The 72,089-nt window shown below is 40.1% G+C and overlaps 3 protein-coding genes and 1 non-coding gene across 6 annotated transcripts; all 4 read left to right on the top strand.

Moving 5' to 3' along the window:
• Positions 1 to 26,541: 26,541 nt before the first annotated feature.
• Positions 26,542 to 44,318, top strand: pthlha (parathyroid hormone-like hormone a). Of its 2 annotated transcripts, none has more exons than XM_037761027.1 (4): positions 26,542 to 26,696; positions 38,086 to 38,196; positions 42,368 to 42,922; positions 43,635 to 44,318. In XM_037761027.1, exons 2-3 carry the CDS (start codon positions 38,090 to 38,092, stop codon positions 42,897 to 42,899), a joined length of 639 nt encoding a protein of 212 aa, XP_037616955.1. In that variant the 5' UTR covers positions 26,542 to 26,696; positions 38,086 to 38,089; the 3' UTR covers positions 42,900 to 42,922; positions 43,635 to 44,318. The 2 variants fall into 2 exon arrangements, with proteins under 2 accessions (XP_037616955.1, XP_037616954.1); XM_037761026.1 differs by lacking the exon at positions 26,542 to 26,696 and adding an exon at positions 37,142 to 37,833.
• Positions 41,531 to 41,603, top strand: trnat-ugu. The gene has a single exon. It is a non-coding gene; the product is annotated as a tRNA-Thr (tRNA).
• Positions 44,319 to 58,178: 13,860 nt separating the features above from the next.
• On the top strand, positions 58,179 to 63,410 carry c23h11orf98 (chromosome 23 C11orf98 homolog). Its single transcript, XM_037761033.1, has 4 exons — positions 58,179 to 58,322; positions 59,583 to 59,707; positions 59,801 to 59,898; positions 62,547 to 63,410. Exons 1-4 carry the CDS (start codon positions 58,284 to 58,286, stop codon positions 62,666 to 62,668), a joined length of 384 nt encoding a protein of 127 aa, XP_037616961.1. The 5' UTR covers positions 58,179 to 58,283; the 3' UTR covers positions 62,669 to 63,410.
• A 1,518-nt stretch (positions 63,411 to 64,928) lies between these two features.
• Positions 64,929 to 71,955, top strand: mansc1 (MANSC domain containing 1). Of its 2 annotated transcripts, none has more exons than XM_037761000.1 (5): positions 64,929 to 65,364; positions 67,440 to 67,525; positions 68,864 to 69,197; positions 69,517 to 69,657; positions 70,227 to 71,955. In XM_037761000.1, exons 3-5 carry the CDS (start codon positions 68,939 to 68,941, stop codon positions 71,339 to 71,341), a joined length of 1,515 nt encoding a protein of 504 aa, XP_037616928.1. In that variant the 5' UTR covers positions 64,929 to 65,364; positions 67,440 to 67,525; positions 68,864 to 68,938; the 3' UTR covers positions 71,342 to 71,955. The 2 variants fall into 2 exon arrangements, with proteins under 2 accessions (XP_037616928.1, XP_037616929.1); XM_037761001.1 differs by lacking the exon at positions 64,929 to 65,364 and adding an exon at positions 66,227 to 66,426.
• Positions 71,956 to 72,089: the final 134 nt, after the last annotated feature.

Here is a 72,089-nt window from a genome sequence, read left to right as displayed (position 1 = left end):
CAAACAAAACTTTTGGATTCTCCTACAAAACTTTTGGATTTTCAAACAAAACTTTTGAATTCTCCTACAAAACTTTTGGATCCGCAAACAAAACTTTTGGATTCTCAAACAAAACTTTTGGATTCTCAAACAAAACTTTTGGATTCTCCTACAAAACTTTTGGATTTTCAAACAAAACTTTTGGATTCTCAAACGAAACTTTTGGATTCTCAAACAAAACTTTTCGATTCTCCTACAAAACTTTTGGATCCGCAAACAAAACTTTTGGATTCTCAAACAAAACTTTTGGATTCGCAAACAAAACTTTTGGATTCGAGATACAAAACTTTGGGATTTTCAAACAAAACTTTGGGATTCGCAAACAAAACTTTTGGATCTACAAAAAGAACTTTTGGGTTCCTAAACAAAACTTTTGGATTCGCAAACAAAACTTTTCGATTTGCAAACAAAACTTTTCGATTCCCAAACAAAACTTTTGGATTCGCAAGCAAAACTTTTGGATTCGCAAACAAAATTTTAACAGATCTTTTGGATTCAAAAACAAAACTTTTGGATTCTCAAATAAAACTTTTGGATTCACAAACAAAACTTTTGGATTATCAAACAAAACTTTTGGATTCACGAACAAAACTTTAACAAAACTTTTGGATTCACAAACAAGACTTTTTGATTCACAAACAAAACTTTTCGATTCACAAACAAAACTTTTCAATTCTCAAACAAAACTTTTCAATTCTCAAACAAAACTTTTCGATTCACTTTTGGAAAGCGTTATTATCACATACTTTGACAGTCCTAGTAAAAAGCTTAAAGACATTTGTAGAAAACTGAATTTATTATTAATATTACGTACATACAATATGAATAAACATGTTTTGCTAATGCTAACGTGCTAAATGTTAGTATGTCTCTTCAGGTGTAAATAAGTGATAAAATGTGTCAGACATGGTGAAGTATTAGCTGATGTTGTCCAGGTAATGAAGGGTGAGTGAGTTCAGGAGTGTTTAACACCTCCCTCCTCTTCCTCCTCCTCCTCGTCTTCCTCCCAGTAGCCATCAGCCGCCTGCAGTGGTTTGTTAAAGCAGAGCTCATTTAGTGTTTTACACACTTCTTTAAATGACTCTGAGCCTGGACGGTTTCCTGAGAGCGACCAAACCCGCCCATGGAGGCGACAGCTTCGCCCTGCGCCTGTAACCACAACACCACAACAGCAGCATGACTCACTCTCAGCCTGCTAATATGGATTCCTCGCCATACAAGCGCCATAAACGGGATTAAAAACAACACTCGACATGTTGGAGTTGTGATTATGGTGCAGACAGGATCTGAAAGTGCCAATAAAATGTGTCTTGGGGCAGAAATTGGTGCCATATTGAGAGGATGACACCAACATGGAGGTTCATTCTTCACCCTCATTCTTGAACAGTATGTGTGACAACTCACAGGTCCACTTACTAGCTTTTTGGAGCTTTCAACCACATCTTCCTCAGCGAGTGGAGCTGGCTCAGTTGTCATCAGGTGAACTAAATTTGGAAATTCACTTGATATGACAGGTGGTTCTTCAGAGATGGTCTCTAGTGTTGTCTTTGCCAAAGTGCACATTTATTAAACTTTTATTTATTTATTTTTACGAGAAAACTTGCAAGAAAAGGCTGAAACAAACTTTGAATGTGGAATGAGAAGAAATAACCATACAGTCCCTGTCAGTTTACAATGTTAACCACGTGTTTAAAACTGTTTAAAACTGAATGTTTCCCACAAACGTAATTAAGAATATAGTTTAGTTGTATGGGAACCATATAAGAAGTGGACGTAGTCAGCGGGACGTCAGCCATTGGTTTCTGGACTACAGTTTTGGCCGTCGCCATCTTTGACCTGTCAATCACAAGGTAGCCCCGCCCTAAAGCATCCCCTGCTTTATGGTCTATTTGACTCTAAATGGGACCATCATTTACTAAATGAACATCATGCTGTATTGAAGAAGACTTGAAACTAGCTAACTCCGAATAGGGACGGAAAATATGAATCAATCAAAATGCAGTTCATTTGTTTTTAGTCATGCTAGCAGCGGATCTCTGTTGATGCTAATATCATCATTATATATCTCAAGATACTGTATATAGAGCAATATCACTGCCATGAAATTTTGTACAGACATTCATAATCCCCAGAGGATGAATCCTACTGACTGAACTCCAGCGCCACCGTCAGGTCAACATTACTGGTGTTACTGCCTCTGTTTAAATAAAGTTTTGAGTCCCTGTCTCACAGCTGGCGGTGTGTGTTTTGCTGGTTAGTGTGTGAGGTCTGAAGTGGCGAGCAGAGCGCTGGCCGCTGCCCGGCTTGTTTATCCATCGCTGCTTCAGACAGAGATGGTTGTGTCTCGCTCTTCTCACGGCGGCCTGACTGGCTTCACTCAGCTGCCTCTGCTCTCATCTCAGCCTGTCACGATGACTGATGGTCACTTTACAAATGGACCATTTCCCCCACATGGCCCCACGGAGGCAAACAGCGCCGAGCCAGGCCCTTAGCAGCCCGCCACACCTGCACTGGAACCATAACGCTCTAATAAAGTCTGAGGGTACACAGGTTTTACTGGATTAGTGCATGAGAAAAACTCAAATAAAAACACCAGAAATGATGTGCTGTCGCAACCCTGTCTCCTACAAAATGACGTTCCCACCAGAGGTCAACCTCTGGATCTGAGAAATGAAGCCAATGCTGAGGAGCCTTAAACCGGCATTCTTTCTACCAGCCAGCAGGGGGTGACTCCTCAGGTTGCTAAAAGAAGTCTGATTGCATTGTCCGGTCTGGGAGTTGTCTGTGTTTTCGTCTTACAACTTTAACCCTTTCACAGTGTGTTTTCACTTCATCAGAGTTAATTACAACATTCTGGTCGCCTAAAAACGTCTTATTCAGCGTTCAGTCGTACTTAGCTCCACCCTTTGGTGTCACTTCTGGTTGCAAAACCAAGATGGCGACGGCCGAAAACCAAAATGGTGACGGTCAAAAACCAACAACCAAAAACCAAGATGGCGACGGCCGAAAACCAAGATGGTGATGGCCAAAAACCAACGGCAAAAAAACAAGATGGTGATGGCCAAAAACCAAAATGGCCACGGCCAAAAACCAAGACGGCGACAGTCAAAAACCAAGAAAGAGACGGCCAAAAACCAATGGCCAAAAACCAAGATGGCCACAGCCAAAACTGTAGTCCACAAACCAATGGCTGACGTCCCGGTGACTACGTCCACTTCTTATATGGTTCCCATACAACTACCTACATTCTCAATTACATTTGAGGGAAACATTCACAGTTTTAAACCGTTTTTAACAGTTTTTAACACGTGGTTAACATTGTAAACTGACAGGGACTGTATGGTTATTTCTTCTCATTCCACATTTATATTTTGTTTCAGCCTTATCTTGTAAGTTTTATTGTAAAAATAAATAAATAAAAGTTTAATAAAGGTGCACTTTGGTCTCTGTCTTTGGTCAAGACAACACTAGAGACCATCTCAAATCAAACTGAACTTTTCCCTTAGAGAAACCTTTATTCTGATCTAAGGTCCAGAGAAACACAATAATCCACCTGCTCATTGTTTGTTTTATGGGCTCAGTGTTTCCTAAAGGAACTCCTGCAGTCAGGGTCTCGCTGTGGTCCAACCGGTCTCCCTCCAGTCAGGGTCTCGCTGTGGTCCAACCGGTCTGCCAGGTCCACCTGAGCTCCAGCTAACTACATAATTGGATTGGCTGCAGCGAGTGATTGAATCCTGTTAACCTATTTCCTCTCTCAGCAGGCAGCCGACTCCACCCTTCAAAATCACCGATTCAAGGCTGAAAGTCCACACCGCCAGCCTCGCCAAGGATTATGGGTCATTATAGTCCCTCCGTTCTCCAAACAAACTCTTAATAAGATCAGGTTCTCTTTACTCTCAGCTCCGAGCCCACTGGTTCCTACTGGAGACGGAAATCTTTAAAAACACAAGTTTCCTCAGTAAACAGCTGCTCACCGTAGTTTTTATCAGACAAACAGCAGGAAATAGTAACTTTATTGGGGACTACTTTCAGCGGCGGATTAATCCACATTTGTTGCACCAGTGAGCTAGCTGTTAGCTAACATTAGCTTCAGCCGTAGCTGAGAACGTTTACACCGACTCACCACAGTTTCCCAAAGTGCAAAGTGAAATCATCGTCCTTCCTTTGTCCTCTAACTCTCCAAAAACTAAAGATGTTGATTTTAAAATCACATAAAACAAAGAAAATAAGCAGCAATTTAGAATCTGAACCTGGGAAACGTTGGTACTTTATTGATTAATCGTTTATCAAGATAGTTAGTGATTATTTTGCTGAAAGACTAATGATGTTTATGATGGCGTATTAGAGCCAAAAAAAATATTACAGAGCCGGGGGAAGGGAAAATATCAGAGAAAAAACTCACAATTTTACGAGAAAAAACTCAGATATTCTTTGGGATTAATGTTGTAAATTTCTGAGAAACAAAAAAAGATGTCCTCTGATATTAAAGACGTAAATTTATAGGAAAAAAACACAAATTTACGAGAAAAATCCTAGATATCCTGAGATTAAAATAGTAAATTTACGAGAGAAAACTTGCATATTTACGAGAAAAATATTTGCAAATTTAAAAGGAAAAAAATCGAAGATTCTAGTTGTAAATTTTCAAGAAAAAAAAAACACATTTACGAGAAAAAACACAAATTTACAAGAAAAAGCAGATATTTTCTGAGATTTAAGTCGTAAATTTACAAGAAAATATCCACAAATTTACGAGAAAAAAACTCACAAATTTATGAGAAAAAAATGTACAAATGTACGAGACTTTGAAGACACATTGCCTTGAATTGGACCTATTCAGAAGAAAACAAAACACTGATGTGAGTTTTTTTTCTTGTGAATTTGTGAGTTTTTTCTTGTAAATTTACGAATTTAATCTCATTAAACTACCAAATTGAAGTACTCAGATGAAGTAACAGGACATCTAACGTGTACTGCAGTTCAGTAGAAAATGTACTGCCTCCTGTGTACTTGTGTTAGTAAATGTACTGCCTCCTGTGTACCTGTGTGTGTGAATAGAGTACACAGTGTTTAACTGCCTGTCTGTGTGTGTTTATTTGTTCATGTAGACTGAGGCAGGTGCTGTGGATTCCCGTCAGAGGAGGAGGAGGAGGAGGAGGAGGTGGTGTAGGATGGAGGGGGGGTTGAGTTGAGGTTGTGGTCTGGGGTCTCACGGCTCGGGACCACCGTCAGTTTGCTCTGCGGCCTCGGGCCGGGCCGGTCGCTCTGAGTGTGCTCAGTCTCATCAGACCTGACAGGTTAATGACGGGGTGAGGAGAGTCCAGAGTCCAGTTCACCACAGCACCACATCTGTATTACTACAGGGTTATGAGGAGAGTCCAGAGTCCAGTTCACCACAGCACCACATCTGTATTACTACAGGGTTATGAGGAGAGTACAGAGTCCAGTTCACCACAGCACCACATCTATATTTCTACTGGGTTCTAAACCCTCAGCTGGGTGTCGCTGTGTAGACACGACGTGGTCCACTTTAACTCAGTATTTCTATTTTAGGAAACTTTCTACTTTTACTTTTAAATATCACAAATGTACGAAAAAACTCAGATATTCCCTGAGATTAAAGTCGTAAAGTTACGAGGAAAGTACTTTTGGTACTTTAAGTATATTTTGATGCTGTTACTTTTGTACTTTTACTTAAAGATCCCATATCATTCTCATTGTCAGGTTCATAACTGTATTTTGTGTTTCTAACAGAACATGTTTACATACTGTAATGTTAAAAATAAAAAACTTTATTTTCCTCATACTGTCTGCCTGAATACGCCTGTATTTATTCTCTGTCTGAAACGCTCCGTTTTAGCTCATTTCAACAGAATTGCAACGGAATGACGTTGCTAGGCAACAGTTTGGGTCCATGTTTACTTCCTGTCAGCTGATGTTATTGTCATACACTGTAACAGGAAATAAACTGGGACACATTTAGAATGTTTACGTTTAAAACCGTGTAATGGTCTAAATATTGTATATTTGTGACATCACAAATGGACAGAAATCTTGACGACTTGTTTCAAACGCACAATTTCTGAATATGGGCTGTGTGTATTTCTCTGTATATTGAGATTTCAATACTTTCAGAGTATTTATATAGCACTAAAACCTGCTTTATACTATAACATACATGACAATCTCACTTTTTACAATATGGGACCTTTAAACATTTGAACATAATACTTGTAACAGAGTATTTTTACTTTGTAGTATTATTTCTTCCAGCTCTGGTTTAAAGGTCTAACTACTCCGAAGATGTACAGCAAATACTGTAGTGCAGTATCTCAGAGTGACGTTAGACTGACCTACGTTTGTACCTGCGGTGTGATAAAGATGTTGGTCAGAGAGCAGACGTGTTCACAGTAGAAGAAGATAACATTCATGACAGAATCTGGAAGGATCTAGTAAAAAACTTTATCTAAACGTCACAAAGGAGCGAACAGGAAGCGGTCTCACCGTCCAGACTGAAACCTGCAGGTTGAATTCAGGTTAAATGTTTTAACACAATGAGAGGAATGTAAACTGTGTCACTGCAGGATGTCAGCTGACTGCTGATGACGTCCGTCACCACCAGACCGATGTCACAAATACTCACATTTAATTCAATAGTTCAATAAATAATAAATCTGCTGCTCAGGTGACAGCAGGAGGTCACTGTGTTACCTGAAAACCTCCTCTGTACTCTCTGCTAATACTTAGTGACTATTTCTATACAGTATGGAGATGCCTCCAGTATTTTACATTTGTCATATTTAAAATATTAATTTAAAATGTGACTCTTTAGCCAACAAAAATATTTAACTTTACTGTTACCTGAAAAAAATTATGTATAAGACTTTTGTTTTGAAGGGACTTGGGTTATTTAAATTACATTTATTTTATCAGTTTAATTTATTTATTTATTTTGTATCTATATTTACCATCATTTTATATATAATTCATATGTTAATGTTTTTTATTTTATTTATTTTATCAGTTTTATTTATTATTTATTTTATATTTTTATTTACAATTATTTTATGTATAATTTATTTATTCATATGATTTATTTATTTATAATATATTTTTATTCTCATTGATTTGTTTTTATTTAATTTTATTATTATTTATTATGCCTTTTAATTATTTAGCTTTCTTTATTTTTTTGCATAACTTCATTTATTTATTCTTATCTCTGTTTATACTTTTTGTTTTATGATCTATTTTGTATTTTTATTTACAATTATTTTATAAATTATTTATTCATCCAAATTATTTATCTAGTCATAGTATGTTTTTATTCTCATTGATTATTTATTCTTATTTGTATTTTTTTCTTTTTGTTTTATTATTTTGTTTACTTATTCTTATTTTTAAATTTGTATTTGTTTATTCCTATTTCATTTTTTTGTTTTATTATCATGCATTATGGGGTTTTTTTTACTATAAATGTATTTAATGAATTCTTTATTTTAATATTATTTGTATTTCATTTATTTATATTCCTAAAAAAATTGTTTTTGTTTGTTTTCATTTCATGGGTTCATATCTATGTTCACAACATTTTAAGGTGTTTTGAGGGTTGTTTGTATCTATACTACTACTACTAATAATAATAATAATAATAATAAAATTATTAATAATAATAATAATGATAATAATAATAATAGTCAATCCTGTGTCAGTCCAGATGGACAGAAAGCAGGTCGTCTGGCTGCAGATCAGCAGTAACTTCATTCAGTGACGAAGTGTTGAGAGTGTTGATGGTGTTGAAAAGTGATGAGAGCAGCAGAGCGAGCGGTTTTGTGGTTCTCCTCTACAGATAAGTCATCTCAGTCAGACTGTGTTCTCCTCTTTGTCAGGAATGTGAGTGCAGTGAAAACAGCGTTGTTAGCGCTCGTTGTTAGCGCTCGCTGTTGGTGCTCGCTGCCAGCAGCGACGGGCAGCCTTGAGACGTTTCCAGACCTCTGGTATGCATTAATGGTGGAGGACGCGATCAAGCCGCTTTTAATAGGACTCGACGTTTCACCACGTTGTTAAGAAAAAAGCTCTGAACAACAGCTTGAGGAACTATTTCTGCTCTCATTCAGAAGAATCCAGGTCACAGCAACACTGATTTCAGGACATCTTGTTTTCGAATTACTTTAATAATAATCATTAAAAAGCTGAGACCTTTAAAATAAACTACTCAGCTGTGTCGGGCCTCCCTGCAGTGAAACTACAAGCTGAAAACATTGTGTGTAAATGTCAGTATTCCCCTCAGTGTGTCAGAGCTTTTGGTTTCTGGACCCACACCCATCTGAGCGCCGGCGGAGCCAACGCCAACAGGCCCGGCGTCCAGCAGACAAGAGGTCAAACCCAACCAGAGCACACAAACAGCACCGAGAAAAAGCTGTCAGATGAAGTGTTCACTAAGGAGCTGAACTAGTTCCTGTGTTTGATCTGGACCAGGACCTGGAGCTGGACCAGGAGCTGGCAGCCAACCAGAGCTCTCTAATTCAAGGGAACCATCATCTGATCTTTTCAGCTCAGTCTCTGGTACTGTGTGTGTGTGTGTGTGTGTGTGTGTGTGTGTGTGTGTGTGTGTTACTTCCAGGAAATTGCTACAGCCGTTCACTCTGTAGTGTTAATTGATTAATAAAAACTACGTTAAACACGTCCGTCAACCTTTATTTACCACGACCAAGACGAGACGAGACGATGGCGAGACGCCACCAACATCATTAAATCATCTGTAAAAAATATTTACGACTTCCAGAGAAAATTGATTTCAGAAACAAGAAAACAGGACAGGAAAGTTCAGAGAGAGACAGCAGACGTGTTTTTGGCCTTCGCCATCTTGTTTTTTTGCAACCAGAAGTGACACGAGGGGAACCATATAAGACGTGGACATAGTCACCGGGACGTCAGCCATTGGTTTGAGGACTACAGTTTTGGCCATGGCCATCTTGGTTTTTGGCCATTGGTTTTTAGCCATCACCATCTTGGTTTTCGGCCGTGGCCATCTCGGTTTTTGGTTGTTGTTTTTTGGCCATCACCATCTTGGTTTTTGGCCGTCTCTTTCTTGGTTTTTGACTGTCGCCATCTTGGTTTTTGGCCGTAGCCATTTTGGTTTTTGGCCTTTGGTTTTTGGCCATCACCATCTTGTCTTTTTGCCGTCTCCATCTTGGTTTTCGACCATCGCCATCTTGGTTTTTGGTCGTTGGTTTTTGACCGTCACCATCTTGGGTTTTTGGCCGTCTCCATCTGGGTTTTTTGCAACCAGAAGTGACACGAGGGGGTGGCGCTAAGTACAACTGAATGCTGAATAAGACATTTTAAGTTTTTGGCTGTTTGGTTTGGACTACAGAGCCTCCGTGTTCTCTCATAAATATAAGCGCAACTCAACCAGTTCTGCACAACGTGATTGGTTGATAGTCTATCAGCTGCAGACCAGAGGCTGTGGTGAATATATGTGTTTGTCAAACCAAAACACCTTTCAGCCACATCCTAGAGGGTCACTGTTGGGGCAGTTTGTGTAGTTTCGGATAGAAGGCTTTAACGTATCTCTTACATCCATTTGCAAGTATTTAACATCGGAAATAGATTTTGGATCAAAGATGCTGCAGCAACAGTCTGGTTTAGTTTAAGTCCAGTAACTAAATCCACCTGGTTAAGATTTAGAATGTTCTGGGAATCTGGGACATTGTTCATACGTCAATTGTTGCATCTCTGGAGATAATTATCTTTCCCTAAATGTGCTCAAGTATCAGTTTGTGTAAAAATAGTTCTGCTGTTTTTGCATCTCATCACATATCAGTAACTGAATGTTTAATGTGGTTTTAATTTGACAATCCAAAGACAAGAACATGAATAAAATCAATAGGTGTTATTGTGAGATAAACCTGCCCACATCAGCACCTCATAAAGTGCCTGCTGAATCAGAGGAGTCCCATGTGAATTTCATTAGCTGTAAAATAAATTAGACTTGATGCCCTTTTAAAAGTCGATCGTAGTGATTCAGCAGTCTAATGCCGGGAGTCTCACATGGAGTTTCAGTTTAAATTCCTCACATAGAAGAAGTTTGTCAAAGTGCCCGCGAGAGTCTCGGCAGCATCTGGACCCCCCAGACGTCAGCGAAGGAGGGGCTGCTGGGAAATCTGCCAGCTGGAGGCAGCAGCAGCTTCTCAGGAGGTCTGAGGGACGACGACTCACAGCCAGACGACTCAGAGGACTCAGAGGAGACAGAAAGCACCTCAACAGACTGCAGAACACCTCCTTCCTCAACTGTGCTGTCCTGACTTCAGGGTTGGTCACAATAAGAGTCTTAAAACACCAAATATCTGTGGCAAAAATTAGTTCATTTCAATAGTTGCAACCAGTGGATTCACTTGCAAGGGTGGAGTAAATTTAGGCTAATCTTGAGCGACGACTTCAACTTTGGCTGAACTTTGACAAGCTAATTCCCACTGTCCTGATAGAGCTGACCTTTCAGTGGACGGAGAGCCAGAGGGTCCAAAATGTAGGAAGCATATTAGCCTCGGCATCGGAGACCGGGTGCACAGAGGCACCCTTTAGCATGTGATGAACGTATGTAAACCCACCCGCGGCGTTAATCGATGGTTGGAGCATTGACGTAGTATTAATAGCATGAGAGTCCATTCAGGGCTGGAGGGAGGTGAGGTGGAGGGGTCAAACAAACACAAGACTTCCAACCAGGCGACCACTATTGGTGCCCCGTGTGAGGCTACAAGTAACGACTTATTTTGTCAAGTAGGTCTTTAGTCACGTGAAGTTAACGTCAACCACGACCATTTCCTAACCGTACCTAAGTGATTGTGTTGCCTAAACCTAACTACCTGTGAAAACAGAAGTTTATTTTTAAAGGACACTATGCATGTAACAAGCATATATTGACACGCCGTCCCTGATCCGTCCAACAGTAACACTAGAGGGGTACGCTGTGGTCGGTCTCCGATGCCGGGGGGCTCTGACCAAGCGGAGAGTATTTGACAAGTTGGGAGTGAGAACGTGTTGTATGCATGTTTAAAAAAGTTGTTAAGACAAATTGATTTGAATTGAAAACGGTATTATTCCAATGTAATTTAATCTAATGAGTAGGATGTTATAAACGATTGATAACTTTTTCTTTCAACTAATTGTTTTCTATTGGAAAAACGAAAACGAAAAAAGAAAGGAAGAGGACCCAGAATGGAGCCTTGAGGAACACCACATGAGAATATGGAGCTACAGAAGAAAGCATATTTATAGATTAGACTGGGTTATGTTACTGTATTTTACTGTATGATGAACAGTGTTGTTGACATTTACAGTCCAGAAAAGAAAAAAAACATTTCACAGAAACACATTTAAAGGGCGGATCACACATCAGAACTTTTCCATTTGTGACATCGAAACCTCGTTATGAAATGTGCTCGACAGATTTGGGTGGAAACCCAGTTTTCTGTTTTGAAAGAGGACACTTCCTGTCAGTGTGTGCGTGTGTGCTGAACACAGGGAGGAGTGTGTGATCAGTATCAGCAGTGACATCACTGCGTCCTGATGTTTGTGTTCAGACTGTTTAGCTGCAGACACACCGTCGGGGGTGGGGGGGGGGGGGGCAGTATGAAGAGACAGCAGAGCGTCTCCACCCGCCCGGAGACGCCTCAGTGGGATGACGTCATGGTTGACATGTTGGTTCCATGATGCAGCTCGTCCATCATCAGAGTTGGAGGTTGGCGGAGACGCCGTCGAAGGTTTCTACTGATCCTCTGATCCACATCTGAGTCCTGCTGGTCCAATAAACCAACATGTATTTCATGTTGTCATGTTTCAAAACTTTACCTCCTCAGCAGTCCTTCAATTCCATCCTCTTTAACCCTTTACAAGCAACACACAGTTTAATGAGTTCTCTGGAAGGAAAATAATACAGGCAGATACTAATATAAAGTGCTATAAAATATATTGGACAACATCCCAAATATGTTTTCCATTTTTCTTGGGAGGACAGTCCAATCATCAGTCTGCACATGCTCAGTGCAGAAACAGTGAAGAAAGTGACAATTAAGAGCATCAGTCAGAGCTGCATCAATAGATTACAACACTGTGTTCTCTCAACGAGAACAAATAAGTGACAAACACACAGTTTCCACAACAAATGTCCCTTCAGGGCTCGTAAAGATCCATCATCCGTCATGAAGGGACAGTTCACACAGTAGATACGTCATCTGTCTCCTTTCTTTATGTCTCTGTGGTCTCTTCTTCCCACACAACAAGGCCAAAAAGCTGTGGACAGCCGATGTGATGAAACCATGTTTATTAACCCCCTGAGACCCACCAACTTTACTGTCTTACAGAGACTGTAGTAGGGTCAGCGTTAGAGTGAAGATACTGGTATCATATGAGACGGCCAAAAACCAAGATGGAGCCGACCAAAAAAACAAGATGGAGACGACCAAAAAACCAAGATGGCGACGTCCAAAAAACCAAGATGGAGACGGCCAAAAAAACAAGATGGAGACGACCAAAAAACCAAGATGGAGACGACCAAAAAACCAAGATGGAGACAACCAAAATACCAAGATGGAGGCGACCAAAAAACCAAGATGGAGATGATCAAAAAACCAAGATGGCGACCCAAAAACCAAGATGGAGTCGACCAAAAAAACAAGATGGAAACGACCAAAAAACAAGATGGCGACGGCCAAAATGCCAAACTCGAGGCTTCAAAACAGCAGTCCACAAACTACATCATCGTGACTACATCCACTTCTGATATACAGTCTATGATTTGAACTAAGCCTGCCAACTTTATTACTCACACACGAGGAGCGTTGCTCTACATGAATTCTGAATTATTTTATTCACAACAATTCAGTCGGAACAAAACTTCTGCATCTCCGCAACACTTTAAAATAGAGTTCTGTGTGTTTGAAGACAGTTTGGACAAACAACTGAAGAGGTTAAAGCATGTATCAGTGATGTAAAGTGAGTGTGAGAGTGTGTGTTGAGGCTGAGCGTTAGCAGAGCGACCACAGCGCTGCTGGCAGACGCTCCGCCGGGTTGGTAAGCCCCGGCTTACAGCGAGGCCTCTGACGTCGGCCACCGCTGTATTCGTTTCTACTCTGGTATCATAACAAGAGGAGCTCTCCGGGTTTACACCCACACCACAGACTCTGTCCACAACACTACGCCCACTGCTGCTTTTAATAGCACGCCTGTCACATGAGTACATTCGTCCGACGCTCTGATCACCACGACTGCTCGCGGTTGCGAGGACATTCAGGAAGACAAGCGCAATTAATGTGATCAAGACTGATTCACACAATGAGAAAAAGAAGAGATGACCGCTGGGAGGTAAAGAACCAGGTCGACATGCACAGTTCCCATGCTGCCCTGGGCCTCGCACCACAGTGACCTCCAGCAGGACGCCCACGCCATCAGCAGCCAATGGCAGCATCCGAGCCCACGGTCCGACACCCTCCACAGACGGCTCGGTGACATCACCGCTGCCTCAAAAACAGAAAGAGCAGATTTATTTAGCAGCGTGTGGAATCCCGCCTTCGTCAAGCGGCGTGCCGCCCCCGCCGGCATTGCAGCCGGCTGTGTTTACAGCGAGCACAGTCAGACTGAGAGTGTTCAGCTCTGTGTGTGTTGGCAGCCGCCGCTGGCCATTTGTGGCGATGCCTGAGGTTTAGGGAGCAGAGGGGGCTGCTGGGAGCTGAACCAGAGAGAGGCTGGGCTGTGAGAGGCCTCCAGCTGGATCAGAACAGGAGGGCCTCGCTCAGACCGGGGGCCCCCCGGGGCCCGACGCCGGCTACCGGGAGGAGGGGTCCACAGCAGAGGTGTGTCATGTGATCACAGCTGGACCTCAACCAAACAGCTGGCTCCAGTCTAACAGGTCAAAGAGCTGGAAGGGAAGAGTTGACCCAACAGAACAAAACCAAAACAGTCCAGACATCAGAACGACCAATAAAACTGGTTTTAGTCACTTTTACTCACAGCTAAACACAGAGTGAAACTAAACACCTGAAATACTGCAAGAACACTAATTAATACTAGTTACTAGTTATTAATAACTAACTCGTCATTCCCACGGCGTCAAATACCGACGCTTTGTCACGCCCTTCAACGTCTGACAGCGGCGCACCGTGGCACCCTTTAGCGTCGGTAGGAGGCGCACCGGGATTTCAACTAACTCCAATGTAAACCCACCTACGCCAGTATTAGACACTCAGAGCAACTGATGTCGTATTAAGACCAAAAAATCCACTCCAACAAACACAATAAATGTAGTGCCATAAAAACTATAATGTGTCCCTCTGAGATGTAGTGGAGTAGAAGTAGGAAGCAGCAGAAAATGGTACAAGTAACTCAAAATTGTACTTAAGTACAGTACTTGGGTAAATGTACTGCAGTCAGTTGTATTGCAAAACATCATTTAGTAGAAATCATTATTATTATTATTATTATTAACATTCAGAGATCTGTGGAGAGAACTCGTCGAGTGTCGCTGCACTCGTTCTTCTAATTGTGTGTGATTCTTTGTCTCTCCGTCACGTTGTTGTTGTAACATCAGAACATGTGACATGTTTACAGTTCACACGCCGTCACGCCAAACAGACCGGAGGGCGTCGGGCAGATTTATATTCATTAACAGTCGCCCAGAAACCTTTTCATTTTTTAATGTTTTCAATTATTTCTGCATTACAAAAAGCACTCACACTGGCTGGGCCTGTAGAATTCTCAACGATGGGATAATAAAACCCCAACAGGTCGATAAATAATAAACGCCTCTGTGCTGACAGGAATACAATCATGAGACCGGTTCATTCCTCAGTGATCTGGAGTCCAGCTGATCGTAAAGGAAAAAATGAAACTGGTCTTTTCACACAACGTTGAGTGTCACCAAACAGAGAGGCTGTAATCTCATTGAGAGGACGTAAAGAACGATTAAACACCTCGTGGCTTCTGTTAAAAGGTGCTGAAGTGTTTTCAAACCTGCTTTAAATCTGGTGGGACATGAGATCCTGGTGATCCTTTGACTTTTCATCTAGCGCCACCAAACACAGAGCGCCAATGTTACATGAAAACTTTCAAAACTTTGATGGCGAGAATTTTTTTGAGGACTACTTTTGCATTCCCTCGCAATATGTTTGCGTGTAAGGGAATGCATAATATTGCAAGGTCACGCAAAGCATATTGCGAGTGAACGCGAAATATTGTGAGGTAACAAAAAGCACATTGAGAGGGAACGCACAATATTGTAAGGTAATGCAAAACATATTGCGAAGGAACGCACAATATTGTGAGGGAACGCAAAACATATTGCGAAGGAACGCACAATATTGTGAGGGAACGCAAAACATATTGCGAAGGAACGCACAATATTGTGAGATAGCACAAAACATATTGCGAGGTAACGCAAAGCATATTGCGAGAGATCACACAATATTATGAGGGAACGCAAAGCATATCGCGAGGCAACGCACAATATTGGGAGGCAACGCAAAACATATTGCAAGGGAACGCACAATATAGTGAGGTAACACAAACATATTGCGAGGGGAACTCCTTTCAACCTTGACAAAGGCAGCACAAACCATATCCACTCCTTCCCTTCTTACCTTTCACAATAAAAGCCCAAGACATATAACATTCACAGGCGAGTATTTCACATTTTCGTGTGGTCTTATTCATCACGCCCCCGATCTGTAAAGGTCTTTACCATGCTGAGTTAACATTTACACTTTATACTGTGAACTTTTGTACATTCCTGCACAAAACTGTGCCGCTCTTCAACTTTAAAAACATGTATTTTGATGTATTTCTTCATATTTTCTATTATGTGTCTATACTTTTTGCACTGTGTTTATTGTTACGCACTAAATCACAAAGACAAATTCCTACATGGTAATAAAACAGCTACTGTTTCTGTGTCTTTAAGTACTGGACTCCTTAAAGAACCATTTAAAACATGTATTCAGAACCTGGTTTATATTATTATATATTATTATTATTATATGCAGGCTGGACATGTGGCTGTATGTGTGATATACAGAAATGAAACCTTCTTCTTCAGAGTGTGTTTTAAGCTGTTTCCATCCACACATGAAGCCTCCAGAGACCTGCAGTCGTTATGTAACACCTGCAGCTGCCATGGCCAATCAGGACTGAGAGCACTCACCTCGCCGTCTATGTATGACCTCTCATCGATCATTACGCAGCGAATCATCTGAAGGGTTACTTGTGGTCGAGTAAATGAGTCGTGGCGGGGGGGCTGTTAGTCTGGGCGCTGAACAAGCATGAGCTCATTCTCACAATGTGGGCCTTGTCGCCGTCGCTGGGAGCTTTCTACTGATGTGGTGGGCTTCATCGTACCGACCCTGATGGTTCTCATTTGCATTCCGTTATGTGTCTACTCCATCATAACTGCCATAATGTTATCATAACATGACGGGTGTAAAGCTCTGGTTTCTGTTGGGAGTCCTGGTCTCGAGGACCCCCTTTCTACACATCTGTGACCCCTGGACATGACAAGTTCACATGTAATGCTACCAAAGACTTGTAAAAGACTGAAGTCTGACACAGTTTTTAGTCTCAGACTATAATATTTAGCCTGAGGCAAAGACTGAGGATGATTCAGGGTCACTATTTACAAAACTACCACTGGATTCCTTTAGAGATGATGTCACTTCCTGCCCCTGGTGGAAATTTACAAGAAGAAAAACTGTTGAGAAACAAGTGGACAGAAATCCCCGGTGAGTATGCTATAGCTAGCTAGCTAAATACTGTCCTGTCACTGGAATGGGGCTCCTTGCAAGCTAACGTTAGCTACTGGAATGTTTGCTATTAGCCTACAAGCTAACTATGAAGCGATTGAAGCCAGCAATCTTCAGCTGAAACGTATGGTTAGCTCGTTGGCTAATAGCAAACATTCCAGTAGCTAACGTTAGCTTGTAAGTAGCCCTGTTCGGGACAGCGGTTAGCTAGCTAGCTATAGGACCATATAGCATACTCAGTGCAGCTTTTTTCCATCTCAACTCTATCGTGGTACAAATGGGAGGACACGTCAAAGAGACACTCTGGTCCACAATTCCTCCATGTTTACTTTCTACTTCCTGTTTTGTGCTGGAGAGAGCGCTCCTATTGGTTGTTGACAACGTTCGCGTCATTGAACTTACGATAATATTAAACGTGTGTGATTTTATCAGAAGACGAGAAAAAGACTGACTTCAGACAGCTTGGACTGAGTTTTATGACCACCTCACACTAAACCACCGAGATCACAGGAGAGCGCCGCAACTCCAACAAAACGCTCTGATTTCATTCACTTGAAAAGTGGTTTTGTGAAAGGTCGGAATAAATCCACGTTCAGGTCATATGATGCTGCTGAATGTGTCTGGAATATAAAACAGACGAGTTCTTAAGGACAAAGATCATGAGTCATCTGTCCAGTAGTTCCTCAGATATTCACTCAGAGACTTCAAACCTTTAAATGTTTGGAAACTCTGAAAATGAAACTGCATCAGGACTCCAACAATAGAAACTGTTTCTATTTCTGGATGTGTTGACGTTTATAGTAGATTCTCTCTGTGACACACTGAGCAGCTCCAACAATAGAAACAGTTTCTATCTCTGGATGTGTTGACGTTTGGAGGAGATTTTCTCTGTGACACACTGAGCAGCTCCAACAATAGAAACAGTTTCTATTGTTGGATGTGTTGACGTTTGGAGTACAGTTCAGCCTCTCTGTAACAGACTGGGGAATCCTGCGTCAGACGGAGCTGTGTAGAGACGAAACCACTGAGCTCAGATCAGTCTGACCGCGGTGCTACTCCACCACGACTCTGCTGTGTTATTATCCAATCAGCCTCAAGGAATTTACCGCCGCTCTGACATCACCAGAGGTCAGCCTGAGACGAGCTAACGGGCTGTAATGTGGACGCTCGGCAGGTTAACAAGGACCCGCGCAGGTTTACGGGAACTTTAATGACACGTTAGCAAAGTCAGTACCGCCACACTAACGAGCACAGGTGGGACCAAGTCATTGTTCTGCAAGTCACGATTAAGTCTCAAGTCTTTGACCTCAAGCTCCAAGTCAAGAGTAACGAGTCCCAAATCAAGATCCAAGTCAAGACTGACGAGTCCCAAATCCAGACCCAAGTCAAGACTGATGAGTCCCAAATCCAGACCCAAGTCAAGACTGACGAGTCCCAAATCAAGACCCAAGTCAAGATTGACCAGTCCCAAATCAAGTCCCAAGTCAAGATTGACCAGTCCCAAATCAAGTCCCAAGTCAAGATTGACCAGTCCCAAATCAAGTCCCAAGTCAAGACTGACGAGTCCCAAATCAAGACCCAAGTCAAGACTGGCGGGTCCCAAATCAAGACCCAAGTCAAGACTGACGGGTCCCAAATCAAGTCCCAAATCAAGACTGACGAGTCCCAAATCAAGTCCAAAGTCAAGACTGATGAGTCCCAAGTTAAGACAGCCAAGTGTCGAGTCAAGTCCCAAGTTAAGACAGCCAAGTGTCGAGTCAAGTCCCAAGTTAAGACAGCCAAGTCCCAAGTCAAGACTAACAAGTCTAAAGTTAAGTCCCAAGTCAAGACTGACGAGTCCGATTTTAAGACAGGCAAGTGTCAAGTCAAGTCCCAAGTGAAGACTGACAAGTCCCCAGTCAAGTTCCAAGTCAAGACAGACAATTACTAAGTCAAGACTGGCAAGTCCCAAGTCAAGACTGACAAGTCCCAAGTCAAGACTGACAAGTCCCAAGTTATCTGATGATCCTGATGTTGTTTGTTGTTTCAAGTTGTTCTGAACACTACAAGTGTTGGCAAGTAGAGAAAAATAAAATACTTATACTGAGACGGAATCTGAATTTGTTTCAGTTTCCTGCAGGCGACAGGACAAACTGTCCGTCCTGATGTGAGACAGGAAACACGACTCAGGTCCATGTCACCAGACAAACACAACATAACTAAACAGTTTAATAACAGTTTGACTGTTCAACCAAATGCAACACGATGTCGTCGGGTTAATGAACCTGAGGCTGCGTTCAGATCACAACTCGTGGAAACTCAGAGGCCTTAAATCAACATACGTCTGCTGCTCTCTGTTATTAGCTGCAGTATTTTATAGAGCTATTTATAGCAGCCTGAGCTCTCTGATTTGCTTCGTGTGGCGGAAAGTCAACTTGGAAATTGAAGCTAAGTGAAGACATTTCAAGTGAAGCCAGGCAGACGTCTCCACTGCTTCACCGTTTACATTCTGCTGCCTCAGATTCATCTCACAACCTGACTCATGAATATATATCTGTGTTTTCACCTTCCTGCGTCCTCGTTTCTAACTGGAAAAATCAGATTGTGCTGGCGCCGCCGCTCCTCTGCAGCAGTTAGCTGGCTTGTCCGCGTGCTGCAGTGGAAGAAATGCGGCTGGAATTACAGATTCGTAGGCGAGCTTAATCTCGGCGGACACCTTTGCACATGGAAACTGCTGTAAAGAGGCCACAAGAAAAACAGCTCATCACACATGCACAGTAAATATTGCAGAAGCTGGAGGATCTGCATCTCTGCAGGAGCTTTATAAAGAGTTAGAGACGAGTTTCAGAGAGACGGTTTCTGCCAACAGCAGGACTGAAGCCAGACAGCAATCCAGTCTCTGGATAAGAGACCAAAAAAACCCCCCAAAAAAAACAAAATACCCTTTGACCAAACCAAACACTGAGATTTCATTTATTCAACTGTAACAGTTACTTTAAAGGAGATGAGATAAAATGAAATAAAATGAAATTATATTAGATGAGATAAAATGAGATGAGAAGAGATGAGATAAAATAAGATGAGATAAAATTAGATAAAATGAAATTAGATGAGATCAAATAAAATGAAATTAGATGAGATAAAATAAAATTAGTATAGATGAGATGAGATTGGATTAAATGAGACAAACTAAAAGGAGATTAGATGAGATAAAATTAGATAAAATAAAATAAAATTAGACGAGATTAAATGAGATATAATAAAATAAGATTAGATTAGATTAGATCAAATGAAATAAAATGAGATTAAATGAGATAAAACGTGAAGAGATTAGATTAGATAAAATTAGATCAAAATACAATAAAATGAGATTAGATTAAATGAGCTAAAGTAAAATAAGCTTAGGTGACATAAAATTAGATGAATTGAAATTTGATGAGATAAAAATTAGATGAGATTAGATGATCTAAAATAAAATGAGATTAGTTACAATTACATCAAATTAAATTAGATGAGATTAAATGAGATCAAATAAAATGAGATAGATGAGATAAAATAAAATAAAATGATATTAAATGAGATCAAATAAAATAGAATTAGATAAAATAAAATAAAATGAGATAAAATAAAATAAAATCAGATGAAATTAGTCTTTTTTGATCTCCAGGCAAAATTCGGTTGTTGCTGCAGCACAATGACAGAAATCAATTCAGATAAACAGAGAAAATAAAGAACAAATAATAACAATAACTTTTTTACTTTATAATAAATTCATGGTGTGATCACCACAGATGAATTTATTGACATCAGGACTCGTTTATAGAAACAAACTGAGTCTTTGTGTCTGCGCTTCAGAAACACCACCAGACTGAAATCATGTGTTTTCTGGTTCCTCTCTCTGATGTCTGATTTGCATAAAGAGCCCACACACTGCCGCCGCCGTTATTACTGTAACTGTACCATAAAAGACATTTCTGGTCATTCAATACCTCCTTTAACTCCGTTGTGATTCTGCAGGATGGAGAACTTGTGGGACTTCTTCTTCTTCTTCTTCTTCTTCTTGTGTTGTTTTCATTAAATAGTGAATGAAATGATGCTTTTAAAGTGAAACCATACTGAGGGCTGACAGGGAGGATCAGCACAGTGATATATGCTCATTGAGTAATGCCACACACTCACTCACGACCACTTCTATGGATCAACATGTTGTTATTGTCAAGGAGATGAACATGAGAGATTGTGTTCAGATTTTTTGTCTCTAAAGAAGTTATATTTAAACATCAGTCACATCTGGATTCACAGGAAGAAGAATTTCTGATGGAAAATGTTTCTGATCTCCAGAAATGTTGTCAAGCTGAATGAGGACGAATCTGAAGTTGTATTTGGGTCACCGCGTCCGAGGAAGCATTGAACTACATATATGTGTTTTTAAAGATTTACGTCTTCAGTAGGAACCAAAGGGCTTGACTGAAAGTACGCCTTTCTTGATTTCCGTGTGTCATTTGTGAGTATGAGCATGTACGGCAAACACCGGACTTTTAACCAGGAGACCTGTGTTCGAGACCGCGGTTGACCGGTGTTTTGTTTTGTAAGTTATGTTTATGTTTATTGACCTTTGTGATGTGTTTTCCGGTGTTGTTTCCGTACGTATTTTACTTAGCTTACGGACTTATTTTAAGCCCAACCATGATGTTTTCCCTTACCTTAACTAAGTAGTTTTCTAGCCTGAACCTAACTACGGACGTTTGCGTAGCGTACTAATGACACATGAAAACGCTAAAATGACACGCAGAATGTCTGTGTAATGTCGTGGTATTTCAACAATGTCTCACGGCAGGTCGTGAAACAGTCACGAAATTGAATCTATTTGATTCGTGTTCATGGACACGAATTTCACTTTTTTTCCCGTGATGTCAGCACAAACATCAATTCGTATGTAATCCACGTAATTGTGAATCAGGAAGTATAAAGAGCGGCGAATGCAGTGTAGGGAGGAGGTCGGGGGGGATGGGTGAGTCTAAAAACACCAGACTTTCACCAGGAGACCCCTGTTGGTGCCCCGTGTGAGGCCAGAAGTCAACGTAATTTCCATACTTCAGATACAGCACTTCCGTATTTATTTGAACCCAAACCAAGATCTTTTAGTGAGTAGTTTTTGTCACGTAACTCCTGTACTTAAGTTGCGCCACTTCTGGAGTTTTTTTAACCCAAACTGCAATCTTTTCCCAAAGCTAACTAAGTAGTTTTATTTTTAAAAGACTGGATGCATGTTGGTGGATATTCATAGGAAAACGCACGAAAAATAGTGTTGAAAGTCGCGCTGAACGTCATGAAAAAGGGGAAATCCGTGTCTATGTACACGAATCAAATAGATAACATTTTGTGACTATTTCACGAACTGCTGTGTTTGATATTTTTATATTTCTATATTTCTGCATCTTGTGCACACAAGATAACATGATGGTGTGTTATAAATCCATATGCTTCTCTGTGCACACCGGATACAAACACGTCATCCTTTAGGATCTCAGTCCGTCTGAAGGAACCAGACTGAAGGGACGTTATCTAAATTAATCTACTAGTCAAAGTTCACTCTGAAGCTCATTTTATCAACTTGTAGTCTCATAATTTGTCATCTGTGAAGCTTTATTTAATATTATATTGTTCCTCTGGACATGGCCTGAACTTGCAGACACCTGAGGGTGTAGTCAATCAGGGATAAGTGGACTCACCTGGTCTGTGTTTCTGTGTTCACCTGGTCTGTGTTTCTGTGTTCACCTGGTCTGTGTTCAGCTCTTTATCAGCTGGTAGTCGTCAGCCGGCCTCCCTTTGACTCTCTGCATCTCATCTGAACTCATGTGTGGTCTCCACCTGGAGCCACATTCATGTGTTCATAAAACTTTATTAAAGCACTTTGTGTTTTATCTCTCTGCTCACTTTACTTCACTCCGAGAGACGAGTTCAGTGTGAAGTTAATGAATTTATGGTGCAGCGACTTCACACAGCTTCATTAGAAGAGGACATAAATTAATACGCTGTCTGTATCTTTACATCCGCACCATAAACACGACTCATTTTAACGCACGTGGAAACATTTTACAGCGGCGTCGTCTTCATAAAGAAGAGAGGCTGTAAATGAAAAGCATGTTGAGCTCACGGAGGCAGAATGAAGCTTCCTGTTATCTCGTTAGCGTTGGCTATCTTTAGCCTCGTCCTCTCTGATACCAACAGACAGCAGACGCACATTTAATCAGCAGTACTCATTTAATCAGGCTGCATTGATGACTAATACAAATATATCATATTTACTGGGAAAAGCACAGAGTTCAGCCTTTATTATTACATAAAAGGCACAATACATCCATTTCTAATTCATTCTCACAGCAGATTATTGGGAATATTTACAGATTAAAGATCAAAATGTTGTTGAATTATGTGTTTTAGTAAATATCATAGTACAAAATGTCAACATTAGATCGGTTTAATTAGATTACAGGTTTGTTGTCAACACATTCTCACAGCAGTTCGTAAAATAGTCACGAAATGTAATCTATTTGATTCGTGTTCATAGACATGAATTTGAGGTTTTTTTTCGTGATGCTCAGCACGACTTTCAACAACGTATTTTTTCTTTTCAAAATAAAGCTACTGAGTTAGCTTTAGGTAAAGATCTTGATTTGGGTTAAAATAACACCGGACGTGGTGTAACTTAAGTACGGAAGTTACGTGACAAAAACAACTTAGTTAGCTTTAGGAAAAGATGGTGGTTCGGATACGTTTGTTGTCCTCTACAGGAGAGGAGGAGGCAACATATATGATATTAAATTGAGATCAAACATTACAAGTTTTTCTTTTACATTTTTCGCATTATTCTCAACATTTTCTGACTTTATTTCTTGTAAATAGTTTTTACTTTATTCTAAAACTATTCCGATTTTTTTTAGTCATTGATTTTTTATGTTATTCTTAAAAAAAATGTGTCTTTATTCTGACTTTTTTTTCTTGAAAGATTGAAATTGAAATTGGCTCTCAAAATATTTCGACTTTTGATGTTCTAAGAAATCTTCAACTTAATAAAAATATTGATTTTTTATTTCATACATTTTTGACTTAAAATACCTAAAATATTATAATTTTCTTTCTCCTTAAAAGATTACTTTTTCTTTCGCAAACATGTCTTTATTCGAAGACTGTTCTTATAAATCTTCTGACTTTACTCTTCCATATAACATCAAACATTTTCTCATACATTTTGACTTTATTCTTAAATATGCTACATCTTTGTTCTCTAAATATGTTTGACAATATTCTTGAATTCTCATATTTTATAAATAACGGTGGCCCTAATCTTCCGCCACACTATCTCATGCTTTACACCTATAAACCATTATTAGTGTATCTGTTAACTGAATGAATCATCAGATATCAGACACATCAACGAACTGATAAACCACTGCTCTGACAGTGTTTCAGGCGGATGAAGAGGAAGAGTGAGTCTCCTCTGGAATTCTGGGTAAACGTAACAAACCTACAGCATGAAAGCTTGTTGGTGTTGAAGTGAGTCAGTGTTGGCTGGGTTATTTATGTTAAAGGTTACTGGGAGGAAGATGAGGAGGAGGATGACAGTCCTAACTGCTAAAAGGTCGCTGGTTTGATTCCCCGGGTCAGCCATCAAATTACACTAACGCTCTACATTAAACGCTCCAGGACTGAACCAATTTTATTTCCTCAATTAAATGTCTCCCTTTCATTAACTTAATTAGTTCCATTTGTTTGGTTCCTCCCTTTAAACCTTAAAGAAGACTTTTAATGGAATTAATGTGATAATATGATTTAATATGAAGGAACAAACCATCTAATTTTACCACATGAGGTCAAACAAAGTCTTCACATCTTCAACAATCATACACGTTCCATATTTTTACCATAAATGTAATAATATACTAAATCTGAGTGTCACATGGTATTCACAGAGACATACATATTAAACCATGGCTGTGTCATAAATGCTTGTAATTTTATCATTTTGTTTTGTAGTCTTCAAAGGTTTAAACTCATTTACGGAGCAAACAATGTGCAGCGATAACACACGGAATGACTTAAATTATTCATACATCATTTGGGTGTTCATCAACTAGATCTGAATCCCGATCTTGATCTGGATCTTCATCCAGGAGCATTAAGTGGTTCTGTACCAATCCGGTCTCGCGGTAAGGCGTATACATACCACGAAATTCAACACAGTCTCATGTCAGTTCGTGAAATAGTCACAAAAATGTATCTATTAAATTTGTGTACATTGACATGAATTTCCCTTTTTTTTCGTGATACTTAGCACGACTTACAACAACTTATTTTTTGTGCGTTTTCTTACGAATATCCAGCAACATGTGACGAACGTGTGAATTTCTGCTCCAGTCTTTTCAAAATAAAACTACTTAGTTAAGCTTCGGAATAGATCTACATGGTTAGGTTTAGGAAAAGGGTTAAAATAACAGCGTAAGTGGTGTAACTTAAGTACGGAAGTTACTAGACAAAAACTACTTAGGTTTAGCAAAAGATCGTGGTTTGGGTTAAAAATCACAGAAATTGTCGTGACTTAAGTACGGAAGTTACGTGACAAAAACTACTTAATTAGGTTTCGGAAAAGATCGCAGTTTTGGTTAAAATAACTCTGGAAGTGCCGTAACTTAAGTACGGAAGTTACGTGATAAATAAATCAACGTTGACTTCTGGTTTCACACGGGACACGAACAGCGGTCTCCTGGTGAAAGTCTGGTGTTTTTAGACCCACTCGTCCACTCCGACCTTTATACTTTCCGGTGCACAATTATGTGGATTACATATTAATTGATTTTTTGCTGACCATCACGAAAAAAAATTTGAAATTCGTGTCGATGTACACGAATCAATACACTTAATTTTGTGACTGTTCCACGAACTGCCGTGCGACTGGGCTGATTGATTTTCTAGATGTGAAGCCAGTCCTTGATCTTGATCCTTCTCAGGTGTTTATTGGAGCTTCTTCCAGGAACATGAAGTGGTTCTGTACATTAAATAACTACTCAGCTCCTCAGACAGTGTAAACGTCAGAGCCAGAGGCAGTGTCTGGCTGCGACTCAGTGCTGTTTGACCCCCGCCGTTCACAACCCCAGAAACCACGACCCTCTGCTAAACATAGAGACCTCAGACCAGATGGAAACTGGAGCGCCGTGCCTTCGTGTTGTAGATCAGGAGGGATGCTACACAGGCTGGGGGAGGCGTTACCAACTAAACCACTACTACCATGTTATGGTTTCACTCGTCTGGCAGCAGGGGGTCATTACTTAATACAGTAGAATTAAACTGAGACAAAAACAGACGAGATACAGACACAAACAGAGACTGAGAACACTGTTTTCATTTAAAATGATCACATTAATGTGCCCAAGTAAAGTTTAGGTAGGTGTAGAACCGACACTTTAAGGTTGTAGGTTTTACTGCCGAGCCTCAGTGACGCGCAGCCGAGTGAACAACACAAAGTGAGAGGAAACAAACCACAACAACCACGACGGGTGAAACCCTGAATCGGCGAGCAGCTCCATGTGTCACTAGTTTAAAGGAAAGTTAGTGAGGAAGGAAAGAGGAAGTGGGAGGAGTGAGTAAGTTCATCCATCTAATTACCCTCCAGCTTCATGGACTCTTCTGCTACCGTGATGATGATGACCTCCGCGTGATGTCATCAGGAGGCTGAGCTTTATTTATAAAGCAGGTTGAACCTTCACAACAGAGTCCAGAGAGTTCAGAGACTCTCAGAGGAGCTTCTTCTCTTCATCGCATACGACCAGAGGACGGTTTTATTACTCTTCAGTGGATTCATAAAGTCAGAAGAAAACAGGAGCTCTGATACACGTGAGTGCATTCATTCATTCATTCATTCATTCATTCATCGTGTGCACAAATATAATCTGTGAAGAGCACTGGTGTATTCTGCAACATGAATTATAGTCTCGACCTCGTAAAATTAAATACTGGGTTCCGGTAAATAAGTAACGTCTATTCTCAAAATATTTAGACTTTTTCTCTTATATTTTTTATTCTAAGAACAAATATATTTTTTCATAGCTCTTTAGCTTTAAACATTTTTAAAAAACTTAAACTTTTAAAACATAATACATTTTTCCATGCATTTCTTTTTTTTTTTTATTAAAATAGTTAAAACATTACACAATTTTTTCTCGAAAGATTGCAACTTTTCATGGGTCAAACTTTCGACTGTGTTCTCAAACATTTACAATTGTACAATTTTTTTTCCCCCTCAAAATCTCATTCGTCTAAAATGTTTGTATGTTATTGATCAACATTTCTCAAGTCCTGTCTGAACTGGTGGAGTAGAGTTCTTCATGGGTTTAACATCTTTATTTTTGTTTTAAATTTTTTTTATTCTGTGATAAAGTGATTACAAGATGTCCAACATTTTGGATGCAACCCAACCCATGGAAAACTTCCTCAGACTCAACATGCAAAAATTATGCTCAAATAGAGAGAGACCTGATCTGAAAGGACCATCAGATCTCGTCCGTAAAGACCCGCAGATAATTGGACCTGATCGTCCTAAATGCATGTTAGCTACACTACATTAATTTATTTCCCCCAAATTCTCTAAAAGTTGGTTAATATCTCTAAAAACAGTGTTCAGAGACAAGGTTGTACCTGAGCTTGCAGTGAAACACAGGATTAGATGGAAGTAGAGACGCACTGTTTAGTAAACGTCTTTTTGTTGCTTCAAATCAAGGTGTCCGTTAGCTTGTTGCCTCCCAGTGTTGGCTACCACTAAATGCTTGTATGTTGTAGAACAGCTTGACTAACTCGAGCCTAAAATATATATTTATATTTACATTTATAGTATGTTTCCAACAACACTGTGTTGTATCACAAAGTTTAGTTAACGTGTTTTGTTGCTCCAAAACAAGTTGTCCGTTAGCTTGTTGCCTCCCCAGTGTTAACTACTACTAGCTAAATGCTTGCATGTTGTAGAACAGCTTGATTAACTCAAGCCGTAAATATGTATATTTATATTTACGATGTGTTTCCAACACTGTATTGTATCACAAAAGTTTAGTGTTTCCCAGTGTAAATATTACCAAATACTTGTATGCTGAAGAACAGTTTAATTAAAGTCACCCTCAAGCAGTAAATATAATTCCAGTGTTATTTCCAGCACTGTTTTATCACAAAAAAGTTCAGTAAATGTCTTATTGTGCTGTTTTGTTGGGTTAATCCAGGGGTCAGCAACCTGCGGCGCTTTAGCCCCTCTCCAGTGGCTTCCTGTGGATTTTTAAAAATGGAAATGAAAACTGTTTTTTGTTTACATTTTAATTTTGATGTATCATTTTTGTAGGTCTATGGTACGATGGTATGACGTGTTAGGGCCACATTGAGGACATAAAATAAATCTGAGATTTCGAGAATAAAGTTATATTATAATTATATTATTATATTGTTATATTATTATATTTTTCGTTAAGTTATGACTTTATTCTCGTAATATTATGACTTTTTTCTCGTTAAGGTATGACTTTATTCTGTAAATCTCAGATGTTTTTTCCCTCAATGTGGCCCTAATACTCTGTAGTACATTTGCAAATTGTCCCTCACTGCATTAGACTTATATACTATATACTTAGACTATAGACTGCGTTACCTTCATCACAATGCTCAAATGTTTTGCAGCTCCAGACAAATTTATTTTTGTTTGTTTTTGCCTAAAATGGCTCTTTTGATAGTAAAGGTTGCTAATCCCTGTGTTAATCCAAAAAAAACAAGTTTTCTGTTAGCTTGTTTAGCAGTTGTTTCCCAGTGTAAGCTATCCAATGTGTTGTTGTTAAGGCTGTTGCTATGACGCTTGCGGATCTTTCTCACAGACAGTATGCTAACGGTTAGCTGTCATGCTAAAGAGCCAGTCGGTCTTTTTACTACAGAGCTCCAGGAGGAATACTCCTTCCTCCGGAAAATACCCGGCAATGAAAATGGTGTTTCTGCACACACTGCAAGAGCACATTTTTGTACAGTGGAAATTCCGATATCTTATATATTAAGATGGCAATATATAATAGCTGGCAGATACGTCGAGAAAACTCTAACTTCTAACTATCTCCAGTGTCTCTGTTTAAAAGCTAATCAAATCATAACTGTGAACCCATAAAGAGTGTTTACCAAGTCTAAACTGCTCTCAACCACTTTCTGTCCCTCTCCATACTCTGATCCAGTTAGCTGGCAGCGCGGCGCTAACCATAATCAGGTCTAATTGAGCGCGGGAACGTGACAGTGACACGCCAGCAGATGATGAACTCACATCTGGTGACATCTGCAGCAGACAGACAGACTGTAGGCGCCGTTCACTTTCTCTCTGTTTGTTGGTCTTCATGCTGAGCTAACATACTGTAGTATAACAAAACTTCAGTAATTATTAAAATATGTTATAGTATTAAGAAATTAAGGTGTCCATACAGCCCAGCCACACAACAGTTTGTGCAATAGTCACGAAATGTAATCTACTGATTCATGTACATAGTATGTATGTACAGTAGATATATATATGTATATATATGTATATATATATATGATAATAATCATTTGTACGCCACGCAACCGTCCGCAGTTAGGTGTAGGCAAGAAAACCACTTAGGTTAAGTGAAAATGTCACGGTTGGGCTTAAAATAAGTACGGAAACGAAGTAAAATATGTATGGAAACAACTACGGAAAACATGTCACAAACATCAATAAAAAAATGTGACAATTGTCACGTAAACTAAGTAAAATACGTACAGAAACAACGTAACCCAGCTACAGAAAAAAAGTCAAATGTCAATAAAAAACAAGTGACGATCGTCTCATAAACTAAGTAAAATATATACGGAAACAACTACGGAAAAACACATAGCAAATATCAATAAACAATGGTCTCGAGCACGGGCCTCCCGGTTAAAAGGCCGACGTTTTTATACTACGTTATTAACTCTTTCTGTAGCATATAGCCTACACGAATGTTTTTACATCGTAGCTGGTACAGGATACATGGCGTACAAAAGACAGGCGCGTCTATTACACGCTTTGGTTGTTGTTAATTCTGCATATAGTATAAGTATATTTTGATGCTAATACTTTGGTACTTTTACAATTTTAAATTACTTGTAACGGAGTGTTTCTACACTGTAGTATTAGGCCACTGAGTACTTCTTCCACAAGTGACTGTAACACATTTAAAACTGGTCTTTTTTCTTTAAAAAATCTAACTATATATGATGCTTACGGCCCGGTCTGTGCATGAAGCGACCCTTCATGGGGACTCCAACCTCAGCTTGTGCCTCTGTGTTTTCGTGGAGTTGCTCTCTTCATGTTATGTCAGATGGTCAACGGGTCAGACTGGGTAGCAAATAACCTCCTAAACCGTGTCTGCAGCAGCATTCGGCGTGCAGCGTTCAGCGAGCAGCTCCAGAGTTAGTATTTGTGGTTGCACAGCGGTGGAGCAGCATGTGTTCCTGTGGTGGGCGTGAGTTGTATCATGTGAATGAGTCAAACAAGAAGGAGACGGAGTTCGTCTTTAAGAGTTTAAATGAAAAAAAACGTACATTCCTGAATTCCTCCGTTAGAGTATGTCGCCACCGAGCGAAGCCGGGCAGCGAGGAGGAGGAGGGTCGAAGGTAAGCCAGAGGTTAAAATGAGCGAGAGGAAGGCCACCCCTGAGAGGAGACGTCTCATGGTCTCTTCATCATCCCTCAATCATCATCATCCATCACCCTCCACTCCTCCTCCTCCTCCTCCTCGCCTTGCTCTTTCCATCATCCCTCACCCTGAGAAATATTCACTCAGCTGCTGTACGGACTGTTAAATGGAGTCTGAGGTCACTTCACTGGGGAACACAACCACTTATTTTATCCCTTAAACTTGTCACATTCACGTTAAGATGGAATGGTCACAAAATAATGAACTTTAATGGGTCCAACAACTTAATTCGATTCTTAGTGAAATCTTAAATGTGTCTGCTACTACGTTCATATAAAATTGAGGGATTGACATGAACTAAATCAAATGAACTTTTATTGCCATTAATCTTTCCACGGTTTATTTCAGTCAGACTGCTTTGAATGCAGGGAGACACCGAATCTAATCGATCATTACATATTCATATTTGTTTAACTAACATAGTGCTAATGTTGGATGGTAAAAGGTTAAAATTTTGATTTAAGGTTTATTTCAGATGCCTGTCTCCTAATTTTGCAAATGAAAGGATATTTGAGGCATCAAATTTAGAGATTTAAGGGTTCCTTAAAGGACTGACAGTTATTCGTAAAAATCAAATTCGAGCAAACACAGGACTTTAACCAGGAGACCGGTGTTTGTGTCCCAAAGTGTTGTCGAGTTATTTAGACGTTATGTTAGTGACGTATGCGACTTGTTTTCCTCACTTACGTTACATTGTTTACATACATATTTTACTTAGTTTACTGACTTATTTTACTTATTTTACGTACTTATTTTACTTGGTATACATACTTATTTTATTTAGTTTACGTACTTATTAGACTTAATTTAGGTACTTATTTGACTTTGTTTACGTACGTATTTGACTTAGTTTACGTACTTAGTAGTTTACGTACTTATTTGACTTTGTTTACGTACGTATTTGACTTAGTTTACGTACTAAGTAGTTTACGTACTTATTTGACTTTGTTTACGTACTTATTTGATTTAGTTTACGTACTTATTTGACTTTGTTTACGTACTTATTTGACTTAGCTAATGTACTTATTAGTTTACGTACTTATTTTACTTAGTTTAAGTACTTATCTTAAGCCCAACCATGATGTTTTTCCTAAACCTGGTGGTTTTGTTGTCTAACCATAACCGCGACCATTTCACGGTAACAACGTTGCGTTAAATGACACGCAAAAACCCTAAAATATGTTACCAAGTCAGGCAAAATGTCCTTAAAATGTGCTATTTTTTCCTTCCCACAACATCAGGTTGGATGATCAGGTTTAATCATTGGGTCTATAAAATGTACAAAACAGTCTTTAAATGTCTTTTTTTTGTCTGACCAACAGACCAACACACACAAATATTCAGTTTATTGTGATTTAAATGTAATGTTATAGTCAGAAATACAGTTTCCAGGCAAATCAGTGCAAATGTTTTGCATTTAAATTAATTTTAAATACAAAACAGCGACGGAGGACGAGAAAAAAAGAGAATTGTGGGTAACACAAAATGCAGCCTCACCAAAGGACGTATGAATGACATGGCAATTTATAAGTCATTTTGCGTTACATTACGTTTCATTTTCAGTTGACTAACTGATTAATAGAGTCGTCATTTCAGCTCCAATTTAAGTAGTTTTAAAGGTCAGATTTTGTCCAGTTATTCCTGCGTCTCCTGTGTGGTGAGTCACTAATAATTAGTTTGTGGAAGCGTTGACCTGATGGAGGTTAGCGTCCTATCAGTGTGATGACGGTGGGGGGTTCAGGACTACTGATGGGGGGTTCAGGACCACTGATGGGGGGGTGGTAACAGTACGAGTCTTTGTGACTTTCTTTGTGTGTTTTTAGAAGGAGAGGCGGGGGGTGCGGTCACAGAGATTAAAAGCGGACATTTGTTTTGTGTATGTCGTCTCTGCCAAGACGCTGCAATTTTCTATGAATCTAAACCAGCTTTCCTGGCTGCGACCCCACATGCCGCCGCCGCTGCCAGGAAAAGACCTTTTTTTTCTCTGGTACCTGTTTACGGGCAGGTAAAGCAGCTTTCACTGCAGCACATGAGATCTTTCTTTCCAGCCGACAGGTAGTCTTTCCCTCCGCTGATCCCCGACACTCCTCCTTTTGTTCCAGTGTTTCACAAAAATCTGCCTGGACTGAGTTCCTGAACCGCCTCCAACCAGCTCATAAACTGGAAGGAACTTGACTAATTTGCAGACAAACTGCGGGGAAAGAACTCCCATGATTCTCCCTGGCACCAATCATTCACCATCAAAACGTTGTTTAATACACTGAGCGATGACTTGGACTGGAACAATGGATCCTGTTTATGATCAGTAATGAATGAAAAGAGCAGGTTCGTTGCATCACCTCATCCAGCGCCGGGTTGGCAGCCAGATAATGTGTCCATTGTGCTGCTCCTCATGTTCATACAGTGACCTTTACAGTGGAGCTGCTATTTCTGGGTAGAAATCAAGGACGCATCAATAGACCGCGGTCGCCAAGCCCGAATGTTTGAGATAATTGAGTAAATTGAAAACACAGTGTGACTCGACTCAGCCTTAGTGTTGAGTCAGAGAACATAGTGTAGGGAAACCCTGATGAATATCTATATCCACTCTACGTATAGGATTTCCCCCCCCCCATGCCTGGAGGAAAAGTCGTCACTGCTGCCTGTCTGAAACCCCCGGAGACCGCCTGCCGTACCGTTAGCTAAACATTTAGGGAGTGCACGGTGGGCTAACCCTCGGCCTTTCAGCTGCTCTTTATGCTCCTTGTGATGGAGGAGGGGGGGTCGGGTTAGACGCTGATTAAAGTTGTCCCAACACAAACATGGCCGACCCAGGCTGAGTGGGTATATATATATGACTCTACCCCAGAGGAGTTAACCCTCTTAAGGACAGCAGCAGGACTTTAACTTTGTCTGAGCTCCATGTTCCAGATGTGTTATTACTATCACTATAAGTATCAATATTTTTATAATAACAATGGATCCTACCCGGTCTCAATGGAAGGCGTATAAATAGCACGACATTACAAGGACAGGTAACGTCCGCTGTTATGTTTAGACAACAAAACCACTTAGTAAGATTTAGGAGAAACATCATGGTTGGGCTTAAAATAAGTACTTAAACTAAGTAAAATAAGTATGTAAAGCAAGTAAAATAAGTACGTAAACCGAAAACTACATTAGCTAAGTCAAATAACTACGTAAACAAAGTCAAATAAATACGTAAACTAAGTCAAATAAGTACATAAACTACTAAGTACGTAAAATAAGTACGTAAACAAATTGAAATAAGTACCTAAATTAAGTCTAATAAGTACGTAAAACTAAATGAAATAAGTATGTATACTAAGTAAGATACGGAAAACACGTCACAAACATCAATAAAAAACAGATGAGAAATGTCATTAACGTAACAAAACACCGGTCAACAACGGTCTCGTAGTAAAAAGTCAAGGGGTCTTTCTCTCTTTTTATTCTACGTCACTGACTCTGAGCGTAGTATTTATACGTGGATGGGTTTACATTGCAGTCAGTACAGGATACATGGCGTACAAATGACACGCGGAAATCAAGAAAGGTGTACTGCTAAACGCCTTGCACATTAACGTGGCATTTTTACACCTTTTCGTGCGAACGGGCTGCAAATGCTGTCGGTATGTGTGGTATTTTGCTTACATACCGCACTTTTTAAAAAAAACGAAAACAAATGATGACTTCTATTTCTTTAGATTAGATGAGAGCTAATAGCTAATATTTCCGGGTACCCCCTAGAAACTGCAGAAATACCTGCTGTGTACCAGTACCCCGGGTTGCTTTAGACCAGTTTAAAACCATATAAACCAGCTATTGTTTAATGTTCTCTCAGTCCAGAAGAGAAAAAGCAGTGTTTGTGTGAAGTCAGCAGGCTAAAATGTAAGTAACATTAATCATATTGTTTCTAAACATGCTCCCATGGTAACTGGGATATAAATAAAAACTCACACATAAATCTCCAACATGTGAAATGTTGGTTCCACACGCTTGTGTAAACATTTTTCCCCACAATGATTTCCACAGCGATGTTTAGGGGGTCGTGTTGTAGAGATAAGACCCTCGGGGTGACTGTGTGTTGCTGGCTTTTCTGCCTCACAGATCTGGTTTTAATTGTGTGAGGCGACAGCTGGAACACATTTCTGATATTTCAACACGTGTCAGTCAGAGCAGCGGCGGGTGAATATGGCGCTGCTGCCCGCAGTGTTTGTCTGACTTACTGTTGTTAGCTCTTTACAATGGACTGAAGGCTCCCATGTGTGGAGGTTAACTCAGGGAACTCAGATGCTTCATACTTAAAGCTTATTAACTTATTATGTGCAGATTTCTATCCCATTATTTGACATTTTATGATAATTATTTTGGAACAAAATGGGACTTTCCTGATGAAAATTGGTGCAGTCTGACATTGTCTCGTGTTCCAGTGTCTTTTTTGATACGACCAGTAGAGGTCGTCAAAGTCTTTTCAAATCTTGCACTTAAATCACTATAAACTAAAGAAGATCTTAACTAAAAATATGTTGTTTGAAGACGTCACCTTGTTTCAAGGCATATTTTTAACTTCTGTCTGACATTTAATGGACTAACCAATTGGCTGCAACTAGTGATTGTTGTTATTATCTGACAGTTATTGTCTCAATTAATTCAGCCCGGACGCATAAAAAAGTTTGTGAGTTAGTCTGAGGTAGTTTGTGAAATAGTCACAAAATGTAATCTATTTGATTCATGTATATAGACACAGCACGACTTTAAAGGACATATTTTTTGTGCTTTTCACATTACACGTGTCAATTTCCGCTCCAGTCTTTTCAAAATAAAAATACTTATCTTTAGAAAAAGGTCGCGGTTTGGGTTAAAATAACTCCAGAAGTGCTTTAACTTAAATGCAAAAGTTACTTGACAAAAACTTCTTAGTTAGCTTTCTCAAAAGATGGTGGTTTGGGTTAAAATAACTCGGGAAGTAGTGTAATTTAAGTACGGAAGTTACGTGACAAAAAACTACTTAGCTAGGTTTAGGAAAAGATCGCAATTTGGGTTAAAATAACACCGGAAGTTCCGTAACTTAAGTACGGACTGTAGTTTTGTTAAGTGGCATACAAAGGACGTGAAAAGCCTAAAATGCATTTTCATGACACGCATAATGTCCTTGTTATGTCGTGCTATTTATACACCTTCCTGTGAAATCGGGTTGCTTAATTAAGTAGCGAAAATGCTCATCACAACTTTCCAGAGAAACAAACGCCTCGTAGGGAGGAGGTCGGGGTGGATTGGTGGGTCTAAAAACACCAGACTTTCACCAGGAAACAGCAATTTTACGTACCATTTTCGTAACTTTCCGAGGTCGACCCGGTTGATCTGAAGCAAACTACGATCTTTATATGATCAGCTGAGAGTACAAAGTGTCTCCAACATACAGAACAGATTATTTAATATAAATTCATTTCTGCCATCTGCACATCAGATGACGTGAAGCGTTCATGATTCACATCAGAACATCTGAACTCAGTTTGCTCTCTAATTGTAATTAACTGTTATCATCTTTAACGTCTGTTCTTTAACACGTTATTTCCACACAGATCATTACGTTAGATTAACCTAATCTGATCATGTTAAATGTGACTCTGGGGGGAACATTCAGACCACCAACACTGTCACTGCTCTTATATAACCTCTCACGACTGAGCTGCATTTATCAGCTTCATGCAATAAAAACACAAATGAAAGTTGCACTAAAATCTTCATTTTGCAATTTAATTAACTTTAAATAGGAAGCATGAATCTGGTACCGATACAAAGACCCCGATACGCATCACTTCTTCTCCCAGAACACGGTCATTTCAATCACTCAGTACCTCATAAAATCTATAAATTTACAGAAATACTAATGAGATAAATGGTCGTCTGCTTTATGTATTTTGTGGCCACAAGTGGCAGCACTGAGCAGCTATTCCAGTCAGGGGTTAAAGGATCGAACACGCCTCTACGAACTGTCGGGTTCATAGAGGTGTGTTTGTCTTTTTGTCGCAATTCTCATTTTCTTTGTTTTTTTTGTTGTCATCTCACCTTCCAAACATGAATTAATATTCTTGACATTGAAATATTGACGAACTTTGAATGTACAGTAGTTTTGGCACTAATCAACCCCCATACATCTTCCAGTTGTGGTCTAAGAATGAGTTGCAGTTTTTAACTTTATTACCTTTGTATTGGTTTTGTTAGTTTTTTTTGCTTTTTGTCGTCTTTGCTTTTGTCTTTTATTGTAAAATGTCTTTGTTTTTGTTGTTGACATCTTTACGTAGTCGTCTCATAATCCAAGCGCGACTTAATATTCTCAGCCTTGACCTTCAAATATTAAACCCCACTCATTTAATGGACACACGTACAGTCTTTTTGGCACTAACTGAGCCCCACAGTGCCAGCTGTTTTGTCATCATTTTATTTTTATTTTGTTTTGTGTTTCTTTTTCTTTTTGTTGTCTTCTAAAAACGTCATTTTGTTTGTTATTGTTGTTGACATGAAATATTAAAAACCAGACTCAACCCTCATACATCTTCCAGTCGCGGTGATTATTTTGTTATCTTTATTTTATTTCGTTTTTAACTTTATTGTCGCCTTTGTTTTATTTGTTGTTTTTTCTTCTGCAAAAGTCATTTTTTTATTGCTCTTGTCGTCTTATCATCTAAACGTGAATTAATATTCTTGACACTGAAATATTACACACCAGACTCATCTAATGGACAGTATTTTTGGCACTACCCGACCTCCATACCTCCAGCTGTTGACTCACAGAGTGCTGCTCGAGTGCCACCTTCCTGCCGTTTCTTCTTCTTCTCTGACAGTAAAAGTGGGCAGAGTTGTGATGGAGGGCGTCCCTCCTCCTGGTTAATAAGTCCTCCCCTTCCATTCGCCTCTGACCTCCTGAGGCACTCAGGCAGCATGCAGCAAATGTTCCCATCAGACCGACCTGCAGCAGCAGCAGCAGCAGCAGCCTCAGCTCGCCACACCGCACGCTGCCTCGCCATCACTCTAACTAACGCTCACCTTTAACCCGACCACACCTGGAGGACTGCTGCAGCTGGACTTCTTCTTCTTTTACACCTTCAGGAGTTTATAAACTGAGGAACTGTGGATGTGTTTTGGCTCGTAGGGATTTTTTACACCTGGATTGTTCTTTATTTGAGGACTGGAAAGTTTGAGAAACTTTTATCTGTTTTTTTTTTTTTTCCCGTGTGGGTGAGACACTTCTGTGGGAAAGTAAGTTTCCCGTTAACTCGTCGTCTTCTTCTGTTTATTCTTCTTCTTCTTCTTCTCCCCCGTCTTGTTTGGTGTGTTTAATTCCAGCTTTGTTGTGGCTTCATTAGGAATTTGCTGTTTTCTGCAGCGACTCGTTTGCACAGTGTGAAGTTAATCATTTCAACGACTGGAGCTCAGAGAGGAGAAACTTTACAGATAGATGAAGAGATGATTTACAGATTGTTGATGTTGTTTATTTGTGTTGTTTTGCAGGAAGATGTTCTGCTCCAGGCGAGTCCTGCAACAGTGGTGCTTCGCTGTGTTCCTGCTCTGCTCTCCGGTGCCTCACTATGGACGCCCCATCGATGCCCTCAGCAACCGAATGTAAGTTTTAGAACTCAATCCAGAGAGTGTAATCTCTCTTTTTCCGATATTTGCACTTTTCTGTGCATTTATTTCCACCACCATCCCCCCCCCCCCTCCTCCTGACATGGTGGGCGAGCAGCGGCTGGAAAAAGTGTTGTGAAACGTGCCGGCAGCTGTTTGGTTAGCCCTCGCCCACCTGTGTGTTTACCTAAAGCGTCTTGATAAACTCCCAGCGGCCCCAGCTCCTCACTATCTTGAGGGTCCAGCCTCTCTGAGAGGTGGAGTGAATAATGCTGATGTTGGACTCGGCCGTGGACCAAACCAAACCTGCTGCTCCTGCTGAGCTCGTTTGATGCCAAACAGAATAAATGTGCTTTTTCTGGAGAGATCAGATCTCTAAATGAACCAGTGGGAAGATGCTACCAAGTTAGATTTCAGATCACATCTGAAAAGCACGTCGGTGGCGTCAGTTTTTAATGTGATTTAGTGTCGTTCAGGTTTGCGTGGACGTTACGGCGTCCAGCATGTGGGGTCGGTTCTGCTGATGTCAGGGGAAACTCGGCTACACCCGTCGTGTGATACGCTCTAATAGGATGTCAGGACGATGAGGGTTAACGCCACCTGAGTGGAAAAGAAAACACACGGCGAGGTAGAAATCACACGAGCTTGTGACCTCTGACCTCCTTCGATCAGAGAAACGCTGCCGTTTGATCAGATTAGCTTTAATCTGGCACAGAAAGCTCCCAAAGTCAACATGTGGACTGAATATGGTTTAAAACGTTTCTAATACTAATAAAACTACAACCAACGATCTGTTGATTATTAAATTAATGAGTATTACAACAACAAACACTCAGAAAGATTGTCCTGAAAGATTGAAAAATGATCCATGAACGAGATTATAATAGTTTTGAAGTTTCAATTAGTTTTTTGGGGGGGGTTTTGACTTTTCAATCTCTTTTTAGTTTAGTTTTAGTTAGTTTTCAGAGTGCGTTTGCTAGTTCCAGTTTTTCAGAAAGTTTTAGTTTTTATATATTTAGTTTTACGGTAGTTAGTTATATTGTTAGGGCCAGGTATACTGTCTCAGAAGTATGTAGCGTTTGGCATTTTGGCTGTCGCCATCTTGGTTTTTGGCCGTCACCATCTTGGTTCCATCTTGGTTTTTGACAATTGACATCTTGGTTCCATCTTGGTTTTTGGCCGTCTCCATCTTGGTTCCATCTTTGTTTTTGGCGATGGCCAAATTAATACGTTTTGGGGTTAAACTCCAGTCAAAATGTGAACTGAATATTGTTTAAAATATTTCTAATACTTGTAAAGGCGCAAAAATGAGTCGATTATTTAATTAGTAGATGCTAAGCACAGGCAAAAATACTCAATATTTCCAGGTTTTCAAACGTGAGGATTTGCTTCTTTTCTTGGTCTCACAATATTTTTTTGGTTTTGGACTGTTGGTCAAACAAAAGAAACATCTAACTATATTGTGGTGGACTTTCCACAGTTTTCTGATGTTTTATTGATCAATTAATTAGGAAAATAATTGACAAATAATCTGTAATCTCCAACTTTGAAACTTCGAGGAATACACATGTTTTTCTTCTAAACACAAGCAGCTGCACAAGAGCTTTGCCTCAATAAAAAAGTCTAAAAATTGTCCAAATTTTGATTTAAATCTGGAGTTATCTGATCAAAGAAGACGTAAAAGTGATTTTTCTCTTCTGCGATATTTATTTTGAATATTTCTAGATGTCTTAAGGAGGTGAAATGTTTCAGTATTTCACCTGAAATTAAAACAAGATTATTTCCTATCATGACGTGATGTGTTTGACGTCCAGGATCAGAACCAGTTAGAGAACCGTGCGTCCTCCCGGTCCATATCTCGAGGCCTCGGGAGTTGAACCAACCAAACGGCAAGCCCAAAAGGCAGCGCTGCAGGTTTTAGGAAATACATTCGGCCTTTGATTTGTCCCCCACAGAGAGAAACAATTACCATGAGGTATAGGACGGCGAGCGTTGGAGCGCTGCCACCTCAGGATGTACCGCGGCCATTTTCCTCCTCTCTCTCTGATGTCTTTATTAAAGGTAAAAACTGAACCAGATCAGCTTTCAAAGAGCCGGGTTTTACAGGAAATATCTGTATGCATATAAACAAGGGCTGCTCTCTGGGAGCTGAGGATATTATTATTACTCAGCAGAAAAATACACTTTCACTTTGGGGGAGCTGCATAAAAAACGTCTCCCCTCTTTGTGCTGGTTTGTAAAACCTGTGAATAATTTCTATGTGGAGCTTCACGCCCTCCAGAGGAGGAGGAGGAGGAGGAGGAGGAGGGCATCATGGAAACCTGTGACAGCTGTAATCAGCTGCCGGTATCTCCCATTGAAGCTGGCGTGTTTATGTGCTCAGACACCTGAAGTGTTTGGCCGGCGGCGGCGCTCGGCGGTTCCCAGGCTTCGAGGCTTCGAGCCCTCTGCCTCTCTGTTTGTAGAAGAGTTAAGACTCTGAGTAACGCGACACCGCGGCAAAGCAGAGCACCGATTCCTTCTGCTGCTCTGACAGCATCTGGAAAGATAACAGGTCGACCCATCTGGTCACAATCACAGCTGATCGACAGCTCTTCTTCTTCTGCTTCTTCTTCTTCGTGCCGTAAACCTTTCTTTAAGTCGGCTATTGTTTTAATCAAACTCTTTATTTTCTTTACATCTGCCTACAGGCAGGTTGATGACATGTTTTCAGTCCTGTTTGACAAATTAATGTCATGTAAATAACCAGAAAACATATTCAGACATGTTTGTCCAAACGGCGTTCATGACATCTCAAAAACGCCACAAATTTCAATGAAGTTTGGTGTGAAGTTCAGCCAAGGGCTGAGTGTTGTCTTCAGGGTTTCTGTGCAGACAGCTCCACCGTGTGGCCTTTTAGTGTCAGAGCGCCACAGGTCAACATTTAGAGCACTGATCCTGTAACAAGGTTGGGGGTTCAAATCCTGCTGCAACCTTGCAGATGATTTCCTCCAGAAGAATACATATTCCATCTTAACAACATGTTTATTGTACATTTATTAAAACACATGTTGACTCCTGGTGATCTGGCACAATGTTTACGAATGCCCCGACAAGACGATAAATGAATTCAGACATGACGTCTCAAAAATGTAGGAAATTTCAATGAAGTTTGGTGCAGTTAGTTTTCTTTGTTTTCTGTGCAAACTGCGTCGCCGTGTGGATATTTAATGTAGTGATTTTCCACCTTTTCTTCTTTGTAATGAGGCTGAAACTTTTCTTTGTTAAGTGATTTATCTATGGGGGGGGGGGGGGTCAAACTGTTGTGGGTATAGCAGTAAGGAGTGTGTAGGGCTCCATAGCTCAGGGGTTAGAGCACTGGTCTTGTAAACCAGGGGTCGCGAGTTCAAATCTCGCTGGGGCCTTGTCACATTTTCAAAATGTCCTTCAGGAGGAGCAAAGGTCGATAGAAATTCCATCCATTCCTGCAAACAAATCATGACGTTTCGGCTGTAGGCGACGCTGCAGCGATGTAAATCAGAAAGGTGTGACTACGCAAAACTGTCACAAATCTCAATGAAGTTTGGTGTAAGCTCAGCTGTGGTTAACGGTACAAATTAATAGAAATGTAAAGAAACTAATACAGAAATAAGTTAGTTTTGGGGGAATAAAAAGGAATGAAATGGTTTTGCTTTGTGCCGCGGCCGTATGAATGAACAATTAAAAGTAAGTAACTGTCATTTTCCTGTGAAGGGAAAGGGCGGCCATCTCTGGTATCGGTTTAACAGCCCTGTGGTTGGATGAATCATTCCACTGTCGGGATGCAACTGGGAATTATTGGAACTGCTGCTCTGTTTCATTCTCGTTCGTTTGCTTCTGCTGCTCTCTGCTGGTGAACCGAATGAACCCAAATATTTCAAATATTTCCTCTTTTATGCAAACTAGATTTCTTCTTTCTTCAAGTCACAGTTTCAAAACCATGAAAAATGTCATTGAAGTTTGGTACAACTTTCAGCAATGGGAACAAGTTACGATCGTTGCTTGTAAGGAAGTATTTCTACTCACTTTGAGTTCATTAAAGTGGACTTCTTGTACTTCTCAGTAGGAGGTAATTGTACTACTGTATTTGAAATATGTAAAAGTTAAAGAAAAGTCTAATTAAAACCAATATGTTGTGTGTTTTTTGCAGAAAGCGGTCTGTGACTCACGCCCAGCTGATGCACGACAAAGGCCGGACGCTGCAGGACTTTAAGCGTCGCATGTGGCTGCAGGAGCTTTTGGACGAAGTCCACACGGCGGAGATCCGCGACCTCCCGGCCCGGACCACCGCGGGAGGAGGAGGCGGGAGCAGCAGCGGCGCCGGCGTCGTCGTCGGGCTGCCGGGGGTCGGCCTGGGCATCAACCTGAGCACCACCGGCAGCACGCTGCACTCCAAACCGCCCGGAGGAACCAAGAACCTCCCCATCAGCTTCAGGCTGGAAGAGGAGGAGGGGGGCACCAACCTGCCGCAGGAGACCAACAAGTCTCAGACGTACAAGGACGGCGCGCTGAAAGCACCCGGCGGCAAGAAGAAGAAGAAGGGCAGGTCCGGGAAGAGGAGGGAAGGGGAGAAGAGGAAGAGGAGGGCGCGTTCGTTGGGCTGGAGGCTGGAGGACGAACCGGGGAGCGGACTCCACCTGGAGTGGAGGTCGCTGCTCGGCCTGCAAAGGGCGCTGCTTTAAAACGCTGTCAGTCTCTGACACAGGTGAGAGGAAATGTCCATTTTCAAAGGGGTCCCTTGACCTCTGACATCCAGATGTGTGAATGTAAATGGGTTCTATGGGTACCCACGAGTCTCCCCTTTACAGACATGCCCACTTTATGAAAATCACATGCAGTTTGGGGCAAGTCATAGTCAAGTCAGCACACTGACACACTGACAGCTGTTGTTGTCTGTTGGGCTGCAGTTTGCCATGTTATGATTGGAGCATATTGTTTTATGCTAAATGCAGTACCTGTGAGGGTTTCTGGACAATATCTGTCATTGTTTTGTGTTGGTAATTGATTTACAATAATAAATATATACATACATTTACATAAAGCAGCATATTTGCCTACCTAAAATGTCTGATTAACTTGCGACTAATCATGATTAAACATTTTAATCGATTGACAGCCCTAGTTGTTTGGTCTATTAAATGTCGATCAGTGTATCTCAAAGATGACGTCCACAAATGTCTCAAAGAGATTCAGTTTACCGTCACAGAGAAGGAAAGAAACCATAAAATATTCACATTTAACAAGCTGCAATCAGACAATTTAGACTAAAAAATTACTCAAACTGATTAATCGATGATCAAAAAAAGTTGGTGATTAAAATGTTTAATTGATGAATCTTTGCAGCTCTACTATTGATGGGAATGCTGATAAAGATAAACCACTGAACTAACCAGTTTCTCTCTGCTTGTGTGTTTCAGAAAGCTACGGAGGGTCGGAGTGAACTCCTAAACGCTCACCTTGCAGGCTTCTGTAACCGTGATTGTTTGGAAAGAAATTGGAAAATATTTATTGTCTGTAAATATTCTAAATATAGCAGAATAGATAGCAGAATATGATAAAAAACAAAAAACTTATTTGATGCTCTGTGAGGCAACAGATTTCAATCTTTGTGAATCCTTGCTTTTTTTTTCTTTTTTTTATTCCAAAATGTCAGATTTGTTTTGCGGTAATTTATTTCGTCTGAATGGTGTATTTATTTTGTAAATGTATCGAGGTGCTGCTGACCTTCTATATTTTTGTACCATAATGCACTTTAGATATATAAATATAAATATATATACCATTAATTTAGTTTGTTGTTTTTGGTGGTCGATTGAAATGAAGAAGAAAACGACGGTCTGATTCTCTGACCTCTCGCTCCGTTAACGTCCAGTTCTTCGGTTTCTCTGCTGCTGGTTTTTAATCGGATGTTTCCGGCTGATTGTTGTCGTCTCTCTCTTGCTGTGTTGGATCCTCCTGATGTTTCCTCCACCTCCCGCTCTGCTTCTCAACACCATCCTTCATACTTGTACATACAAACCAAACACGGCTCCATATTGTTGTTTTTGCCACTTGCACTGAGATAAAGACCCTGTACTGAACGGATTAAACCATTGACAGTATCCTCCTCTCGGTCTCTGTGTCTTTCTTGTCAGTAATATTCATTTATAAACCAGATACTTCATGAGAAGAGGCAGAAATATGAAATATTAACCCTTCACGTAAAGAAGCTCTTTGTTGTGGTGTTCCCCAAGGTTCCCAGTACAGAACCCTGGGGGACACCACAACACACAGTTTGAAGTAAAGCTGCAATTAATAATTATTTTCATTACCAGTTCATATTGTAGATCATTTCCTTGATTAATTCATAAATTGTTTAAAAGGTACTGTTTGTAACTTCTTTCACATTTAAATCGGGTCGGTGTTCCATGCGCCCTCACATATGGCTACGCTGTTCCAACACAAACTACACAGAAGCACCAAAACCGCAAAGTTCTATCTAGTGAAGCCTGTCTTGCAAAACAGTGTCAACTCCTCCTGCTCCAGCCCCCGGACCGTGGCCAGAAGACACAGGGGAGCTTTGGTCTCCAGGGCCGGAGTCGATGCTGCTCTGCTCCTCTGCCTGCCTTCACTCACACAGCTCGCTCCTTCTCACTCACACTCGCACTCTACACACTGCAGAAGACGGGAGTCTGAAGCAGGAAACACAGCATCAGCATTGATTCATGGAGAGACCTTTGTCTGGTCAGCTAACATTACTGCCAAGCAGGTGAAATATAGAGTGATATTGTGGTTTTAGCTGACGTGTGTCGCCTCACTGTTTTGACCGATGCTCGTTCATGCCTATGTAGAGCGAGCACAAGCGCGAGCGCAAGCAACAGGACGCTGACTTTCGTTGACTTAACGGCCACAGGTGTCGCTGTTAACAAGCAATTTCTGATTCTTACATAGAGTCCCTTTAAGTTAATAAAATGACACAAAATACAAAAACGTGTCCAAGGTGACGCCTTCAAATGTCTTGTTTTGTTCAACCAACAGTCCAAAACCCAAAGATATTCTGTTTACAGTTTTATATGTAGTACCCTACTATTTTTTGTTTGCATAAAGTTCTCTGATATATGATCATTTAACAACTATACAGTGTACTTCTAGTGTAATAACTTTCATTTACTCGGATAAATGTATATTTTGGTAAGTGTTGAAATATCCTCTGTTTTGAGTAGCCTTTAAACCCCTCATAACGGGTTTCCTTTGTGTGTATTGGGCAGCCAGGTGTCCATCAATGTCATTAGCCAATCAGAGTATCAGATGATGATTAAGGTAACCTTCCAGATTCTCAGACGGGTGGGACTAAAAAGAACGGAGAAGATCGATGAGAGACGGCGTGGAAGAAAAGTAGAGAAGCTACGAAAGTGTTTAAGTTTACAAATAGTTAACAGACGGGAGTTTTATATTTTTTACTGCGTACCTCGGTAAAAAACAGTAAACAGAATCCCGGACGAGCCCCCACGTGTAGTGAACCCTCAACAATTCATCTCCCATGCATAGGTACTAAAGGTAGTGTATGTTAAATATATATGCTATGATACCCTGTTTCAAAATTAGAGTTGAGTGAAGGAGGGCTACATAACAGAGAAAAACTGAAAATCATCACATCTGAGATGCTGCAACCAGAGAATATTTTGAGCTTTTTCTTTAAAAGAACGACTGAAGTGACGAATCCATCCATCATCTGCAACCGCTTATCCCTCCAGGGGTCGCTAGGGGGGCTGGAGCGATCCCAGCTGACATTGGGCAAAGGCGGGGTACACCCTGGACAGGTCGCCAGTTTATCGAAGGGCTGACACATAGAGACAGACAGACATTCACACTCACATTCACACCTACGGGACATTTAGAGTCAACAATGAACCTAACCTGCATGTCTTTGGACTGTGGGAGGAAACCTGAGAAAACCCACGCTAACACAGGGAGAACATGCAAACTCCACACAGAAGCCTGAACCTGCGACCCCCTTGCTGTGAGGCGCCAGTGCTAACCACTGCACCACCGTGCAGCCCCTGAAATCAATGATCACAATAGTCATGGCTCTATTTTGAAGCCTGTCTGTCTTTTATTTAAAATGTTACCATTTCTCTGCTCGTTTGTGGTAAAGAAATCAATGAATGCATCTTTTAGTAAATGATTTGAGTTATTACACCCCTCCAGTGGAGGATTAGTAGGAAATAATCTACCATCACATTTTCTGTAGAGTTTAAGAACTTATTAAAAATAGATATTTTGGTGACATTTTGAGGCTTAAATTGTCATTTAAGCCTCAAAATGTCACCAAAATGGTTATTCTCTCTACAAATAAATATACAAATAATTTTTATGCTACAGTAATGTTATTAACATGAATTTTTTTGTGCTCACGTTGTTTTTATGCTAACATTAATTATTTTACGTTAACCTTAGTTTTTATGCTAACACAAATTTTTTCAGACTAACATTTTTTAATGTTAAACACTTTTTTATGCCGCAGTATTGTTTTTTTATAGTACTTGTTTTTTATGCTAACATGAATTTTTTATGCTTACTTTTTGTTTTTATGGTTACATACGTGTTTTTACCTGACCTTATTTTTTATACCAATGTTAATTTTCTTGTTCACGTTGTGTTTTTATGCTAATGTTTTTTTTTAATTGACTTTATTTTTTAAGCTAAGGTTAATTTTTATGCTAAAGTGAATGTTTTTATGCTAACCTTGTTTTTTATGCTGATGATTATAGACTGAATTTAGCAGTGTACCCACGGACGTTCAGACTACTATCACTGGATTACTGTGAGACTCTGTGAGACTTTCTGTATTTAATTCCCTGCAGAGAGGCAGCGGTGTGACTCATGATATCTGTGCTGTAACTTCAGGACACACATGAAGACTGGAGTCGACCTATTTGGCAGAATCTGGTCAAATAAAGGTCTTTAAAATCGCACAGAGCCAAAGAACCTCCAGCCCTCCGTCACATGTTCTTCTTCTTCTACTTCTTCTGCTATGTTTCTTCAGGTTTTCATCACTCCTCCAGTCTGTCCATTTAACGTCTAATCAACATCAGGAAATCGTCCTCAGCAGTTCTTTTTTAAAACTTCTGCACATCCAGCAGGAAAGAACATTACAACTTTCCACTCAGTGGAGCTAAAGTGTCAACAAATCGCCGTCTCTCATCATAAATTCCATCCAGAATTCAATTAGAGATGATCAACAGCTCCAGGCCCGAGAACCAGGCCAGAGGAACTTGGCTTCTCTACGTGAGCCGTTAAAATAATTCCCACCGCCGCCGCGGCTTCACGACATGACAAGTTTGGTTTGGCAGCAGAGCGGCGAGCTGAGAGACGGCGAGCAGAGAGAGAGAGGCGAAACAGCAGCTCAGAGACAATTATTCAACACCAAACCAAACTAAAGACTCAGAGACTCAGAGAGACCTGAACACAGGATATATATATAGAATGTGTATATATATACATATGTGACCAATCTGTTTCTGTTCTGCATGTTCACCCATTTATGGCACGGGAGTCGAGGTGGATGGAGCACTTGAGTATTTATTCCTCTGTGTTAATGGGACACACACAACCAGACAGGAATATTGTTAAGGTGGTCAGCACAGCTTGCTCCAACCACAGCATGACAGTCTCTCTGTGCTGCTTTACATTGTGATCGTATAGTGATACATTTCAACACAGGTTACAATTATATTGTAAAAACATGAACATGAAATACATACAACATCTTTCCACATCCACATAGTCATATCAATTTAAAATGAATTAAATGTGATGTTTACCAGTATAGCTAGTGTGTTTCTTTACCCCAAACTCCAAATGTCCATTAGTTTTTATCTTCCCTCAACAACAGAAGAGGTCCACATGCAGCTAACTGTGCTCTGCTGCCACCTCCAGGAACGCCACGGAACACAGCGGGCACGTTCCGCTAATAACAGTGAACCTGAGCCAGCATGGCTACGCTACGTAACATATTTAACATGCATATTTAATGAACATAACTGGTAATAATACATTTACAGGACTGATAAATTACTAAAAGTGTTGTACACGAGTTACAGTGTTAAATAATATAATATTGGCCACTTTTCCACACTGTGTAACAACTTTAATTATATTATTAAAGCTGCAAGCAGCGATGATCGGGCCCTCGCCCACGCGCGCACGTCGGGGGAACGCGCACGTCGGGGCACATACATGTCTTCAGGGCAAGACTCTTATAAAACATGTCAAATTTGGGGAAGATTGGACAATGTACAGCCAATTTACAACAACTTCCTGTTTCCTGTAGGGGGCGCTATGACTATCACGCATAATACCACATATATGTCTTCAGGCCTGGTCCATTATCCAGCTTGTGAAGTTTGGAGCAGATTGGACTATGTAAAGTCAAATAACAACAGCCTCCTGTTTTTTGGCGAAGAAGCTTTTTCGCCGCCACGCCACGGCAACATGGTTCGATAACTTTTTGATCTTTTGATAACTTTTCATCCCAAAGGTCTTAAGATACTACTGACCAAATTTGAGGTAGATGTGATTCATTTCTGAGGCAGAGTACATCAACGTGTAAAACATGATATTTCCTGTTACCACTAGGTGGCGCTATGACTGCGAGTAAAAATTTGCATATGGATGGTGTCAGACTGGGACTTTTATCAGGCATGAGAAATTTTGAGCATATAGGTTAATGTACGACAAAGTTACAACAACTTCCTGTTTCTTGGCGAAGGCGCTTTTTTCGCCGCCACGCCACGGCAATATGGTTCGATAACTTTTTGATCTTTTGATAAGTTTTCATCCCAAAGGTCTTAAGATACTACTGACCAAGTTTGAGGTAGATGTGATTAATTTCTGAGGCAGAGTACATCAATGTGTAAAACATGATATTTCCTGTTACCACTAGGTGGCGCTATGACTGCGAGTCAAAATTTGCATATGGATGTTGTCAGACAGGGACCTTTATCAGGCATGAGAAATTTGGAGCATATAGGTTAATGTACGACAAAGTTACAACAACTTCCTGTTTCTTGGCGAAAGGCGCTTTTTCGCCGCCACGCCACGGCAACATAGTTCGATAACTTTTTGATCTTTGAGTAACTTTTCATCCCAAAGGTCTTAAGATACTACTGACCAAATTTGAAGTTGATCGGGTTAAATCTCTAGGAGGAGTTCGTTAAAGTACAGCGCCTGGAAATGGTAAAAAAACGCCATAAAATCCAATATGGCCGACTTCCGGTTGGGTTTACGGTATACCTCCAAGAGGGTTTTATTTACGTCTCGTCATGGTACATATACCTACCAAATTTCGTAAATTTAGGGGAAACGTGTCGTCGGGGCTACTCAATAGGGGGCGCTACCGAGCCAATTTGCCACACCCAAGCACGAAACCCATATCAGATATTTATTTCACGTACGTTTTATCTTGCATGAGAAATTTGGAGCAGATTGGTTACTATACGCCAAAGTTACAACAACTTCCTGTTTTTTGGCGAAGAAGCTTTTTCGCCGCCACGCCACGGCAACATGGTTTGATAACTTTTTGATCTTTTGGTAACTTTTCATCACAAAAGTCTTAAGATACTACTGACCAAGTTTCAGGTAGATGTGATTAATTTCTGAGGCAGAGTACATCAATGTGTAAAACATGATATTTCCTGTTACCACTAGGTGGCGCTATGACTGCGAGTCAAAATTTGCATATGGATGTTGTCAGACAGGGACCTTTATCAGGCATGAGAAATTTGGAGCATATAGGTTAATGTACGACAAAGTTACAACAACTTCCTGTTTCTTGGCGAAAGGCGCTTTTTCGCCGCCACGCCACGGCAACATAGTTCGATAACTTTTTGATCTTTGAGTAACTTTTCATCCCAAAGGTCTTAAGATACTACTGACCAAATTTGAAGTTGATCGGGTTAAATCTCTAGGAGGAGTTCGTTAAAGTACAGCGCCTGGATATGGTAAAAAAACGCCATAAAATCCAATATGGCCGACTTCCGGTTGGGTTTACGGTATACCTCCAAGAGGGTTTTATTTACGTCTCGTCATGGTACATATACCTACCAAATTTCGTAAATTTAGGGGAAACGTGTCGTCGGGGCTACTCAATAGGGGGCGCTACCGAGCCAATTTGCCACACCCGAGCACGAAACCCATATCAGATATTCATTTCACGCACGTCTGACACGTGTGCAAAATTTCAAAAAAAGTTCATTATCCCAAGCACCTCGTTTTCACGCTCAAAGACATAATAGAAGAATAATAAGAATAATTAAAGCTGCAAGCAGCGATGATCGGGCCCTCGCCCACGCGCGCACGTCGGGGCACGTACATGTCTTCAGGGCAAGACTCTTATAAAACATGTCAAATTTGGGGAAGATTGGACAATGTACAGCCAATTTACAACAACTTCCTGTTTCCTGTAGGGGGCGCTATGACTATCACGCATAATACCACATATATGTCTTCAGGCCTGGTCCATTATCCAGCTTGTGAAGTTTGGAGCAGATTGGACTATGTAAAGTCAAGTAACAACAGCCTCCTGTTTCTTGGCGAAAGGCGCTTTTTCGCCGCCACGCCACGGCAACATAGTTCGATAACTTTTTGATCTTTTGATAAGTTTTCATCCCAAAGGTCTTAAGATACTACTGACCAAGTTTCACGTAGATGTGATTAATTTCTGAGGCAGAGTACATCAATGTGTAAAACATGATATTTCCTGTTACCACTAGGTGGCGCTATGACTGTGAGTCAAAATTTGCATATGGATGTCGTCAGACAGGGACCTTTATCAGGCATGAGAAATTTGGAGCATATAGGTTAATGTACGTCAAAGTTACAACAACTTCCTGTTTCTTGGCGAAAGGCGCTTTTTCGCCGCCACGCCACGGCAACATAGTTCGATAACTTTTTGATCTTTGAGTAACTTTTCATCCCAAAGGTCTTAAGATACTACTGACCAAATTTGAAGTTGATCGGGTTAAATCTCTAGGAGGAGTTCGTTAAAGTACAGCACCTGGAAATGGTAAAAAAACGCCATAAAATCCAATATGGCCGACTTCCGGTTGGGTTTACGGTATACCTCCAAGAGGGTTTTATTTACGTCTCGTCATGGTACATATACCTACCAAATTTCGTAAATTTAGGGGAAACGTGTCGTCGGGGCTACTCAATAGGGGGCGCTAGCGAGCCAATTTGCCACACCCAAGCACGAAACCCATATCAGATATTTATTTCACGTACGTTTTATCTTGCATGAGAAATTTGGAGCAGATTGGTTACTATACGCCAAAGTTACAACAACTTCCTGTTTTTTGGCGACGAAGCTTTTTCGCCGCCACGCCACGGCAACATGGTTCGATAACTTTTTGATCTTTTGATAATTTTTCTTCCCAAAGGTCTTAAGATACTACTGACCAAGTTTCAGGTAGATGTGATTAATTTCTGAGGCAGAGTACATCAATGTGTAAAACATGATATTTCCTGTTACCACTAGGTGGCGCTATGACTGCGAGTCAAAATTTGCATATGGATGTTGTCAGACAGGGACCTTTATCAGGCATGAGAAATTTGGAGCATATAGGTTAATGTACGACAAAGTTACAACAACTTCCTGTTTCTTGGCGAAAGGCGCTTTTTCGCCGCCACGCCACGGCAACATAGTTCGATAACTTTTTGATCTTTGAGTAACTTTTCATCCCAAAGGTCTTAAGATACTACTGACCAAATTTGAAGTTGATCGGGTTAAATCTCTAGGAGGAGTTCGTTAAAGTACAGCGCCTGGATATGGTAAAAAAACGCCATAAAATCCAATATGGCCGACTTCCGGTTGGGTTTACGGTATACCTCCAAGAGGGTTTTATTTACGTCTCGTCATGGTACATATACCTACCAAATTTCGTAAATTTAGGGGAAACGTGTCGTCGGGGCTACTCAATAGGGGGCGCTACCGAGCCAATTTGCCACACCCGAGCACGAAACCCATATCAGATATTCATTTCACGCACGTCTGACACGTGTGCAAAATTTCAAAAAAAGTTCATTATCCCAAGCACCTCGTTTTCACGCTCAAAGACATAATAGAAGAATAATAAGAATAATTAAAGCTGCAAGCAGCGATGATCGGGCCCTCGCCCACGCGCGCACGTCGGGGGAACGCGCACGTCGGGGCACGTACATGTCTTCAGGGCAAGACTCTTATAAAACATGTCAAATTTGGGGAAGATTGGACAATGTACAGCCAATTTACAACAACTTCCTGTTTCCTGGAGGGGGCGCTATGACTATCACGCATAATACCACATATATGTCTTCAGGCCTGGTCCATTATCCAGCTTGTGAAGTTTGGAGCAGATTGGACTATGTAAAGTCAAGTAACAACAGCCTCCTGTTTCTTGGCGAAAGGCGCTTTTTCGCCGCCACGCCACGGCAACATAGTTCGATAACTTTTTGATCTTTTGATAAGTTTTCATCCCAAAGGTCTTAAGATACTACTGACCAAGTTTCACGTAGATGTGATTAATTTCTGAGGCAGAGTACATCAATGTGTAAAACATGATATTTCCTGTTAGCACTAGGTGGCGCTATGACTGTGAGTCAAAATTTGCATATGGATGTCGTCAGACAGGGACCTTTATCAGGCATGAGAAATTTGGAGCATATATGTTAATGTACGACAAAGTTACAACAACTTCCTGTTTCTTGGCGAAAGGCGCTTTTTCGCCGCCACGGCAACATAGTTCGATAACTTTTTGATCTTTGAGTAACTTTTCATCCCAAAGGTCTTAAGATACTACTGACCAAATTTGAAGTTGATCGGGTTAAATCTCTAGGAGGAGTTCGTTAAAGTACAGCGCCTGGAAATGGTAAAAAAACGCCATAAAATCCAATATGGCCGACTTCCGGTTGGGTTTACGGTATACCTCCAAGAGGGTTTTATTTACGTCTCGTCATGGTACATATACCTACCAAATTTCGTAAATTTAGGGGAAACATGTCGTCGGGGCTACTCAATAGGGGGCGCTAGCGAGCCAATTTGCCACACCCGAGCACGAAACCCATATCAGATATTTATTTCATGTACGTTTTATCTTGCATGAGAAATTTGGAGCAGATTGGTTACTATACGCCAAAGTTACAACAACTTCCTGTTTTGTGGCGATGAAGCTTTTTCGCCGCCACGCCACGGCAACATGGTTCGATAACTTTTTGATCTTTTGATAAGTTTTCTTCCCAAAGGTCTTAAGATACTACTGACCAAGTTTCAGGTAGATGTGATTAATTTCTGAGGCAGAGTACATCAATGTGTAAAACATGATATTTCCTGTTACCACTAGGTGGCGCTATGACTGCGAGCCAAAATTTGCATATGGATGGTGTCAGAGAGGGACTTTTATCAGGCATGAGAAATTTGGAGCATATAGGTTAATGTACGACAAAGTTACAACAACTTCCTGTTTCTTGGCGAAAGGCGCTTTTTCGCCGCCACGCCACGGCAACATAGTTCGATAACTTTTTGATCTTTGAGTAACTTTTCATCCCAAAGGTCTTAAGATACTACTGACCAAATTTGAAGTTGATCGGGTTAAATCTCTAGGAGGAGTTCGTTAAAGTACAGCGCCTGGAAATGGTAAAAAAACGCCATAAAATCCAATATGGCCGACTTCCGGTTGGGTTTACGGTATACCTCCAAGAGGGTTTTATTTACGTCTCGTCATGGTACATATACCTACCAAATTTCGTAAATTTAGGGGAAACGTGTCGTCGGGGCTACTCAATAGGGGGCGCTAGCGAGCCAATTTGCCACACCCGAGCACGAAACCCATATCAGATATTTATTTCATGTACGTTTTATCTTGCATGAGAAATTTGGAGCAGATTGGTTACTATACGCCAAAGTTACAACAACTTCCTGTTTTGTGGCGATGAAGCTTTTTCGCCGCCACGCCACGGCAACATGGTTCGATAACTTTTTGATCTTTTGATAAGTTTTCTTCCCAAAGGTCTTAAGATACTACTGACCAAGTTTCAGGTAGATGTGATTAATTTCTGAGGCAGAGTACATCAATGTGTAAAACATGATATTTCCTGTTACCACTAGGTGGCGCTATGACTGCGAGCCAAAATTTGCATATGGATGGTGTCAGAGAGGGACTTTTATCAGGCATGAGAAATTTGGAGCATATAGGTTAATGTACGACAAAGTTACAACAACTTCCTGTTTCTTGGCGAAAGGCGCTTTTTCGCCGCCACGCCACGGCAACATAGTTCGATAACTTTTTGATCTTTGAGTAACTTTTCATCCCAAAGGTCTTAAGATACTACTGACCAAATTTGAAGTTGATCGGGTTAAATCTCTAGGAGGAGTTCGTTAAAGTACAGCGCCTGGAAATGGTAAAAAAACGCCATAAAATCCAATATGGCCGACTTCCGGTTGGGTTTACGGTATACCTCCAAGAGGGTTTTATTTACGTCTCGTCATGGTACATATACCTACCAAATTTCGTAAATTTAGGGGAAACGTGTCGTCGGGGCTACTCAATAGGGGGCGCTAGCGAGCCAATTTGCCACACCCGAGCACGAAACCCATATCAGATATTTATTTCATGTACGTTTTATCTTGCATGAGAAATTTGGAGCAGATTGGTTACTATACGCCAAAGTTACAACAACTTCCTGTTTTGTGGCGATGAAGCTTTTTCGCCGCCACGCCACGGCAACATGGTTCGATAACTTTTTGATCTTTTGATAAGTTTTCTTCCCAAAGGTCTTAAGATACTACTGACCAAGTTTCAGGTAGATGTGATTAATTTCTGAGGCAGAGTACATCAATGTGTAAAACATGATATTTCCTGTTACCACTAGGTGGCGCTATGACTGCGAGCCAAAATTTGCATATGGATGGTGTCAGAGAGGGACTTTTATCAGGCATGAGAAATTTGGAGCATATAGGTTAATGTACGACAAAGTTACAACAACTTCCTGTTTCTTGGCGAATGGCGCTTTTTCGCCGCCACGCCACGGCAACATAGTTCGATAACTTTTTGATCTTTGAGTAACTTTTCATCCCAAAGGTCTTAAGATACTACTGACCAAATTTGAAGTTGATCGGGTTAAATCTCTAGGAGGAGTTCGTTAAAGTACAGCGCCTGGAAATGGTAAAAAAACGCCATAAAATCCAATATGGCCGACTTCCGGTTGGGTTTACGGTATACCTCCAAGAGGGTTTTATTTACGTCTCGTCATGGTACATATACCTACCAAATTTCGTAAATTTAGGGGAAACGTGTCGTCGGGGCTACTCAATAGGGGGCGCTAGCGAGCCAATTTGCCACACCCGAGCACGAAACCCATATCAGATATTCATTTCACGCACGTCTGACACGTGTGCAAAATTTCAAAAAAAGTTCATTATCCCAAGCACCTCGTTTTCACGCTCAAAGACATAATAGAATAATAATAATAAGAATAATAATAATAATAATAATAAGAATAATAATCATTTGAATTACAATAGGTCCTCGGACCGACTTTGTCGGTGCTCGGGCCCTAATAATCATTTGAATTACAATAGGTCCTCGGACCGACTTTGTCGGTGCTCGGGCCCTAATAATCATTTGAATTACAATAGGTCCTCGGACCGACTTTGTCGGTGCTCGGGCCCTAATTAACAACTTATTATAGCGGAGCTAGCACCGGACCAACTTACCCACAGCATGACAGTCTCTCTCTGCTGTAGATTACCCACAGTGCACCTGCATGGAATTCAAAATAAAAGCCCTGGCTGTCCGCAATGCTAGATGCACTGTTTATAAAATAAAACCCTTCAGAAACAATGGTTGTTTGTCCCAAATTAAACATGAATTTAACTATATTAACAAAACACTCTATATATATATATATACATATATATATATATATAATTAAGGCCAGTCTGCCTCTACAGCAGCTCTGGGATCTGTAGTTAGGAGGTAAAAAATGTATTCAGAGGTTGGATTGATTTAGTTCCATTTTGTAAGTTATTTAGCTCTAAGCTAAAAAAACGTGAGTGATAAATACTTTGAGGACATTACTCATAATATCCAGAACTGGAACTGCAGGCAAACAATAAAATAAAAGATAACGTTATTTTCTTGTGCTAACATTACTTTTTTTATGCTAACGTAATTTTCTCATGCTTACATTACTTTTCTATGCTAATATTGCTTTTCTATGCGAGCCTTATTTTTTATGCTCACGTTACTTTTTTATGCTAATGTTACTGTTTCTATGCTAACATTATTATTTTTTTGCTAACGTAAATTTGTTATGCTTACGTCACTTTTTATGCTAACGTAACTTTTTTTGCTAACGTAACTTTTTATTATAACATAACTTTTTTATGCTATCACAACCTTATTTTTATACTAATATTACTCTCTTACACAAACCTTATTTTCTTATAGTAACGTAAATTCATTATGCTAACCTTATTTTTTATGCTAACGTGAATGTGTATATGCTTACGTTGCTTTTTTATGCTAACCTTATTTTTTATGCTAACCTAAGTTTTGAATGCTAACCTTGTTTTTTTTGTTATGTCTGTAAGCTCTGGGTGCTGAATCTGGTCTCAAGCTGGCCTGGTTCTGATTCTCCTCCCAAATTGACCCAAAACAGCAAAAAACAGCAAATCTGACATGTTGTTTTTACAGACTATTGACAACAACTTTTTCAGAAAAAAAGCTGGTACCATTTTGTTAAAATGATGGAACCAGATTTTCCCTCAGAGGAGTCTGAAAACTCCCAGAAACTCTTTGATTGTTCAGATGAAAAACATATAAAACACAAAACATTTCCCGTCTGGCTTCAAATCAAAGAAACGTTGAAACTCTTCCAGACCTAAAATAAAAGAGAAAATTCTGCCCAAAACCAAACTAGAGCGACGTTTCAAACTGATCCCAGACCCTCTGAGTCCATTCATGTTGTGTCAGAGTTCATTAACGCTGTCGTAGATTCACAGAGAAAGAGAGTTCAGTCCATCTGGAGGAGGAAGAATGAGACAATTACTGCGTCAAACCCTCTTATTGTTACATCTGAATCTGAACCGCTGTGGTGGATGCAGCTGAAAACAGCTGGAGGCGACGGGCCAGATGTGCAGAAACTCATAATATCATCTGGTCGGTCATCAATGTTCCCTCTGAGGCTCCGAATGGAACGAAGTTTACATCAGCAGCTGGTCCTCAATCAGTGGAATGAGTTTATAATAATAATAAATTTAATTTTATATAGCACACTTTAAAATAGAGAGAAATCTCAAGGTGCTTCACATAAAGGGAAAACAATCATAGTACAATGTTAAAACTAAACAATTTCCACTAAGGGTTAAAATAGGATAGATAGATAAATAAATAAATAAAATTAGAGACAAAATGTTTCATTTACCGAAGTTTAAAAGGAAAACACAAATGAACCTCACAATCTTCAGCTGAAATATGCTGAAATTTAGATAATAAATAAGATTATATTAATTAAAATGAGGTAAGCAGGGTGCATTATTTTATTTATTTTGTTTATATATTTTCCTCTCTGTTTAAATATATTTTACTATTTATACAGTTGCTTAAATTGTCTGTTTTTTCTTTTCTTTTTTTGGAAATCACTTTGAGCTGCATATTTTTTATGCAAATGCCTTATATATAATATTATTATTATTAATATTATAATTATTGCTACCACTACTACTGTAGAATTATCCATTTACTGTGGATATAAATGTGTTACACAGCTAAAATATAATTAATTAAAAAATAATTAATAATGAATAGCAATGCAATACTACAATCATAAATAAAGAATGTTATATATTATATAAAAGTATTAGATAATGGAAATAAAAAACGCTGTAGTACCCAGATGTGGCCACTAGGTGGCATTATTTAACACCCGGCTGTCAGCCAGCTGTGTGGACAGAACTGAGGGGGCAGTAGAGAGCCACCAGTCCGGAGATGTGACCTGAATTGAAACAGTAGAAGAAGAAGCTCCACACTGTCTCCACGTGAAGAAGCAGCATGTCTCCACCGGGAGGAAAGATAAACAGACCGAAAACTGTAAGAAACTCTGTTTAATATCAACGATGTGATGATAAAGTTCAGGAAGAAATGACGATTAAACTTCAGTTGTTTTCATCAAAGTTAAATGAGATATAACCGGACAGCTAGCAGTTAGCAGTTAACATAGAGAGCTAACATAAACACTTCTCTAGCTAATTTAGCTAAAGTGGTTGTTATACAACATGAAATATATTTTATAGCCTGATATCTGTGTCTTTAGATTACACAGTTTGGATCAGGACTGTCATACTCAGTTACTCGAGTACTATAACGATACTTGAGTACAAATCCATGGTACTTTAATTGAGTATTTCCATGTTATGCTACTACATGTCCTCCACTACGTCCCAGAGGGAGATATTGAACTCTTTACTGCACAGCTAACGTTACATTTGCCTGACAGCTTTACTTTACGTTACTAGTTACCTTTTAAATACGAAAACCATGTGATATGATGCAGTACTATACTATACTATTAACTAGTACAATACAAAGTACAATACAAAGTATCACAAAGTGGCTCCACATTGACGAACTACAACATTAAAATACTCTCACATGTATCCATTAGTGATTTAAAAAATGAATAATATAATATTAATAATGCAACACGGTGAAAGGAGACATTCTGCATACTGTCTACTTTTATTTTGATGTCGATACAGAGTATTTCTACACTGTCTGTGGTATTAATACTTTTCTTAAGTTTAAGATCTGAGTACTTGTTCTTATATGAAAATATAAGATATATGAATATATATATATATATATATATATATATATAACATTTTATCAAAATCGCAGCATGGCCTCCTGCAGTTTTCAAATCACAGTATGAGGAGGAAATCATAATATTTGTTAAAGGGGAAATGTGTCAAAATAGCATTTTAAATTAAATATTGTGGTGCTGCTTAGGAAAACATATTTGGTACAGATCACTGCAAAAATCACACCATAATCATTTTAATATGTTTTTTATTGAAAATGAGAATAATTTCCTCTAATATCAATATTTTGTCAGAATCGTGCAGCTCTAGTTGAATTAAATGATGATGAAAGAGTCAAACTGCGTTTAGTGATGTTGTTCCTGTTGTGTTATCAGTCTGCCCTCTGCTGGACGGAGGATCACACTGCAGCATGAAGCCTGATATTATTCTCCAGAGCAGCAGAAATACTAACATGAAGTTTAGTAGCTGAGACAAACTGTCACAATCACATCTGTAAACCTAAATCCTTCCTGTCGTTGTCGTCCCGCAGGAACTCGGTAGGAATCTGTTCAAGCGGCGGCGAGTTCTGAGCAGAGAGAAGAGGAAGAGACATCAGATCGTCGGCGCCGTGGTCGATCAGGGTCTCATCACCATCCATCACCTGAAGAAGAGAAAGTCAGTGACCGGTGAAATACGTCATATTCTGATGTTAGACTTGATGTTTGGAGTAAACGTGAGACGTGTGATGTCTTTATTTTTTATTTTCAGTTCGAGTCCACGAGCGAACATCACACTGTCTGGGAAGAAGAAACGAAAGCTGATCAAACAGCTGCAGCACATGAAGCAGGAGAAGGCCTCTATGGAAGGTAACTGATGACAAACTGTTTACTGTCTTAAAACAACACTCACATGAAGCAGGAGAAGGCCTCTATGGAAGGGAACTGATGACAAACTGTTTACTGTCTTAAAACAACACTCACATGAAGCAGGAAAAGGCCTCTATGGAAGGGAACTGATGACAAACTGTTTACTGTCTTAAAACAACACTCACATGAAACAGGAGAAGGCCTCTATGGAAGGGAACTGATGACAAACTGTTTACTGTCCTAAATCAACACTCCCACGTCCACACAGCCAGGTAAAGAGTTGCTATACTGTAATTCATACCGGCTGAGAAGAGACATCTTTCTAACACGACTACACTGTAAAAAGATGGAGGACTAATCTCCGACTAAAGTCGTCCATCTAAAAGCAATCTGATTCGAGACGGAAGATGAGATCAAACTTTATTTATGCAGAGAGAAACTGTTCAGCAGTTGCAGTAAAAAAAGTGTGAAATAAAACTAAATATAAACAATAAAGAAGATCAAGATTGTCTTCCACAGTTACGGCCTATTTAGGTCCAAATTTGCTCTTCGTTTCCACAGACGTTCTGCAGGTTTTAAACTTATACATCACTAAAATAACCCACTTTTAGTGTTGTTTAAAAGCAGTGTTGGGATCAATTGGAAACCATTTTTAAACAGTTTTCAGGATCAGAAATGTTGGAGATGTAAGCAAATGTCCCCACTGTGGGACTAATAAAGGAATATCTTATCTTAAAATTACATTTATACAGACATAGGCAAAATTGTTGGTACCCTTCCGTTAAAGAAAGAAAAACCAACAATGGTCACTGAAATAACTTGAAACTGACAAAAGTAATAATAAATAAAAATTCACTGAAAATGAACTAATGAAAATCAGATATTGTTTTTGAATTATGGTTCAGCAGAATCATTTAAAAAAACAAACTAATGAAACTGGCCTAGACAAAAATGATGGTACCCTTAACTTAATATTTTGTTGCACAACCTTTTGAGGCAATCACTGCAATCAAGTGATTTCTGTAACTCTCAATGAGACTTCTGCACCTGTCGACAGGTATGTTGGCCCACTCCTCGTGAGCAAACTGCTCCAGCTGTCTCAGGTTTGAAGGGTGCCTTCTCCAGACTGCATGTTTCAGCTCCTTCCACAGATGTTCAATAGGATTTAGATCAGGGTTCATAGAAGGCCACTTCAGAATAGTCCAATGTTTTGTTCTTAGCCATTCTTGGGTGTTTTTAGATGTGTTTTGGGTCATTATCCTGTTTGAGGACCCATGACCTGCAACTGAGACCAAGCTTTCTGACACTGGGCAGCACATTTCGCTCCAGAATGCCTTGATAGTCTTGAGATTTCATTGCACCCTGCACAGATTCAAGACACCCTGTGCCAGATGCAACAAAGCAGCCCCATAACATAACCGAGCCTCCTCCATGTTTTACATTAGGTACAGTGTTCTTTTCTTTGGATGCTTCATTTTTGCGTCTGTGAACATAGAGCTGATGTGACTTGCCAAAAAGCTCCAGTTTTGTCTCATCTGTCCAAAGGACATTCTCCCAGAAGCTTTGTGGCTTGTCAATATGCATTTTGGAAAATTCCAGTCTCGCTTTTTTATGATTTGGTGTCATCCTCGGTTGTCTTCCATTAAGTCCACTTTGGCTAAAACAGTGACGGATGGTGCGATCTGACACTGATGTACCTTGACCTTGGAGTTCACCTCTAATCTCTTTGGAAGTTGTTCTGGGCTCTTTGGTTACCATTCGTGTTATCCGTCTCTTCAATATGTCATCAATTTTCCTCTTGCGGCCACGTCCAGGGAGGTTGGCTACAGTCCCATGGACCTTAAACTTCTGAATAATATGTGCAGCTGTAGTCACAGGAACATCAGGCTGCTTGGAGATGGTCTTATAGCCTTTACCTTTAACATGAAGGTCTATAATGTTCTTTCTGATCTCCTGAGACAACTCTCTCCTTAGCTTTCTGTGGTCCATGTTCAGTGTGGTACACACCATGATACCAAACAGCACAGTGACTACTTTTCACCCTTTAAATAGGCAGACTGACTGATTACAAGTTTGAAGACACCTGTGATGCTATTTACAGGACACACCTTAGTTTAATATGTCCCTATGGTCAAACTATTTTACATCTTTTCTAGGGGTACCATCATTTTTGTCCAGGCCAGTTTCATTAGTTTGTTTTTTAAAATGATTCTGTTGAACCACAATTCAAAAACAATGTCTGATTTTCATTAGTTAATTTTCAGTAAATTTTTATTTATTATTACTTTTGTCAGTTTCAAGTTATTTCAGTGACTATTGTGGGTTTTTCTTTCTTTAACGGAAGGGTACCAACAATTGTGCCTACGTCTGTATTGTATCGACTCGTGATTGGTTCTGGCGGGTGACCTCGACACCGCGGCTCCACCCCCCGATCACTACTGCGTAGACTCTGGCTCCAAATGATGCCAAAATCTCAAGATGGCAGCTCCCGTATCCGGGATATGTTGGCTTCACTTCTCCACGGTGGGAGGAAGTGAAGACGCGTCGGCCATCTTTATATACAGTCTGTGGTCAGGACTGGACAGGAAGTGGTGGACCGAGTCTTTTAAAACTCTAAAATGTTTCCTCTGTTGTCGTCGTTTCCTCAGTTGAAGCACCAACGAAGAAGCAGGACTCATCATCTGCTCCAACCACGAAGAAGAAGAAGAATAAAAATAAAAAGAGAGCAGCTGGATCTCAGGATGACGTAGAGATGGCCGACACTGAATGAAGAGACCAAGAGAATCATCTGTTGATGCAGAGCAGCGTCACACCTTTCACCTTAACCAATGGGAACGGGACGCTCACCTGAACCAATGGGAATGGGACATTCACCTTCGAACTGAACTCTGAAATACCATCGAGTGGTTCGTCTGAACAAACGTCCAGTTTGAGACGATGAGAAGATGCTGAAAGATTCAAAGATACACAAGGATAAGGAAGACCATTAACGCCAGGAAAACTTTGAGATGATAAACCTAAAGATACTCATGTGAAATTATTAATTTATCACATCAGAATTCAGTAAAAGAAATTATTAGATTTCCTAAATCAAACTTACGAGACAGTAAGTCAAATTCAAAAAGTTATGAGATATCATTTTTGACTCAGTATATCTAATAATTAAAGTAAAATAATTTCAACTTAGTCAAAAATGTGTCTTACTGTCTCAAAATTTTGACTTGCTATTTAACAATTGTTATTGTTAAATTTATCTGTTAATTTGGACCGACCAAAGGTATTTTTAGTTTTGTCATTCCTTAAATTTATTCTGGTTTTATTGTTTTTAATTTCTTGTCAGAAACGGACTTCCATAGAACCATGTTCACCGTCAGAATAAATACTTTATCTTAAAGTTGTCACTATATTAAGTTAGTTAAAGTCATTGTTTATGTCACAGATCCTTCAAACTTGTAAAAATAATATTTCAGTTTAATAATTCAATAAAACTGTTCATTACTGGTAACATTTAACTTTGTGTTGTTCTTTGTTTCACTCTGACCATATATATATATATATATATACAGTATATGTGTGTGTGTATATATATATATATATATATATATATATTGATTTAAAAGTCCATTTTTTTTTTAAGTCCTGCGTCTAAACTTTTCTTATCTGCTTACAAATATGTTGTTTTATTTGAAAAAGGCCACTCAAACAGGAGAAAATTCTGCATTTGATGGGAAGTATATTCTGCCGCTTGTTTATACACATTTAGTCTGATTTGATGTGTTCAATAATATTATACATAACAAATTTAAATTAATAGACATTCTGACATAGGAAGTTATGAAATCTAGGTAGAATTTTGAATGGTGATGACTAAATCTTTTTTTAGTATAATTATTCTTGCAAGAGCCGCCATATTGTGGAAACACATTTCCTCCAGAAAAAAAAAAACTGTTGAAAAGTTAGTAATGATTAAAAAAATGTTTTACTTTAAAATCAAAGTTATGAGATACTTAATAGTAAGGGATATTTTTTACACATTTTGAGTCATAATTTGGACTCAGTTATTATTTTGAAAAGTGATTTACTTTATTTAAATCTCCTAATTTTCTCCCAGTACGTCTACGTATGATAATTTTGATTTAAAAACTCATAATTTTGGCTTTTCATGTTTCTAACATTTCAACTATTTGTTCCATACATTCCAAACGTAAACATTTTTGGCTTAATATTTCAGAGTTTTAACTTTGTATCCCATAATGTTTTGGAGTTTTTTTTACGTTTATGATCTTCCATAAAAAAAAATAGAAATGCTTTTAAATCAAAATTATGAAAATTAAAAAATGTAGTTATGGTAGTAATTTTAAGTACTTGTAAACTGAAATTATGAGATGAAAATTTTAAGTTATAAGTAAAAAAAAAAAATAGATTTTTTTAACAGTAGGTAAAACATTTTTATTTATGTCATAATTTTGATTTGAGAATTTGATTTTTGAAAATTCAATTTTGACTATTGTGTTCCCAACATTTCATCTATTTTTTTTCCATACATTCCAAATGTAAACATTTTGATTAATATTTCATAGTTTTGACCTAACATGTCAGAATTTTAACTTTTTCATGTTCCCAACATTTCATCTATTTTCCCCCCACATTTATCAAACATGTCAATTTTGACTTTGTATTTCAGAATTTTGACTTAATCTATAATAATTTTTATTTTTGTGTTTATTTTGACGGTAATGATCTTCCATATATTTGTCTTGCTCAAACCTCCTAACTGGTGAAGTGTTTTTCTTTCATATGTATTGTTCATGTTGAGCCTCTTTAATTATTGATGAAGCTGCTGACATAAACAGGGATTTTTATCTAAAATAAAGGGTTTTTAAATTGGAATAAAGATCTTTTTATGTACATATAAATGTGATTTATTTAGTAGTGCTGATAAACCGTCTGATTTTGGGATGCAGGCTCCATCAGGCTCCATCCCTCCATCCTCTCCTCCATCCCTCCATCCCTCCTCCCCCCTTCCAGAGGACAAAGACTAAAATGGGTCAGACTCTGGAGAGGAGCAGCACATCTTCCGCACCAGCCATCATGTAATAATATAGTTCATCCTCCTGGAGACACAGACTGATGCTGAAGCTGCTGCTGGCGGGATTTAGCTTTAACATATATCATTATATTAATAATGATAACAATATGTCGCCTGAAGAGACGGTTTTATTGAACGCTCGCTGGCTCATATTCTACATTTAAAGCTGAATCTCTGAATCGTGCCACCAGTTGTTTTTTATCAGCATGTCCTCTCGGGATGCTGAAGCTTCTTACTGGGACTGAACTGTTTTTTATTGGGATCTTTAACTGGTTTACTGGTTCCAGTCAAACACCGACTCATCAGGCTGCTGACTGACCGACGGAGGGACGATGGATGCGGCTCCGAGTTAATCTGCGTCCTCGGTGAAAATACAGGTACAACCGTGGAAGGGAGATGCTGCTTTGTGTCCCAGTTTAGGCTCCATTATCCGGTCACATTAGCACCATTAAAACCAGTACAGAGACCTGTTAGTACGGCAGGTGGTTCATAGAATAACCCAGTTACACAAAGTCTGTTAAATAGCTTCCTGTTATGAAGCTATTTAACAGACTTTAGCTGTGTTTTACTGCCATGTTGGCTTATTTACGTCGCTTTAAGCTTTAAGCTTTAAGCTAGCAGCTCACATCGTCAGACTGCGTCCAGTTTGAGAAGCGTTTTTTTATGGAAGCCCATTTCTGCCAATACCATTAAAAAAGATAAGATGGTGTACGTCATTATAATGATAAACTATATCCAAATAATAATATAGTATTTCAAAATAATGAGTTAAACTAAGTTAAACTTTGGTAAATCCAAACTAACGTAACTGTTTCCTGGTTCGGATACTTTTTGGCTAATATAAAATTACACTTTAACCATTAATATAAGCGTGTTATGAGGCTATTTAACAGACTTTAGCTGTGCTTTACTGCGATGTTTAAAAACTAGCTTATTAACGTCGATTTAAGCCAGCAGCTCACATCGTCAGATTAGTGTCCAGTTAGCATAGCTTTTTTTTTATGGAAGCCCATCATCATTAACATCATCCATCATCTGCAACCGCTTCTCCCGTTAGGGTTCGCAGGGGGGCGGGGGGGCTAGAGCCGATCCAAGCTGACATTGGGCGAAGGCGGAGTACACCCTGGACAGGTCTCCAGACTATCACAGGGCTGACACATAGAGACATGTCATAGAGACAGACAACCATTCACACTCACATTCACACCTACAGGCAATTTAGAGTCAACAATGAACCTAACCTGCATGTCTTTGGACTGTGGGAGGAAACCGGAGTACCCGGAGAAAACCCACGCTAACACGGGGAGAACATTCAAACTCCACACAGAAGGGCCCCAAACTGGATTCAAACCTGTGGCCAACTTGCTGTGAGGCACCATTGCCAACCACTGCACCACCGTGCAGCCCTTTTATGGAAGCCTATAAAAAAAAAAGATCCAGTACGTAATTTTATTATATATTATAATGAGAGACTTTCTCGAAATAGATACTTAAAATCCCCAAATAATATCTTAGTATCTCAAAATAATGAGTTAAACTAAGGGAACTGTTTCCTGGTTCAGACACTTTTTGGCTAACATTCTCTGAAACTACTAATAGAAATGATCGTGTAATGTTTTCAGTTAATCTAATACTGTAAAACTAATGTCTAAAATCTTACCTTTCTAACCGAATATCGTTTTACTTTAGCTTTGTCTTTACCAGAGTTGACAAAATGACGCTAACACCGGTGAATTAGCCATGCGCCTCCCTTGGCCTGGTTCAGACACCCTGATCTCTTCGCTGTAAACCTAAACAGTCTGAGATAATATCATACATTAATTAATTTTATAAACTTTTGACAAGCTAGCTAGCAGCTAGCAGCTAGCACTAGCCATAGCTGTTTATTGCCAGCAGTTGATAGAAAACTATCTAGCTAGCTAGTGGCTATATAGCTATTTATAGCTAGCAATTTGGCAAGTTCGGAAAGCAATGTCCCAGTCACAGTCACTTCCACACGGTGAGGCATACAGCTTATTAATTAAACACTGGTATCAGATCGGTACTCGTTATCGGACGGGTATCGGCATAGGTACAGGGCAGGAAAAGTCATCCCTACTTGAGTTAAGATATTCTACTGTTTTGTTCTCATTTTACAGTCTTTTTTGTCTTATTCTATTTAATTATCTGATTTTGTATTACATTTTATGTAACTGAAGTGCAGAATTGTTTTGTTTTTCTCATGCAAAGCACTTTGTAAAGTTTGTTATTGTTTGTATTATTAAAAAGAACTTTGACACTCCAAAATCTGGTCAAAATAAAGGTCATAATTCGTCATGTTTATGTAATCAGAGTTTCAATAGGAAGCTCCAGACATGGAGACACACCTGGTTCCTAACCTGTCTGATAGTGGGTCAGATAGCAGCAGCTGTAAAGGAGATAAGGTGAAATAATACCTCTCTGTCCCTCACAGGAGACGGGTTAAAGTCCTGTTCTGTGGACTGTGGACCCAGAGATCCACTGAGCATCTGATGGAGGACGGTTCACGCTGTCGGCCCGGTGAGTTTCTGCTCTGAATACAACATATTGTTATATCTGACAGCTAAAAACTAATTATAACGTGTCCATCTCCATCAATAAAACCTCACTGACCTCATTCACTTTCAGTAGAAATCTAAAAAAGGAAGCTACTTCACCGCCTCCTGAAGGAGAAACGTCCATTTATAGATTTCTATTTTTACTCCACAGATTGATTTTTTCTAATTTAGTCCTCGTTTTTGTTCTGCTGAGACAGATCTGGGACTCAGGGACAGAAAGAAGAAGACGTTGTCATGTCACAAACAGTAGAAACTGTCACTGAGGGTTTTAAAGAGGAAGTCCAACAAAGTGTTCAGACTTTAAAAACTTGTAGAAACTCAGTAAATCAGACTTTATTTCTGTCTTACATGTAGGGGTTCATTTAGTTTAGTTTAGTTTTTTACTTTAAATAATCAGTATCAAATTACGTTTTCCCTCCACCAACTATCCAAGGAAATATGTTAATTTAAGAGGTTTTATTTCCTTATTTCAAATGGAAACGCTCACTCAGCTGTTAGCAAAAAGTAAGCTAATCGAAGCTAATCAATCAGGTTATGACTAATGTGAGCGCTAGCACTAGCTGAGTCCACGTTAGCTGTGATCAGTTTGGAAATAACTGAAAGAAGTGGGGTTGTATGTATACTCCGTGTTCTAAAAGGTAAAATTACTGTGGTTTTTTTTAATGGTGTCTGGTGGCTTTGAAGAGAGCAATTTAACGGCTCCAGTTCCCCGTCAGAAAGGGCTGTCTGATGGTGAGGTAAAGGGCTGTCTGATGGTGAGGTAAAGGGCTGTCTGACGGCGAGGTAAAGGGCTGTCTGATGGCGAGGTTAAGCGTCTGTGGACGGGAGCAGCAGAAAAACGCATTTTAGACACCGAAAAATATCAGTTGAAGTGTTTCACTATATTTAGAATATTTTCACCGCTTTACCTCGCCATCAGAGAGCCCTTTCTGATGGGGAACTGAAGCTGTTATATCGCTCTCTTCAAAGCCACCAGACTCCATTCACAAAACCAGTAATTTTACCTCTCAGATGAGGGGAGTTGCTGGTCTACCGCTGCATCCATCGGTTAGTTAGTTTGTGTTATTGTGAGACTTTCTGATCTGAACTAACGTGGCGTCCACAGCGTTATAGTCCATCCAGCTGTCGTCTTTTTAATGGCATATATCCAGAACATCCTGGTACGTTAGGATGGATCACAAGGTGCTGAAAAAATCCTGCAGTAATGGGTTGTATTTTTCTTTGTATTTTGTGTGAACAAACCCTTTAAAGACGGTGTTAAATCAAAGGTGAATAACTCTCAGTGTTTCCTGTGTTTCAGAACACTAGTGTGGATCTCTGCTCTCTTCAGGACTCTGAGGCGTTTCTGATCACCGACCGTAGATCTGCTGCAGCCATGACTCCTTCAGCGCCTACGCCACCCTCATCATGGACGCTCAGGCTGCCTGTTGCCACGGTACTGCTGCTGCTGCTGATGATGACATCACTTCCTGTGTCGGCTGTGGAGCCAGAGACGTGTTTCTCCCGACAACACCAGAGCGCCATCGTGAACGTCAGACAGGCGTTGAACCGGCCGACGACGGCCATGGACACTCGGGTGGTCCGCTCAGAGAGGGACTGTGTCCTCGCCTGCTGCTCAGAGGAGGTCAAACCAGGTGAGATGGACTGAGACCTTTGACCTCCAGGGTCACCACAGGTCTGGGTTCAGGGACCATGAACCCTGAGAGCCATGAGGGGTCCCTGAGTACACTATGTGGATTTGTCCTCTTCTGATAGAGCTAGGCTAGCAGTTTCCCCGTTAACAGTATTTGTGCTAAGTTACACTAAATGTGTCCTTGAATAACACCAGTTAGATACAAGCAGCTTTTGGCTTCATCACAAAGTTGTGTTAAATATAAATAAACATCATCATATATAATAACTCTTTGAATACAGCTGACGAGTTCCTCCATCTTTGTTTCTGTGTTTGTGAAGGAGCCAAGTGCAACATGGCGGTGTTCAACGCCAACAAGAACGCCGGCGATGATAACTGCTTCCTGTTCCACTGTCAGACGGAGCAGGACTGTCCTCTAATGAAGGCTCAGGACGGCATCAACACCTACGACATCTACAAAGGTAACTTCACCTGCAGCCTCAGTCAGTCAGTCAGAGACAAAGCTAGGCTAACGTTATGGGGTTTCATTTTACAAGACACCGGTAGATTTATTATGCAGTATTAGCCGACGTTTTGTTAGCATCAGTTGGCATAACATTAGCTAGCCTGTCTTTGTCCGGATGAATATGAAATTGGCAGAGATCCTTCCCACCCTGAGCGTGACGTAAGAGCAAAATGGCCGCCGTATGAATATGGTCTATTGCAGTGCATCACCATCTCTGCAGCTCTACGGAGCTTTTTTGCCTCTTTTAGCTGCTTTTTTTGTGGGGGTTTTTTCCAGCACATTTCCTGTCTGGTTCAGTCTCAGCTGTTTTCTGATAAGAAGCTGTAGCCACAGTACAGCAGAGAGACCCAATAGAGATTAGCTGGTGAACATAGTGGAGCATTTAGCAACTAAAGAGACAGATATTTCCCTCAGGAGGTGGTGGAGACCAAAATTAGAGCTAAAAGAGAAAGAAACACAAAGACTCCTGATGAATCATGTTCAACATCAGCTGCTTTATAACATGATAATATTTCTTCTTCACAGGTTTGATTCATCCGACCACAGTGAGACCTGTCACCATGACGACCACCACAGAACAAACCACCTCCACCATCACCACCATGCCAGCGCCGACTACACCAACAACCACTCAACCAACCACCACTACAACCACCACACAAAGTACAACAACACCACCGGCCACCACAACAACCACGACACCAACCACGACACCGACCACAACACCAACCACCACCACAACCACCACCACCACGCAGGCTCCCGCCACCACAACAGCACCTCCACCCATCATCATCATCGCCACGATGCCTCCGGTAACTGCAGCACCCACCTCCACCTCCACCAGCACTGCTACAACCACTACAACAACTACAACTACAGCTACTACCACAACTACCACAGCAGCTACTTCAACTACTTCTACTACCAGCACCACCACCAAAAAGCCAAACAAAACCAGTAAAAAGCTAAATAAAACCGCCAAGAAAGTGAAGCCTCATTCCGTCAGCACCACCACATCCTCTTTGCCGCCGCAGAGCTCCACTACATCACTTCCTGTTGTAACCGCCAACAAAGAGGCTGCACCAAGAACTACTGAAAAACCACATCCCAACACTGAAACTACCACCACTACTACTACTACTACTACTACTACTACTACAACTCCCACTACTACCACCACTACTACTACTATTCCTACTACTACCACCACTAGTACAACTACCACTACTCCTACTACTACTACTCCTCCTACTACTACAACTCCTTCTCCTACTACTACAACTCCTTCTCCTACTACTACAACCACTACTACCACCACCACCGATTTGGCCACCGCGAGGACGACTCCACCAGCGAGTCTGGTCATCGTCCCCAAAGACGCCGTCCAGTCGGACCACGCCCTCCAGTCCGACCACGCCCTCCAGTCCGACCACGCCCTCCAGAACTCGAGCGTCGACCTGGGGGGGAAGGCGTCGGCGGCGCGGGGGGCGTTGAAGAGCGGCGTGGTGGCGTTCATGGTGCTGGGGCTCGCCGTGCTCACGCTGGCTCTGGCCGTCGGCGGCCGCAAGGCGATGGAGTCCTTTGACAGACGCCATTACACGAGACTGGAGCTCAATGATCTCCACTACGAGGTGTGAGGCGTTTTTATGACGGAAGCTCAGAAGGACAATTAGCAAGACTTCAAATTAGTTAATTTAAGATTGTTAACGTTCACCTGCTGATGTTTTAATTTCACTCACAGTAATGGAATGTCTACGTCACTAAAGAGGCGTTATACCGTGATATACTCGATCCTGATTGGCCAAAGGGTGTGCATTATTTAGAAATAACCACACAGCTCTGGCAGAGTGTCCTCAGTTTATTTACCTTTATAAACTTGTATTTATTGCCCTGAAATATGAGTAAATAAGACTTTAATCTTTGGCGTGGTATAAGAAGGATAATGCACTCAGACCCGTGCGGTTATTAATAGTAATGCACTGTGAAGACGAACCTTCTGTAGAATCTGCATCTTGAGTTATTTCTTAATAGGAGTTCTCTTCTCAGATTATAAAGCCTCTGGATTATCTGAAAAATACATCGTCACAAAGCTCAAAACTGTTTTTGTTGAACAGTTTTGGAGATTTGTGGTTTTTCATGGACAGTGCCGATATATACTGTATATTACACAGCTTTGTTGAATACTCGATTCTGATTGGTCAATCACGGCATTTTACGGTCTGTTATTTCTTTATAATATATATTTCTATATATTATATAGACGCAGTTCTGATGTCGGACTCTGGAGGACCATTTTTGTGTAAGTAGCCGTGTAACAAGCGGGATAATGTACAGTTAGCGGGTCATTGTTGTGAAATAAACCGGCTTGCTGTACATTATCTCTTA

The sequence above is a fragment of the Sebastes umbrosus genome, chromosome 23, assembly GCF_015220745.1.
Source record: "Sebastes umbrosus isolate fSebUmb1 chromosome 23, fSebUmb1.pri, whole genome shotgun sequence".
NCBI classification, from domain to species: domain Eukaryota; kingdom Metazoa; phylum Chordata; class Actinopteri; order Perciformes; family Sebastidae; genus Sebastes; species Sebastes umbrosus.
This window is presented reverse-complemented; position numbering and strand designations above follow the sequence as displayed.

What these genes read in the sequence shown, in the direction of transcription:
- c23h11orf98 (XM_037761033.1), top strand. Translation starts at nt 58,284, where the DNA reads ATGTCTCCACCGGGAGGAAAGATAAACAGACCGAAAACT. An exon ending in AGATAAACAGACCGAAAACT is followed by an intron (nt 58,323 to 59,582) that starts GTAAGAAACTCT and finishes GTCGTCCCGCAG; the next exon opens with GAACTCGGTAGGAATCTGTT. An exon ending in GGAGAAGGCCTCTATGGAAG is followed by an intron (nt 59,899 to 62,546) that starts GTAACTGATGAC and finishes TCGTTTCCTCAG; the next exon opens with TTGAAGCACCAACGAAGAAG.
- mansc1 (XM_037761000.1), top strand. Translation starts at nt 68,939, where the DNA reads ATGACTCCTTCAGCGCCTACGCCACCCTCATCATGGACGCTCAGGCTG. An exon ending in CTCAGAGGAGGTCAAACCAG is followed by an intron (nt 69,198 to 69,516) that starts GTGAGATGGACT and finishes GTGTTTGTGAAG; the next exon opens with GAGCCAAGTGCAACATGGCG. An exon ending in CACCTACGACATCTACAAAG is followed by an intron (nt 69,658 to 70,226) that starts GTAACTTCACCT and finishes TCTTCTTCACAG; the next exon opens with GTTTGATTCATCCGACCACA.
- pthlha (XM_037761027.1), top strand. Translation starts at nt 38,090, where the DNA reads ATGTTCTGCTCCAGGCGAGTCCTGCAACAGTGGTGCTTCGCTGTGTTC. An exon ending in GATGCCCTCAGCAACCGAAT is followed by an intron (nt 38,197 to 42,367) that starts GTAAGTTTTAGA and finishes TGTTTTTTGCAG; the next exon opens with AAAGCGGTCTGTGACTCACG.